The 72,089-nt window shown below is 33.3% G+C and overlaps 2 protein-coding genes across 5 annotated transcripts in view; one reads left to right on the forward strand and one right to left on the reverse strand.

Moving 5' to 3' along the window:
• Nucleotides 1-6,928, reverse strand: part of LOC101895076 (ataxin-2 homolog) — an 18,153-nt gene extending 11,225 nt beyond the window's left edge. Inside the window, exon 1 of the mRNA XM_005181353.4 lies at nt 6,137-6,928. Within this exon, the coding sequence (XP_005181410.2) occupies nt 6,137-6,222 (86 nt within the window). The 5' untranslated portion in view covers nt 6,223-6,928. The remainder of the gene's footprint in view (nt 1-6,136) is intronic.
• A 4,151-nt stretch (nt 6,929-11,079) lies between these two features.
• LOC101897542 (sodium-independent sulfate anion transporter) lies at nt 11,080-58,259 on the forward strand. 4 transcript variants are annotated; one of them, XM_059122804.1, is made up of 9 exons: nt 11,080-11,212; nt 49,662-49,940; nt 50,013-50,183; nt 53,944-54,146; nt 54,210-54,546; nt 54,619-54,780; nt 57,310-57,410; nt 57,478-57,663; nt 57,723-58,259. In XM_059122804.1, the coding sequence occupies exons 1-9, from the start codon at nt 11,167-11,169 to the stop codon at nt 58,080-58,082; spliced, it is 1,845 nt and encodes a 614-aa protein (XP_058978787.1). In that variant the 5' UTR covers nt 11,080-11,166; the 3' UTR covers nt 58,083-58,259. The 4 variants fall into 4 exon arrangements, with proteins under 4 accessions (XP_058978787.1, XP_005192167.2, XP_011296097.2 ...); XM_005192110.4 differs by lacking the exon at nt 11,080-11,212 and adding an exon at nt 34,239-34,390; XM_011297795.2 differs by lacking the exon at nt 11,080-11,212 and adding an exon at nt 44,899-45,055.
• The last annotated feature ends 13,830 nt before the right edge of the window (nt 58,260-72,089 follow it).

The following is a 72,089-nucleotide window of genomic DNA, read 5'->3' on the forward strand; positions in this document are numbered from 1 at the left end:
GACTATTTCGTATCGGTCCTAAAAATAAATATAATGTAAATATTAAGACGAGCCAGGGTTGGACTATTTTAGTTACTTTCTTGACTTTATATGAGATATGTGATAATTTTTGGAAAATGTTTAAATGTACGTGAGGTACAAGATATAGTCGAGCGAAGTACTCCATTTTCATACTTCATCTAATACAGATAAAAACGAGTAAAAAGGCTGTAAGTTAGGCCGTCCGAACTTTGAAATCCCTCCATCATTTGGAACGAATTTGACAATTCTAAAAAAAAAATAAAGTCCGTTAAAAATTCTGTTAAAATTTTAAAAATACCGAATGTAGCTGTTATATTAGGGTCTATACGACGACACGGACCTGCATAGGTAACTTTTGTCATAAGCCATTACAATATTTAAATGTGAAACTTTCAAAAAACAAGTCGGTGAATAATGTAGCTAAAATCATAAAAATACCTAATATCGGGAGGTTCCGTTATATGGGGGCTGTACGAAGGCTTGGACCTGCACAGAAAATTTTCTGTCGTAGGCTGCAGCATCAATTACGAACTTCAAATTCCGTTGAATAATGTCGATAAAATCATCAAAATACCGAATATCGGGAGGTACCGTTATATGGGGGCTATACCAAAACGTGGACCTACATGGCCTATTTTCAATACCAGACGGATAGACGGACGGACGTAATATACATTATATATATATATATATATATATATATATATATATATATATATATATATATATATATATACATTTTATATATATATATATATATATATATATATATATATATATATATATATATATATATATATATATATATATATATATATATATATATATATATATATATATATATACATATATATATAAAATGTATATTTCGAGGGGTTACAAACGGAATGACAAAATGTAATTCCATACTATGGTATGAGCAAAATTTCAAGAAAATCGAATCGATTTATTTTCAATTTTAAATCATAAATTCCATATTTAACTCAGGATTCTGGTTGATAGAAATATTTAGGTATAGCAAATTGTAAACAATCGCTGATTTGTTTCGTAAATTATGACAGAAAAGTATGTAAGTAAGTTGAAAATTGTGACCCTTTGTGATTGAGGTAACAGAAGGGGTTCACAGATATATATCTTCTTCACAAAAGACTGACACAAGCAAAAATGTTTGTATTTGTGAAATTTGAAGAGAGTTGGATGCTTATTTCGCTTTCTTTGATCGTTTTATTTTTTAAAATATTGAAGAAATTGAAGAAATAGCAGAAGAAATGGTCCGATCTCTACAATCTCTATAAAAGATCTTGATATATATTATATTGATATGTACCAAGTCTGAATGAAATCGGATGTTAATTTCGCATTTTATGAGCTTCATGGATATTCAAAATTTTTACCGTTTGTGGGGGAGGTACCGAGAGATCCTGTGTCAGCAAAAATGTTTGTGTGTGAAATTCTTATAACAGATCTTGTGTTGATAGAAATATTGAGATGTGTCAAGTCTGAATGGAATCGGATATTAATTTCCCGTTTCACAAACCTCATGGATATTCAAAATTTGAAGGAGGGGTACAGATGGAGTGGACCGATATATGTTCATTCCAACCAGACCTTGGTTAATAAACATATTGTAATGTGTGTAATTTGAAGACAATCGGACTCTTACATCACATTTTATAAGAGTTAAAATTAATCAAAATTTTTACCCTTTGTGGGGGAGGTATATAGTCGCAGCTGAATTAGCACTGATGCAAATATTAGGATTTGCTAAGTTGGGTGAAAATTGGATTATCTTTCCTCTTTCTGTGCGGTAAAATAATTTTTTTTTTGAAAGTGTTGACCTTTTGGGGGTTGAGGTACCAGAAGGTGTGGACCGATATTGGCCATCTCCAAACTCGATATGAGTTTGACCATAATATTACGATGTACCAGTCAGACAAACGGACGGACAGACTTCGCTAGATCGACTTCAAATGTCTTGAAATGGTTTGGTCCAAAGAGACCTAGGGTCTATTTCGATGAGGCGCGTTTTGGCCGTATCAAATAATATATACCCTCTCTCTGGTCATGTGTTTATTTTTGAAGATTATCGAGTACGAAAAGTGAAGATCAATTTTAAGCAAGCAGAATTTGGTTTTAACCTTTTAAAAACCGTGCATATAAGCATAGCGTTTCATCGTTTCATCAATTATTGAAGAAGGTGACAATTCCTCACAACAGTTTTTAAACATCTTACACTTCTTTCGGGAGAAAATGGAGATGGGAGATTTTAAATTAAACCCTTACTTAATTTACATCTCTTAAAATCTGAGAGTTTTTAAAAACATTAAAACGAGCTTCAGGTTCATTGTCGTGCAAATAAAAAAGAGTGAATGACTGCAGCCTTATTTAGATTGAATCGTGAACTTTGCTGCTACCGAGTCAAAGGATTATCGTTCTTCAAAAATATTGAGTTCAAAGTGTTGCACTTTTTTGACAAGAGTCACCAGGTCATTCAGTTTTTTTGGAGGGTCATTCGGAAAATAATAATGTTGTGTTTATGGCTCCAAATATCACTTCTGAATTACGACCAATGAATCAAGGTTGTTTCAAGCTGTACTACCTGCAACATACTTTCAATCAAGTTTTACAAGCAACTGAAGGAGATAATTTGCCTTCGTGATGGCTATAAAAAAATATAAGCCGGCCTTATAAACAAGTAAGGAGCCACCCGTCCTCTTAAAAGCAAAGCAGAGGAAAAAAACCATACTACTGCAAATATTTCTGTACTAAATATCGCAAACAATGGAGAATTTTGAAAATAATGACCCAGACGAAGATTGCAGTTTACGTTCCTAGAAATGTGACAAACGTTATCAATCCTAAAAAGTTATATAATTAAAAACTTTCACACTATAACAAACTCAATGCAAAAATCAACAACATTGACAAATCCAACAGTCGAAATGGTTATCGAATTAGATGACTCAAGATCATATTTAAAAAAAATAACATATCGGTGTGGACGTTTGATTACATACTATGAGTTTCTTATTTTTTTACTTTTAATTTTAACATTTATATATTTTAAATGTTTTCTATGAATTGTTATTTTTTCGTTAATGAAAATTATTACACAAATAATAAAACGATTGATATTTGCTATTAAAAAATCAATTTTCTAAAATTATGAGCCTCGAAACGAGTTAACTGAAAATGTATACAAATGTATGCAAAACTGTGATTCGGTTGTGTTGTATCAGTTTGCGTTCCGCCCAATGAGCGACGCTAACTGATTTGTCAGAACGCCGATTTAAGAACTGCAACAGGGCCCATCTACATAAAAAACCGATGATTTATTCGAGACATGCAGCACCTGCTTGGAAACCTGTGTAAGATTCATCTAAACCAAATAATGTATAGAAGTCTACATGATCTAAAAGTAAAAGTCCAATGATAAAAGATAGTGCGTTAAATAAACATTCCTATCTGACAGTTCCAAATTGTAAGGTTGTGGACAGAATAACCCATTTAAAGGTAATGTAAACAACCTATCTTCAGAATTTAAAAACAGGTTGAAAATAATGAGTTATTCTCTTAAAGATTACAAAGCATAATAAATCCATATTACCATTTAATGAATAATGTCAGCACAGAGAGTGAATTCCCGACAAAAAACCGAATTTTTTGAGTTCGAAACTTGGCGTCGGCAAACAAAGAAAAAATAATACAATTGATTTTAACACTCCTTATTTTCGTAGCAGCGAGCACAGTCTGTAGTATATTAGATTAGAAATCACAAAAGAAAAAAGTAAATTTTAATGATAAAATTAAGTCTGGCACTGTATGCTTTCATTTTCCGACACTAAACCAGTAATCATTTTCCAGTAAGCCAAAAGACTAATATGACTAAAGACAACACATTAACTACTTCCTGGATCGTTTTTCTCTTTCCTTTTTTTTTCCCTCTGTTCTTTTTTCCTAATTTTAGAATGAACACTGTGGACCAACAGCTCTCCGAGGGGAGTAGTTGCCAGTGGACAACTGTCTTTAACCTAAGGCAGTAATTTAAAATGTGAACCTGGATAATATGATCCGATATATTTACATTAGAAAGCGAATACTTTTTACAAATTACTCAGTGGACTCTTGAAAATGTGGTCCACGTCTTCGTATAGTACCTCCCATGACCGGTATTTTGATAATTTTAGCCATATTTTTCTACGGAATTATTTCAAGCTAGTAATTTAGAGGTTGTAATAGGTTCTGGATGCTGTGGCAAAACATCGTCTTTACTGACCCACGTTTTGCTGTGGCACCCATGAATCTCCCCATATTCGGCATATATCTTTAACAAAAATATGTCCAGTTCAACGAACCTCATGCTACAAAACAGAGAATGCAATAGTAGGACTAATACACAACAATTAAAAAACATTAAGTTCGACCGGGTCGGACTTTTAATATCCTCCACCTTAGGGTAAACATAAGAGCCCATTATGACCCACAAAACGTGGACATACACATAATACAATGGTCGTCAAAGGAGCTAGAACCCATTAGAAGACACAAATACCAATTTCTAGACAAATCCGCGAAGAAATGTGGCAAAAGTTATCAAAATACCGAATATGTGGAGGTACCGTTAAATTGATGCTATACCAAAACGTGGTCCTATGTATGCAATGTTTCTCCATCGGAGCTAGAACACATTATGAACAACAAATATCCAAATAACGAATATCGGGAGGTACCATTATAGGGGGGCTATACCAAAGCCTGGACCTATACATACAATGTTTCGCCACACGAACTAGGACCCATTATTACCTATACAAATACCAATTTTCGGACAAACCCGTGAAAAAATCTGGCAAAAATCATTAAAATACCAATTATCGGGAGATACCGTTATATGGGGACTATACAAAAACGTGGTCCGATATATCTCATTTTCAATACCAACCATCCTAGATACAATACAAATTGTTTTGACGCTCTACGTCAAATAATGTGGACTGTTCGTGATTTCAACAGACAGACCGACATCGTTAAATCGAATTAAAATTGTATGCTGATTACGAATATATATACTTTCTGGAATCTACGACGAATTTTTAGGGATATAACAAACGGAATGACAAAGTTAATATACCCTCCTTTCCAAGGAGTCACCAACGAGGTGACTTCTTTTTAAAACCTTTAAAATAGACCCTTGTAAAAATTTTTGCATTTTATGTTATTTACAGAAGAGATATTTAGATTCGAACTCATGGCGTCAGATACGAATTTGGGTGAACCATCAGGAAGGTGAGATCAGCGTTTTACCCCGCCAAACTTGTAGCAAGTTTGGTCAAGCTAAAATACTTCCCATTGACTTTGATAGCTATTGTCAATTTTGATGGAAATTTTCCAAAATCCAAAGCGTGATATAACAAGCATATCTCGATTTTTTTTGTCTGACTTTTGTGAATTTTGTGCATTCGATAACAGGATAAAAATTACAAGCTCTATTTTCTTTTAATAAAATAACACCGACTTTAAACATATTCATCTAAATATTATTAATCTAAAATGGCGATAAAATTTGTCTCGTGATTAAGATTACTAATCGCAGGTTATTAGCATTAAATTATTGTTTAATAGTAATTGAAAAAAATTACAACATATATATTCAACAATATGTTTACTGTGTTACAATTATTACAAATCATCGAATTTTTGAAATCCTTTGTTAGCGCTGTTATTGATTTTTTAGGGGCCTGTCTGCCAGCATGACTGCCTATTGGCTGGCCTGGCTATCTGCCTAATTAAACATTCTGCAAACTACAAATGAATATAAAACCACCTCCTAACGATGAGAAGCACTCAAACCAAAACGTAAGTTCAAAACAAAAAAGAGCATAACACATTTAAGCTGCTCCTGTTTCATCACTACCATATGTTCAACAACACACATTACATAAGTTTCTTTCATTTTTCAATAAACAAAAATAACAACAAACGCTAATGACGCTGTTCTGTTGTATGAAATGTAACAACGATTCGAACAAGGAAATGGTCAGTGAGTCAAACTAATTTTCCGTATATTGGTCGTTCGAATCGTGTTGTTAAACATAAAATTGCATTTCTGGCTTACCTTGAGATATTTCCACCACCAGTGGTCAGACCGCCTCCTCCTCCACCACCTCCGCTGGGCCGATTTTTGCGTTTATTGTTGTTCATTATGTTGCTGTGTTGTATGGGTTGTTGTTTCTGTTGTGTTTTGCTTTACTTCAACTTTAGCAGCCTTGTTTTTCCTCAACAAACTTTTTTTATTTCCTCTCTTCTTCCTCTGCTGTAAAGTTGAAATTTCCTTTGAATCTGTTTTTCTTCTGCTATTAGTTACCTCTGTTTTCAAACAAACGATTTGCAATTTGGAATTTTACATTTGAGTTGTGTTTGTTGTTTAAAGATCTCCTCTGCAGTTTTATCTATGTGTGTTTTTATGTTTCTTTATTTCTGTTGTTTTCGGCTGTTTTCTTTAGGTCTTGTGGTTCGCTGCAAATTTTTCACGACGTTTTTTGTCTTCAACACGTTCACGTTTTGCTGTTTACGCCGCTGCCAACGCTCTCGTCTACTGCACTGCTGCTACCACAACACTTTGCACTTTTCGCTGCTTCTTTCCAAAAAAAAAAGAATTCGTTTCTTGACCAACTTTCGCCACGTAATTGTTGGTGTTTTCTAAGCGCTGTTGTTGCAAAAATCCTTGTAATTGTTGTGTGCCGTTTCTTTTAAATTACTTTTCTTGTTTATTTGCTAATTTTAAGTGCGTAACAATTAGTTTTTAACAAATTTTTAATTGCTATTTAACTTTCTTAACAAATCTTTGATTGCTATTTACTTCGGACAATTCCACCAGAGAACGAAGCCGAGTTAACTTCAACGCCGTCAATTACAGCGCGTTCATCAGGAATGGCGTAACAGTGTTGCCACTACTCATGTTTCAGCACGACAGAGTTGATATTTGCTTATTTATGTCAGTGTAATAACGGCCATGATAAATATGGACAAAAGTGAAGAGGACACATTTCAATATGAGTTGTCGTGTTGTAATTCATTATAATTATTTATACAATATGCTGGATATTTTTTCTTCAGTATGTATGTATATATATTATCTCAGCCTCCAGCAGAAAACCAAAGAAAATCAAACATGTTGGAGAGTATTGTCGCCAATTTTATTATTTTTAAATTTTAAATGTAAATCGTTTACAAAATATTCAAATTCTATCAAAAATATTGTTTCAACTTATGTATAGATAAAAATTTTAATTTTTGCGCTTAAATCTTTGTAAAAGTTGGCAAAATTCAATAGGGAAATTTCTTCCCTAAATCTGCTGTTTCTGATAATTTGTTTTTGGGCCAGCAAATTTAAAAAATATTTTTTTGTTTTGGTTTTTTATGAGAATAAAGTTAAAATATCTAGTTTTTATTTTTAATAAAATACAATTTTTTTACGTTCTTTGTTTCTTTTCATATTTGTGTTAAAAAAGAGCACAAAACTGCTTTTATCTCTGAGAAGGAGGTTGCTGAAAAAGTTTTGCAGGAAAAGGAAACAGACAGACCCATTGAGCATTATTTACACCAAACATGTTTCCAAAATAAATATCAATTGTTTTGATAAAATAAATAGCGAATCATTAAAAAACGCATTATTTAGTTGTCGATGTTAAGCAGTATTTAGTTCAAAAATAATTCGGAAAAATTTTGCAAAAATAAGAAAAACATAAAATAAGCTAATTTGTAATGGCCTCGACTTAAAAAAATGCGTTAATCTGATTCTTTATTCTTCTGAAGGCTTGTTACATGTAAGAAATCCTGCGGTTTTATAATATCGAAAATTAAACTACTGGATTTATTACATGGTAGAATAATACAGGTAGATGCACCAATGCTTTTTTCAAAAAATAAGTAGATTTTTATACGTTTTCTTATATGACGCCAATCGGTAATTAAAATTTTTTACAAAATTGGATAATTTTTCATTCAAAAATTTCATTTTCAAAAAATCGTCGGATGTTGATGTTGGATATTGAAGATTAAACTACTGGATTTATTACATGGTAGAAAAATACAGGTAGATGTACCAATGCTTTTTTCAAAAAATAAGTAGATTTTTATACGTTTTCTTATATGACGCCAATCGGTAATTAAAATTTTTTACAAAATTGGATAATTTTTCATTCAAAAATTTCATTTTCAAAAAATCGTCGGATGTTGATGTTGGATATTGAAGATTAAACTACTGGATTTATTACATGGTAGAATAATACAGGTAGATGCACCAATGCTTTTTTCAAAAAATAAGTAGATTTTTATACGTTTTCTTATATTACCGATTAATTTTTTTTTACAAAATTGGATAATTTTTCATTCAAAAATTTCATTTTCAAAAAATCGGCGGATGTAACTAACAATTTCTACAAATTTGAATAAATTTTCATTCAAAAATTTAAACTTCAAAAAAGATTTTACAGTTCATTGTCCCAGCAGCTGTGTCGATGCGACTATCTGTATTCTTCTACCATGATTTATTAGATCCAGTGGATAGTGCTTAGATAAACCCTTGGTAGTAGAATACAGGTAGATGCATCAGTACTTAGAAACATTGATATGTCAACATTTTTAAAATGTTTTGTCAAAAATAAGTAGATTTTAATATGTTTTCTTATACGACACAAAGCGAACGTCGTTATGATATGTATTTTTAAATAATTTTTACAAATTTCGATGCGACTACCTGTATTCTTCTACCATGAATACACTGTTAGGATATAAACAGATGCCGCTCAGCTGATGTTTGTTTACGCATATATACAACCAAAACAGAATGCAAAAACAAATGAGCTATCAAAAAACATAATGTAGAGACAATTAATGTTGGAAAATTAATGTGAAAATACATAAAACATTTTTTAACTGATTTAAGTCATAGGCCTTTCTTCAGAAAATAACAAAAGAGAATAAGGCCAAAATCGAACTAAGTCAACCTAAAACTCCTTTGTTCAAAGACATAGAAGTACAGGGTTGCCCATATTCGACGGACCCATCTGGCAACGCCATAACTTTTGACAGATATGTCACATCGCTTAATGACATACCGCGTTTGAAGCGTCAGTCCAAGCAGATTTTTACCATGAACCAATACACGCCACTCGAGCGCTCTGAAATAGTTGAAATTTACAAGAAGTCAATTGTGAAAACCCAACGTGCTTTTAAAACATTAAAAAATGTGAGAAGTGCGCCTTCTAAGAACACCATTAAGCGTTTATACGAAAAATTTTCGACTGGTAAGGCTCTTTCTAATCCGAAGAGACCATGTAAAAGTCGACCAAGGCGATCGGCCGAGAATATCGCTGCCGTACGAGCCAGTGTTGAGAGGTCCCCAAGAACATCCCAAAAACGCCGTTCTCAGCAGTTGCGCATGGCTCGGTCCACTTCCCGTACAAAATTCAATTGACGCAAAGAATGTCAAAATATGGCAACCCTGTGAAAATAACACTGTTGCATGGCAGAAGAGTACAGGTAGAAAAATCTACTTATATTTAAAAAAAAACCTTAATTTTTTTTGACATATCAATGCTCCCAAGCGTTGATGCATCTACCTGAATTCTTCTGCCATGGTAACAACATAGTTAGCAATGTTAAGCGATTTAAAACGCTTAGGAAATATGCAATTAATTGGGAAGTCTATGGAATAGAATTTTGAAATCCTAATTTTGGATTTTTCAAACTTTTATTTATATTTTTTTATTAATGTGGTTTTTATATTAACATGGTCCTGTCATGAGCTTTTATTCTAGATAGCATAGACACAAACCATCTACACAGAATGCATTTTTGTCTACGAAGAAGCCAGCCGATGACTTAAGCCAGTCAAAAGAGCGTTTTATGTTCTCTCACCTTTATGTATTTTTCCCTTAAGTGTTTATTCGCATTGGTGACTTTCTGCAATGAATGTATTACCAATGACATACAATTGCTGTGCACATAAATGCTTTCCGTTAGTAAGTAGATTTCACACCGGATCTTTGTGAGATCTTTTTTTGTATGGAAAATGGCGTTGAATAAATCCGAAATAAGCAATAAATCCTGATAATGTACATTAATCAGGAAAAATGTTGTGTTTTAACACGCTATAAATCAGGATTAATTTTGTGTCAGAAAGGCAATTTATATTATTTTTATGGCTCTTTATTGAATGATTTATAAATCTAAAACTTCGAATGGATTCTGACCTAAAACGAAATCTTAAACTTACAATTTCCCACAATAAAATTAATCCAAATTCGGCTGAAAATTCTGCATGACAATCTTCTACCAGCATTATAGCAAAACAAGGCGCTATATTGTCGATCTTGATACTGGTCTTTAAAACCAAATTGAACCATATTTGTGGTTCAATGTGTGGTGAAAATGACAAAATATTTGGTCGGAAATAAATGTAAATTTCTTGACAGCTGTACGCCTATATTGAAGGAAGAACTACAAATTAGATATTCAACAATGAAGGGACACCAAATTAGAAAGTTGCACTCTTGTGATTGCGTAAGATTACCTTGGTAATTGTACCATGGGAAGATCCTAATGAATTCTGATAAACACGGTGCTCCAATAATAATTCTCTTTTTATGATATAGTCGAAATTTTGACTTCTCCAGTTCAAATTATTCAGTAATTAAATGTAAGCGATGACATCCAGTAACAATTGGAACAAATTACTGAGTAAAAAACTCAGACATGGATAACACCAAAATTAAAAACACAACCAATTATAATTGTGATAAAAACAAATATTTATAAAACAATAATTAACAATTATTGTTCTATTTATAGAAATTAAGTCATGTTTAAACATAAGCCATATTTAAACACTGGCTTTTAGAAAAATAAACCAAATTATCATTTAAATTGTATTTGTTAAGAAGAAAGGTTGTCAAACCTCGACGCAGCCATTTTCATCTTGTGGGTGTGGCATTCAATTGCTTTCCAAAAAAATGTGGGCATATTTTAATTGGTTTTTAACTTTCATTCGGAATGTTTTAGATTTCACATTTAGTATAGAGATATCAAGTGATTAAAATTAAAAAATATATATGAAATCAATGCAATAAATAATATTTCATTATGAATCGCAACAATTTTCGAACAAATCCAAGGCTGATGTTTCTGTGTAAGTCTGTGGACCATCGTTACATGTTTATGATTGATAAGCCGATATCGGACCGATGAACCCTATCCGTGGATACGAATCGCTTTACATGTGCGCTTAGAATAACGCTAAGAAAAAAACAGTAAAGAAAGTCTTAAAGTCGGTCGGGCCAAAGATATTCCTGAGCTGTATTTGATAAATTTCCCTGAATATCGTTGTTACGGAGTGCATATTACGGTTGTGGGTAACAAATATAACAAATCGGATGAAAATATATACGGGAGCTATAGCCATATCTGAACCGATCTTCACCAAATTTGACATACTAGCTTCTAGACTAAATTCGGTCCTAAGTGCCAAATTCAATCCCATTTGGACAAATATTAGACGTTTGGTGCACAATAAAAGGTAAATTGGACGAAGTTATATATGGGAGCTATATCCAAATCTGAACCGATCTCGATAAAATTACAAATGTATTTCTAAGCTGTATTTGCTATATTTCCCCAAATATTGTTGTTACAGAGTGCATATTACGGCTGCGGAGGACAAAAATAACAAATCGGATGAACAATATATATGGGAGCATAGCTATATCTGAACCGTTTTCTATCAAATTTTGCATACTTATTTTCAGGCCTATTTTGGTTGTATGTGCAAAATTCCATACTATTCGGGCTGATATTTCACGTTTGGTGCACAATTAAAAGCAAATCGGAAGAAGATATATATGGGAACTATATCTAAATTTTGAACGATTATCTCCAATTTCAATAGGGTTCGTCCTTGGGCCAAACAAATGATCTGTGAAAACTTTCATCTGAATAGGGCAATAAATGTGAACTGTACTTTGTTTAAAAAAATCGACTCAGCATGTCATTCTATGCAGATCATTAAAAGGAACTATGGGTCTATCTTGTTTCCTTTTGCCTATTACAAACAAATGCACAAAGACATAATACCCTGACCACTTTGTGGTGTAGGGTATAAAAAGAAGAAAAAAATCCAAACTTATATACTAGTACCTCAGGTAAAAAGAGTTTTAGCCTCTGGGCTGGTGTATAAGTATTGTGTTTCGAATCACTGTCTTCATAAAAATAATAATCTTCTCCCAGGCGGAGCTTTTCCTCACAGAGTGACGAACTTTCTTTCAAAATGTTAAGGAACATATTTGATCCATGATAACCTCTGTAAAATGCAATACAAATCAACCCCACACCATCACTGACCCTCCACCGCGCTTCACTGTAGGCTTCATATTTTTGGCAAGAGGCGCTTCATTTGCCATCTGAACCAAAAAGGTTGAATTTGCTCTCCTCCGTGAAAAGCACATTCTTCCGAAATTAAAACAAAAAAAAAACTTTGATGTGTGCTCTTGGCAAATCGCAATCTTACTTCTTGATTTCGCTTGCTTATTAGAGGTTTATGTCTAGCTCTTCTTCCATTGTAATTCGACTCATGTAGTATATTTCCTATGGTTTGAGGGCAACATTCTTTTTAACAGCCTGTTTCGTAATTGCCATTTAGATATATATTTCTAATTATGGTTTGGATCACTTGGACTGTATTAGGAAGGGCTGAGCTCGCCGGATTGGGGAGGGTTCTTTACCAAACTCATAACATAAAAAAAACTGTGCAAAGAGAAAAAAAGTTTAAACCGTTCTAAGACTTAATAAAAAAATCGATATTTGAACTTATTAGGTCATAAAGTGAAAATCAAAGTAAACGAATGTTTTGTTCGCTGGGACCTTTAAAAAAACCAAATGCAAACCGTGTCCTTGTGTTCTTTGTATTGCTTTCCCGAATTTAGGCCCATGATTCCTTCAGACAATCACAACCAACTATTCCAATGAAATTAATCTAGTACATTTTCAAATCTTTACAATTCTTTTATTAAAAATAATATACACATTCGTTAAAATCGAATACTCTTTAGAGTTCCTAACAAATTAATGTCTTCTCAAATGAAAATTTTATGTAATTTTATATAAGTTGCATGGTTTATTTACTTACAGTTGGATCGATGTAATGTTATTAAATGTTCGATAGAAGAGTTTACCTTCGATGTTTCGTATGGATTGAGCTCAATTCAATTGGATTCGAAGAACTTCTGTAAACTGTTCAAAAAAATAATATTTCAATGAAAATGGCTGTCTGTAAATTCATTACATTATTTATAACCCATGGCTTCTACCGTGCAATGTAGGGAATTTACTCGTATAAACTCACACATGCAATTTATATTAACAAAATTTTAAAGGTTAACAAAAAAAATATAAAGTTATATTTTATAAGATTTACAGTTTTGAGATTTAACGAATTAAGCTTTTTGATTATTTCTGGTAATATACTTTAACTTTCATACATTTTTCTTTTTAATTATAACTTCATAAAAATGTTGGTTTTCATATTTTAACAATGGATACGATGTAAGTAAGTAAATTATTAATGGGTGGAAATATTTAATAATATACTTAATAATTTCTTCTTCTATATGCAGAACCGACGGTAAACAGATAAAATTTTAAATGATTCACAAATCGGACCTCAGCATTGGCCATGCCCCACTTCTCCTCATTGGAAATCCAGGCTTTAGATGGTTATTTTCTCCGCAATTTACTTTTTGAAACATCAATTTTCGTATTGGAGTTTAGCAAAAACATCTTTCTCCATTATGACGTGGTAAAAATTTTTAACTTGATTTTAATTTTGTTTAGAGATTTTAGATTTTATTTGTATATTGTCTGTTAATACGTTAAAAATATAATTTGGGTTTGGATAAATTCCATGTGCAAACTTCTACTTTTTAGAAAAAAAAAAATCACATTGCAGTGAGCACTTTTTATTGTAAAGTTTTTAGACTTGATGGTTTGGTGGTCAGAACAGAAGAGATCGATCTCAATATTAATATTTTACAACCTAGCCCTTAGCAACAGTCACTTTTTCTTCTTTTCCTTATTCTTGTTGCTTTGCTTTTGTGTATGTCCAAAAATTGCTGTCGGTTTTGGAATCGATCTGTGCAACAACAATACTATCTATCTGGGTCTCTAACCCAAAGTCATCATTAAATGTAGCTTGGAATGTAATGTTCGCAAGGTATTAGGGCAGAAGAGTGATACATGAACGATTAGTATAACACGTTTAAATTGTTACCGCCTACTGAGCGAAGTGTACTAATTTACTTCATTCTTTATTACTAGACTTATGAGAGACCAAAGAGAGGGAGAGAGTTTATTTTATAGAGATGGAGATATATACCCAAATTACAAAGATTAGATTCATATTTTTTTTCTTAACCTGCTACAACTTTTCCCAAATCCTTTTCAGAAATTTTTGCGAGCTTCGGTGCATTCAAAAACATAGATTTTTTATTTTTTGCCGTTTCTGACTTATTTTCTACACATCCATCTGTTTTGAACCGTTTGGTGATGTACTGAACTGTAAATCGGATTCCATTAAGAATCTCAGATATCTCAGTTAGCGATTTATTATTTTTGCAATGTTTAATTACTAAATCTCTCACTTCAACAGTGGTTTGTCCTAGTTGTCTTCCCATTTTTATTCTTGTTTAATATTTACGTCAGTAAATTATACAACACATGGAAATTTGTGATAAATTTGCTTTTAGGGACTTCCACAAATACATTTTCCAACAATCGCGTGAAGTTAGACGCAGTTCGAAATAGGGTTGCCGTATAAATGCAAGCTGTAAGAGTTTAGCTTTTGCATAGAAATTTGGCGACTTTAAGAATAAATTCCATTATCTTGTTAAAGAAATAAAAACAGTAAACTTTTGTTTTACAGCTAGTTTTAGCACCCTATACACTAATAAAAAATATTGGCTTCTTCTAGTAGTGAAGCTTGCTAAGTGTACGAGTTTCGCTTGGAGCTACTGTATGTATTAAAAACAAATTCCACTAAGCAACTTCTATTCGGTATAGATACACCTTGTCATACGTGTGTCCAACAACCAGGCTGTAGATTAGCTTGGTGTCACTAATACCTGTTTTCATAAACCATGGCTTTTCTTAAATATTTTTTTGTAATCTGAAAAAAAGTGTGTGCCTTTCGATTCGGATAACGTCGACTTCTTCATTTATTCTGATATGCGCAGGAATACAGACGACATGACATTTTTCACTAGATGACCTCCTCAAAATATTGTGACATTCTGCAAACAGATAATTTGTTGAATCTGCTGATACACGCTGTAAGGCTTTCTATAGTATCTATCAATTTGGAAAAGGAATTTGTAATATTTTGTTGTATTGTAAACACTGTGTTTGCCGAGGCATATGTTGCAAAAATACAAAAGTTGTTATTTTTATATTTTTGTAATCTGGAAAACGTGTCTGCCTTTCGGTTGGGATATTTTTGTAAATTTCTCTATTCAAATTATTTTTAACCAGATTATTAATCCTAGCAAAGCCTTCTATTACTACTACAGGAGCACCAACGCCAGACGCTTGCTTGACAAGCAAATGGACTTCATTTATGCTGATGCTTCTGTGCGCAGGAATCCAAACGACATGACATTTTTCAATCGATCTTTCCAAAATATTGTGACATTCTGCAAACAGATAAATTAACGTAAACAAACATAAAGGCTTTTTATACCCTACAGCACAAGGTGGTCAGGGTATTATGTCTTTGTGCATTTGTTTGTAACAGGCAAAAGGAAACGAGATAGACCCATAGTTCCTTTTGATGATCTGCATAGAATCACTTTCTGAGTTGATTTATGCATGTCAGTCCGTCTTTCCGTTCGTCCGTCCGTCTGTCCATGTATTCTTGTGAACAAAATGCAGGTCGCATTTATTATCCGATTGAGATGAAATCTTGCAAACAATATTTGTTTGGCCCAAGGACGAACCCTATTGAAATTGGAGATAATCGGTAAAAATTTAGATATAGCTCCCATATATATCTTCGTCCGATTTGCATTTTATTGTGCACCAAACGTGTAATATCCCGAATAGTATGGAATTTTGCACATACAACCAAATTAGGCCTGAAAATAAGTATGCCAAATTTTATCGAAATCGGTTCAGATATAGCTATAGCTCCCATATATATTGTTCATCCGATTTGTTATTTTTGTCCTCCGCAGCCGTAATATGCACTCTGTAACAACAATATTTGGGGAAATATGGCAAATACAGCTCAGAAATACGTTCGTAATTTTATCGAGATCGGTTCACATTTGGATATAGCTCCCATATATAACTTCGTCCAATTTACCTTTTATTGTGCACCAAACGTATAATATTTGTCCAAATGGGATTGAATTTGGCACTTAGGAATTTAGGAATTAGTCTAGAAGCTAGTATGTCAAATTTGGTGAAGATCGGTTCAGATATGGCTATAGCTCCCGTATATATTTTCATCCGATTTATTGTATTTGTTACCCACAGCCGTAATATGCACTCAGTAACAACAATATTCAGGGAAATATATCAAATACAGCTCAGAAATATCTTTGCCAAATTTTATCGAGATCGGTTCAGATTTGGATATAGTTCCCATATATATTTTTATTCGATTTCAAATTAATTTCGCACCAAATGGGCAGTACAAGTCCGAATTTAAAAGATACAAATGCTTCGGCATATTTAGTCCTTTGAATTTTAAATTATAATTATAATCATAGCGTGTATGATTGAAGTCTCCCATAAAAACTTTTAATTATTAAGTGGAGCTCAACTAAATTAGCAAAGTGGTGTAGGGTATCATAAAATCGGCCCCGCCCGACTTTAGGATTTTCTTTACTGGTTTGATATACATTGGTCATGGTAGACGTTCAACGCTTGGAAACATAGATATATCAAAACTTTTAAAAAATGTTGTCAAAAATAAGTAGATTTTTATATGTATTCTTATACGACGCAAATCGGAGGTTGTTATGATATGATTTTTTTCGACAATTATAACAAACTTGAATAATTTTTCATTTTCAAAATCGGTTTGACCGTTCATTCACCCAGCAGCTGTACTACCTGAATTTTTGTTCTATCTTGTTCTTCCATAATCAACTTTTGCTATCACAAGACTTTTGTACAAGTTCAAGGACACTTTTGGATAAAACATTAAGCATTTGAGAAGTCTAGTTGTATTGATAACTGCATCGGTTATGGGTGAGTAGTGGTCTTCTACCTACAAAGAGTTTGAAATAATTCTGCCCATCATTTTAATTTTTTTTCACCTTTTCTGCCTGCCTCCAACCACCTAGCAGAACAATCGTCTTTATTCTTTTTCACTTTAGCACATAGTATAGCAAACTTCTTTTTATACCCTCCACCATACATAGTTCGTCAATTTGTTTGTAACTCATCGAAATAATCATTTTAGACCCAACAAAGTATATATATTCTTGATCAGCGTAAAATTCTAAGACGTCCGTCCGTCTGTCCGTCTGTTGTAATCACGCTACAGTCTAAACGAATTAAGATAGGAAGCTAAAATTTTGCACAGATCTCTCTTTTGTCTGCAGGCAGGTCAAGTTCGAAGATGGGCTATATCGGTCCACGATATCGTATAGCCCCCATATAATGGTACCCCCGATATTCGGTATTTTGATAATGTTAGCCACATTTTTCAATGGAAAATCCACACAAGTAGTTCCTTGTGGGTACTTTATACCTCGACAGAGAATTATCTATATAGGTCCACAATATCGTATAGCCCCCATATAAGCCCCCATATAATCCCTTGCTGGGCATTTTACGCCCTCAAAAAGAATTGTCTATATAGGTCCACGATATCTTATATCCCCCATATAACTGTACCCCCCGATATTCGGTATTTTTATGATGTTAGCCACATTTTTCATCGGAATTGTCTGAAAATCCACACAAGTAGTTCCTTGTGAGTACTTTACCCCCTGAGAGAGAATTGTCTATACAGGTCCACGATATCGTATATCCCCTATAGAACGATACCCCCCGATATTCGGTATTTTGATGATTTTAGCCACATTTATCATCGGAATTGTCTGAAAATCCACACAAGGAGTTCCTTGTGGGTACTTTATACCTCGGCAGAGAATTATCTATATAGGTCCACGATATCGTATAGCCCCCATATAACGGTACACATTTTCAACGAAATGGTCACAAGGGCTTCTTTATACACAAGGGGTTCTTTGTGAGCACTTTACCCCCCGACAGATAATTCTCTATATAGGTTAACGATAACGTATAGCTCCCATATAACGGTACTCCCCTATATTCGGTATTTTGATGATTTTATCCACTTTTTCCAATGGAATTATCTGAAAATCCAGTACTTTACACCCAGACATAGATTTGTCTTTATAGGTCCACAATATCGTATATCCCCTCATATATCGGCACCTTCCTATATCAGATATTTTAAAAATTTACAAAAAAATTAATGGATTTTATTTTTTTGAAAATTTTCTAATTCTTTTCAAATGGTGGAGGGTATTTTTACTTGTTTTTCTTAATTTCTCTTTACTTTGCTTCACAGCTCTGCTTAGTACCTTTTTTTAATCCGCACGCTACTAAGTTTTTACTAGGAATGACTTTCAAAATTAAAAATGAAAGTTTCTTCCTTCGAAATGAGGCAAAAAAATATAAATTTGTTTATAATTGGAAATCACCGGCATCTACTTTTACCGATAAAGTGAACTGATAAGATTTTTTGTGTATTTATTTCAATCGGCACATGCGTAGGCAAAACAACAAAAAATTGTTCAGCACGTTTGACGGCTTTGTTATTTAATTTTTCAAAAAATTCCACTCATGGCTATGGAAAAAATTAAATTATTTGAAAATGATACATTAGTTCCATTATAAAAAAGGGTTGCGATTTGGCAAATACGATTATTTCCACGCCTGCGGGCCATTATTACAAGTTTATAATGCTAAAAAAAACATAAGCTGTTATCGGAACGATAACTCCTTTCGCGAGATTAAATATTGTGCAGCAAACTCTTTATAAAATCTTTGACGGCGGAATTCGCAGGCTCGTTTCCGACCACACAAACGTACCTGAAACACATGAAGTTTGTATTTAAGTGGTAAAATGTGAGTTTTTCAATGAACTTTAGGAAATATATATATTTGAATTATCACTCGAAAATTTCCTTTATCTTTCGAGCACCCCTCAACCTCGTTTTCTTTCAAGAGGGGTCAAAACAAGTTACCTTTGCGCATTTTAGTCAAAAAGAAGTAGTAACAAAACATACGTCTTTAGGCTCGTAATGCATTCCTAATTCGTAAACAACTAATGCAAAACGCACATCGTTTGGATAGTAATGCGTTGCGTAAACAACTGGCAACAAAACAATGTCCAATGGTATCGATGGGCAAGCAAGTTCCAACAATGCGCCTACAGATAGTACTGGAGGACTTTGTTTAGTTGTTGTCACCGGCCTATAAAAAGAAAGTTAGAAGGAGCAGTGGGGACTGTGAAAATGCATATGGCCAGCAAGAACCTGACCAAAGAGCAACAACAATTCGCGAGAAAACCAATTGTGGTGAATTAAAAAAACAGGTGAGTAGAGTGGGCAAGTAATGTGAACAACGGTCCAAGTGACGCAACGCTAAACAGAACGGAACCTGGACAGTTAGTTATACGAAGCCACTTAAGAACCGTTTCCAAAAGTAAGATATCCTGGTGAGCTGTTATAAGCCACCAGCAAAAATTCGAGTTGAGAAAAGCTGCTCGACGGAACCTTGTTCGAGTCCGGTAAGTTGCCAAAACCCACCGGAAATTGTCCCTTTCAGTCCATAAATACAAGTGGGGGAGTTTCCTAGGTAAACCCAGCTAAACAACAATCATAGTATTTTTTTTACTCCAGTCGTTGACAGAAATGAACTTATGTGACATAAAAAATTTCAATGGCTTTACCCCGAGCTAATTTTTCAATATTTGCCGAATGGAATATTGCGATATGTTCAGCTCAAGAGCCATTTTCTTCTTTCCACTTCCTTGCTTCACGGTAACGAGCGATGTTATAAGACACTAAAGATTTATTCACATTTAAGTGCTCTAACGATAGCGATCGGACAGCAATCTGATGTTGGTTGCAGTTTTTTCATCTCACTCTGTATATATTCTAAGCCGATTTAGTGATGTCCAACTGTCTGTCTGTTGAAATAACGCTGTCTTTGGAACGAATTGAGATAGAAGGCTAAACTTTTGCACACATATGTATTTTGCCAGTAGTGTTATGTTCGTAAATGAGCCATGTCGGTCCACATTTTCGTATAGCTCTCATATAACGATACCTCCCCATATTCAGTGTTTTGATGATCTTAGTGACATTGTTTACCGGAATTGTTTCAAATTTCGTATTTTAAGGTCTTAATGGATAGTACAATCTATGACGGAAAATTGTCTATGCCGTTCCACGTCTTTATACCCTACACCACATAGTGGTAAGGGTATTATGTCTTTGTGCATTTGTTTTTAACATGGAGAAGGAAGCGAGATAGACCCATCGTTACTTTTGAGGATCTTCATAGAATCACTTTCTGAGTTGATTTATGCATGTCAGTCCGTCTGTCCATGTATTCTTGTGAACAAAATGCAGGTCGCATTTATTGCCCGATCCAGATGAAAGTTTACACAAATCATTGGTTTGGCCCAAGGACGAACCCTATTGAAATTGCTCCCATATATATCTTTGTCCGATTTGCCTTTTATTGTGCACCAAACGTGTAATATCAAGCCGAATAGTATGATATTTTGCACATACAACCAAATTAGGCCAGATATAGCTATAGCTCCCAAATCATCCGATTCCGTAGCCGTAATATGCACACTGTAACAACAATAGTTGGGGAAATATATCAAATGCAGCTCAGAAATACCTTTGCAAAATTGTAACGAGATCAGTTTACCATATATAATTTTATCAAGATCGGTTCAGATTTGGATATAGCTCCCATATATTATATCTTTATATGATTTCAAATTAATTTTGCACCAAATGGGCAATACAAGCCCGAATTTAAAAGATACAAATGCTTCGGCATATTTAGTCCTTTGAACTTTAAAATATAATTATGTGTGATTGAATTCTCTCATAAAAACTTTTTATTGTTTTGTGGAGCTCTACTACATTGGCCAAGAGGTGTAGTGTGTCATAAAGTCGGCCCCGTCCGATTTTAGGACTTTCTTCACTGTTTTTTTTTTTTTAATTTTCGAGTCCCATCCATATGGTGGAGGTTATGGGTACTACAACCTATGAATTCAAATTTTCTATACAGGCCCAAGTCTTCATATAGCGCCTATATAAGGATTTTCATTTGAGCGGTAGTATTTGACGAATTTTTTTGAAATTTTGCGGTTTCTTCCAAATTGTGGATGGCATTAGAAGTTCGGCCCTGCCCTGAACTTACTTGTTTTTAGTAATTTTGAAGTTACCAAATTCTAGCTTTAGAATTGTGTTTTTCAACTTTGGCCAAAAATTCTTTCAAATTCATCATCAAAATTATTCTGTCAAATTCATCATTTAGTAAATGTACAGCCTTCTAATTATTTATGTAAATATTTACATAAAAGTCACAAATATTGACATACACACATTTTTATTACATAGAAATTACATTATGTGCCAATAATAACTCAAATTCTAATGAGTAATGGAAAAACCCCAAGCGATGATTTAATGTTGTTTTCGGTTCATTACTACTTTTCGGTTACTCACGCGTAGCTCGTGACGTCGATATCTCAGAATTTTTAATACAAAACATATTTACCTCGTGATATAAAAATAACACCCGGTGTATTTTAAAAATGTCATAAATACAAGATAAAAGTGCAAAAAAGCACAACTATTTTGTTAAAACAAATCTTGTTCTTACGTAGATGAAACAATAAATCCGAATCACTACGTTAAGCCTTATACAATTGAAAAATATATAAACATACTATAATTTTTTTTCTTAATCCAATTTAAAACAATCACATTAGGTTTTACGTATTTTGGGGAGATCTATGGGAATTTTTTTACGAAGTTCTTGTACTAAAATTTTCCATAACGGAAACTTTTCGCAAAGAAGTATGTACGACATACAAACACATTTACAATCGAAGTGAAGTTATTTATTGAGAGCAAACTACATGTACATATAAAACTATATATGTATGTACATAAATGGGAATATCATATATAGGATTACCTGCATCCGTTTGGTGACATTAGATAATTGGGCGTTAATGAATAAAGCAAGTGTTTGTTACTTCTTTTTGTGATAAGATTTGTTTTCGTTATTTTTTTTTGTAAAGTGCTCTATATACATATATTACACGTAGGCGCCAACAATTGACAAGTTGAAAAGGTTCAAATTGCGAAATAATTAATTTAATATACATTAAATAACAAAATCTGGATATGGGAAATAAAAAATAAATAAAATAAAAAATTTCCAGGGAATAAACTTTTGTTTGATTTTGCTTATTCTATTTTCTGATAAAGTAAAATTGAAGTCGCCCCGCACTATAATGCTGGCAGGTAATCATTTGAGGCAGTATCATGATAGAAGAAAACAAGTAGGTGCGTCAGTACCTGTGAATGTGATATCTCAAAAATCTTTAAAAACAGGTTAAAAATTATCTTTCCATTTTGCCGACAGATTTATACCCTCAGCCTTGCCTTATGCTTGCTCAAAATGTTGACCTTTTATGAGGGAGGGTCCGAAGGAGTGTGTCAATATTCTCCATTTCGTATCTAACCAAAATCTGATATAAATATTATAACGTTCCAGATTTCGACTACATAGAACGAATTCCTAAACTTTTTGAGATATGTGATAATTTTTGCAAAATTTTGAAATATGCGTGAGGTACCATCTCTGTATCTTTTAAAGAGGAAAATTTTTGTACGTTTGTAATCTATAGACTCAAGAACCGCTAATCAGATTTCATGTAAAATTCCAAATATTCTACAATATTGCCTGAAAGTAACATAGGCTATATAAATTTTTGAAATACCACTGGGAACTGGAACTACGTATCTATTGAAGATTTATAGATACGGTACAAAATAATTTTGTCAAATTTAGATTTGGATACAGCTCCCACATATATTTTCGCCCGATTTCATGTATTCAATGCACAAACCACAAGAGTAGAACCAAAATCGAACTAAGTCAACCAGAACTTCATTGTTTTTTTTACGAAGAAGCCAACCGATGACTTAAGCCAGCTGAAAAAAGTGTTTTATGTATTCTATCCATTACAATATATAAATGCGAAACTTGAAAAAATTTGGTGAATAATGTCGCTTAAAGCACCAAAATACCGAATATAGGGAGGTACAGTTATATGGGGGCTATACGAAGACGTGGACATGCACAGACAATTTTCTGTCTTAGGCTGTAGTATCACTTTGGAACTTCAAATACTAAATTTTAAAAAAATCCGGTGAATAATGTCGCTAAAAACATGATAATATCGAACTTCAAATAGCAAATTTGAAATAATTTCGGAGAATAATGTCGCTTGAAGCACCAAAATATCCAATATAGGGAGGCACAAAGACAAGGAGGGTTATACAAAAACATGGACCTGCACTGACTATTTTCTGTCATAGGCTGCAGTATCCATTACGAACTTCAAATAACAAATTTGAAACAATTACGGTGAACAATGTCGCTTAAAACGTCAAAATACCGAATATAGGGAGGTGTCGTTATATGGGGGCTGTACGAAGGCGTGGACCTGAACGGACAATTTTTTGTCGTAGGCTGTAGTATCTATTACAAACTCCAAATAGGAAATTTGAAACAATTTCGGTGAATAATGTCGCTTAAAGCACCAAAATACCGAATATAGGGAGGTACAGTTATATGGGGGCTATACGAAGACGTGGACATGCATAGACAATTTTCTGTCTTAGGCTGTAGTATCACTTTGGAACTTCAAATACTAAATTTAAAACAATTTCGGTGAATAATGTGGCTTAAAGTACCAAGATACCGAATATAGGTAGGTACAGTTATATGGGGGCTATACGAAGACGTGGACCTGCACAGACAATTTTCTGTCCTAGGCTGTAGTATCCCTTTGGAACTCCAAATACTAAATTTAAAACAATTCCGGTGAATAATGTCGCTTAAAGCACCAAAATACCGAATATAGGGAGGTACAGTTATATGGGGGCTATACGAAGACGTGGACATGCACAGACAATTTTCTGTCTTAGGCTGTAGTATCACTTTGGAACTTCAAATACTAAATTTAAAAAAAATCCGGTGAATAATGTCGCTAAATCCATTAAAATACCGAATATAGGTAGGTACAGTTTTATGGGGGTTATATGAAGACGTGGACCTGCACAGACAATTTTCTGTCTTAGGCTGTAGTATCCCTTTGGAACTTCAAATACTAAATTTAAAACAATTCCGCTGAATAATGTCGCTTAAAGCACCAAAGTACCGAATATAGGGAGGTACAGTTATATGGGGCTATACGAAGACGTGGACATGCACAGACAATTTTCTGTCTTAGGCTGTAGTATCCCTTTGGAACTTCAAATGCTAAATTTAAAAAAATTCCGGTGAATAATGTCGCTAAAATCATCAAAATGCCGAATATCGGGAGGTACAGTTTTATGGGGGTTATATGAAGACGTGGACCTGCACAGACAATTTTCTGTCTTAGGCTGTAGTATCCCTTTGGAACTTCAAATACTAAATTTAAAACAAAGATTTATAGATACGGTACAAAATAATTTTGTCAAATTTAGATTTGGGTACAGCTCCCACATATATTTTCGCCCGATTTCATGTATTCATTGCACAAACCACAAGAGTAGGACCAAAATCGAACTAAGTCTACCAGAACTCCATTGTTTTTTTACGAAGAAGCCAACCGATGACTTAAGCCAGCTGAAAAAAGTGTTTTATGTATTCTCACCTTAACAGTAAAAAAAATTGTAAGTTCGACCGGGCCGAACTTCGAATACCCTCCACTATTTGGAACGAATTTGGCAATTTTCAAAAAATAAAAGCCGTTAAAATTCTGTTAAAATCCTAAAAATACCGATGTCCGTCAAGATAAATTTAAATTTAATTAGCAAAGACACAAACCAAGGTGATTTTTTCTCCGGTTCACAAAGGGTTAATAAAGAGAGAGAGAGAGAAAGAGAGAGAGAGAGAGTAGTAAACCAGAGAAAATTAAAGGTAAACTAAATTATATTAGTTTTCATCAAATTTCATAATTTTCCCTACAAATTTCAAATTTCAAATGAAATCGCTAAATAAAAACCTAATTAAAATTTACGTTGAAAAACTTTGAAACCCTTAACTCTACATTTAAACTGAAAATAAAATATTTAAAAATGAAGCGGTGTCGAGGCTGGGCACAAATGAAAGGTCTCGAGGAGTACTTTCCGAATCTGTGGACCTTATAGTCAAAAAGAATTTCAGAATTAGGAATTTTTTGCATTTTCTGAAGAATTATCGCTCAATTTTATGGAAATTGCAGATAAAAGCGTCCACAGAACAGAAACTAAAAATGAAGCGGTGTCGAGGCTGGGCACAAATGAAAGGTCTCGAGGAGTACTTTCCGAATCTGTGGACCTTATAGTCGAAAAGAATTTCAGACTTAGGCATTTTTTGCATTTTCTGAAGAATTATCGCTCAATTTTATGGAAATTGCAGATAAAAGCGTCCACAGAACAGAAACTAAAAATGAAGCGGTGTCGAGGCTGGGCACAAATGAAAGGTCTCGAGGAGTACTTTCCGAATCTGTGGACCTTATAGTCGAAAAGAATTTCAGACTTAGGCATTTTTTGCATTTTCTGAAGAATTATCGCTCAATTTTATGGAAATTGCAGATAAAAGCGTCCACAGAACAGAAACTAAAAATGAAGCGGTGTCGAGGCTGGGCACAAATGAAAGGTCTCGAGGAGTACTTTCCGAATCTGTGGACCTTATAGTCAAAAAGAATTTCAGACTTAGGAATTTTTGCATTTTCTGAAGAATTGTCGCTCAATTTTATGGAGATTGCAGATAAAAGCGTCCACAGAACAGAAACCAAAAATGAAGCGGTGTCGAGGCTGGGCACAAATTTAGAAATTAATTAAAAATGTGTTGCAATTATTTTTGTATTTTCTGTATTTATAATTTGAATTCAACAATTTTTTGTCAGTGCATGTATATTACCTTCGGTTCAATTTTAACTCCAATCAATGCTCTCACTATTTTTCGAAGTTCGAATTGAATTTGTTAGATTTGATTTTAGCTTTACATTTGCTCACACTGAGGAAAGCTCTAAAAGCTTTTACAAAAAAACCGAAAAAATTAACAAATGTTCTTCATGTATAGCAGAGTCGTGAAGCGGGAGAGAGAGAGTGAGAAAGAGAAGCACGATCCTGCGTAAAGTGTTTGTGTAAGAACAAAGAACTAAAAATCCGGTGAATAATGTCGCTAAATCCATTAAAATACCGAATATAGGTAGGTACAGTTTTATGGGGGTTATATGAAGACGTGGACCTGCACAGACAATTTTCTGTCTTAGGCTGTAGTATCCCTTTGGAACTTCAAATACTAAATTTAAAACAATTCCGCTGAATAATGTCGCTTAAAGCACCAAAATACCGAATATAGGGAGGTACAGTTATATGGGGGCTATACGAAGACGTGGACATGCACAGACAATTTTCTGTCTTAGGCTGTAGTATCCCTTTGGAACTTCAAATGCTAAATTTAAAAAAATTCCGGTGAATAATGTCGCTAAAATCATCAAAATGCCGAATATCGGGAGGTACAGTTTTATGGGGGTTATATGAAGACGTGGACCTGCACAGACAATTTTCTGTCTTAGGCTGTAGGCTGTATCCCTTTGGAACTTCAAATGCTAAATTTAAAACAAAGATTTATAGATACGGTACAAAATAATTTTGTCAAATTTAGATTTGGGTACAGCTCCCACATATATTTTCGCCCGATTTCATGTATTCAATGCACAAACCACAAGAGTAGGACCAAAATCGAACTAAGTCTACCAGAACTCCATTGTTTTTTTACGAAGAAGCCAACCGATGACTTAAGCCAGCTGAAAAAAGTGTTTATGTATTCTCACCTTAACAGTAAAAAAAATTGTAAGTTCGACCGGGCCGAACTTCGAATACCCTCCACTATTTGGAACGAATTTGGCAATTTTCAAAAAATAAAAGCCGTTAAAATTCTGTTAAAATCCTAAAAATACCGATGTCCGTCAAGATAAATTTAAATTTAATTAGCAAAGACACAAACCAAGGTGATTTTTTCTCCGGTTCACAAAGGGTTAATAAAGAGAGAGAGAGAGAGAGAGAGAGAGAGAGAGAAAGAGAGAGAGTAGTAAACCAGAGAAAATTAAAGGTAAACTAAATTATATTAGTTTTCATCAAATTTCATAATTTTCCCTACAAATTTCAAATTTCAAATGAAATCGCTAAATAAAAACCTAATTAAAATTTACGTTGAAAAACTTTGAAACCCTTAACTCTACATTTAAACTGAAAATAAAATATTTAAAAATGAAGCGGTGTCGAGGCTGGGCACAAATGAAAGGTCTCGAGGAGTACTTTCCGAATCTGTGGACCTTATAGTCAAAAAGAATTTCAGAATTAGGAATTTTTTGCATTTTCTGAAGAATTATCGCTCAATTTTATGGAAATTGCAGATAAAAGCGTCCACAGAACAGAAACTAAAAATGAAGCGGTGTCGAGGCTGGGCACAAATGAAAGGTCTCGAGGAGTACTTTCCGAATCTGTGGACCTTATAGTCAAAAAGAATTTCAGACTTAGGAATTTTTTGCATTTTCTGAAGAATTGTCGCTCAATTTTATGGAGATTGCAGATAAAAGCGTCCACAGAACAGAAACCAAAAATGAAGCGGTGTCGAGGCTGGGCACAAATTTAGAAATTAATTAAAAATGTGTTGCAATTATTTTTGTATTTTCTGTATTTATAATTTGAATTCAACAATTTTTTGTCAGTGCATGTATATTACCTTCGGTTCAATTTTAACTCCAATCAATGCTCTCACTATTTTTCGAAGTTCGAATTGAATTTGTTAGATTTGATTTTAGCTTTACATTTGCTCACACTGAGGAAAGCTCTAAAAGCTTTTACAAAAAACCGAAAAAATTAACAAATGTTCTTCATGTATAGCAGAGTCGTGAAGCGGGAGAGAGAGAGTGAGAAAGAGAAGCACGATCCTGCGTAAAGTGTTTGTGAGAAGACAAAGAACTAAGTGCGCGCTCCCAAAATTCGAACGTTACTATATATATATATATATATATATATATATATATATATATATATATATATATATTTTGATATATATATATATATATTTTGATATATATATATATATATATATATATATATATATTTTGATATATATATATATATATATATATATATATATATATATATATATATATATATATATATATATATATCAAAATATATATATATATATATATCAAAATATATATATATATATATATATATATATATATATATATATATATATATAGTAACGTTCGAATTTTGGGAGCGCGCACTTAGTTCTTTGTCTTCTCACAAACACTTTACGCAGGATCGTGCTTCTCTTTCTCACTCTCTCTCTCCCGCTTCACGACTCTGCTATACATGAAGAACATTTGTTAATTTTTTCGGTTTTTTGTAAAAGCTTTTAGAGCTTTCCTCAGTGTGAGCAAATGTAAAGCTAAAATCAAATCTAACAAATTCAATTCGAACTTCGAAAAATAGTGAGAGCATTGATTGGAGTTAAAATTGAACCGAAGGTAATATACATGCACTGACAAAAAATTGTTGAATTCAAATTATAAATACAGAAAATACAAAAATAATTGCAACACATTTTTAATTAATTTCTAAATTTGTGCCCAGCCTCGACACCGCTTCATTTTTGGTTTCTGTTCTGTGGACGCTTTTATCTGCAATCTCCATAAAATTGAGCGACAATTCTTCAGAAAATGCAAAAAATTCCTAAGTCTGAAATTCTTTTTGACTATAAGGTCCACAGATTCGGAAAGTACTCCTCGAGACCTTTCATTTGTGCCCAGCCTCGACACCGCTTCATTTTTAGTTTCTGTTCTGTGGACGCTTTTATCTGCAATTTCCATAAAATTGAGCGATAATTCTTCAGAAAATGCAAAAAATGCCTAAGTCTGAAATTCTTTTCGACTATAAGGTCCACAGATTCGGAAAGTACTCCTCGAGACCTTTCATTTGTGCCCAGCCTCGACACCGCTTCATTTTAGTTTCTGTTCTGTGGACGCTTTTATCTGCAATTTCCATAAAATTGAGCGATAATTCTTCAGAAAATGCAAAAAATGCCTAAGTCTGAAATTCTTTTCGACTATAAGGTCCACAGATTCGGAAAGTACTCCTCGAGACCTTTCATTTGTGCCCAGCCTCGACACCGCTTCATTTTTAGTTTCTGTTCTGTGGACGCTTTTATCTGCAATTTCCATAAAATTGAGCGATAATTCTTCAGAAAATGCAAAAAATTCCTAATTCTGAAATTCTTTTTGACTATAAGGTCCACAGATTCGGAAAGTACTCCTCGAGACCTTTCATTTGTGCCCAGCCTCGACACCGCTTCATTTTTAGTTTCTGTTCTGTGGACGCTTTTATCTGCAATTTCCATAAAATTGAGCGATAATTCTTCAGAAAATGCAAAAAATGCCTAAGTCTGAAATTCTTTTCGACTATAAGGTCCACAGATTCGGAAAGTACTCCTCGAGACCTTTCATTTGTGCCCAGCCTCGACACCGCTTCATTTTTAGTTTCTGTTCTGTGGACGCTTTTATCTGCAATTTCCATAAAATTGAGCGATAATTCTTCAGAAAATGCAAAAAATTCCTAATTCTGAAATTCTTTTTGACTATAAGGTCCACAGATTCGGAAAGTACTCCTCGAGACCTTTCATTTGTGCCCAGCCTCGACACCGCTTCATTTTTAGTTTCTGTTCTGTGGACGCTTCTATCTTCAATTTCCATAAAATTGAGCGATAATTCTTCAGAAAATGCAAAAAATTCCTAAGTCTGAAATTCTTTTTGACTATAAGGTCCACAGATTCGGAAAGTACTCCTCGAGACCTTTCATTTGTGCCCAGCCTCGACACCGCTTCATTTTTAAATATTTTATTCTCGGCTTAAATGTAGAGTTAAGGGTTTCAAAGTTTTTCAACGTAAATTTTCATTAGGTTTTTATTTAGCGATTTCATTTTAAATTTGAAATTTGTAGGGAAAATTATGAAATTTGATGAAAACTAATATAATTTAGTTTACCTTTAATTTTCTCTGGTTTACTACTCTCTCTCTCTCTCTATCTCTCCCTCTCTTTCTCTCTCTCTCTCTCTTTATTAACCCTTTGTGAACCGGAGAAAAAATCACCTTGGTTTGTATCTTTGCTAATTAAATTTAAATTTATCTTGACGGACATAAAATACCGAATGTAGCCTTTATATTAGGGCCAATACAACGACGTGCACCTAAATAGGCAACTTTTGTCATTATCCATTACAATATTTAAATGCGAAACTTGAAACAATTCCGGTGAATGATGTCGCTTAAATCATCAAAATACCGAATATCGGGAGGTACCATTATATGGGGACCCTACGAAAACGTGGACGTGTACTGACAATTTTCTCTCATAGGCTGTAGTATCCATTACGAACTTCAAATACCAAAATTGAAACAATTCCGGTGAATAATGTCGCTAAAAACATGATAATATCGAATATCGAACTTCAAATAGCAAATTTGAAATAATTTCGAAGAATAATGTCGCTTGAAGCACCAAAATACCCAATATAGGGAGGTACAGTTATATGAGGGTTATACAAAGACATGGACCTGCACTGAATATTTTCTGTCATAGGCTGCAGTATCCATTACGAACTTCAAATAACAAATTTGAAACAGTTACGGTGAACAATGTCGCTTAAAACGTCAAAATACCGAATATCGGGAAGTGTCGTTATATGGGGGCTGTACGAAGACGTGGACCTGCACGGACAATTTTTTGTCGTAGGCTGTAGTATCACTTTGGAACTTCAAATACTAAATTTAAACAATTCCTGTGATTAATGTCGCTAACATCATTAAAATACCGAATATAGGTAGGTACAGTTATATGGGGGTTATACGAAGACGTGGACCTGCACAGACAATTTTCTGTCTTAGGCTGTAGTATCCCTTTGGATCTTCAAATACTAAATTTAAAACAATTCCGGTGAGTAATGTCGCTAAAATCATCAAAATGCCGAATATCGGGAGGTACTATTATATGGGGGCAATACCAAGGTGTGGACCTGCACAAACAATTTTCTGTCTTAAGCTGTACTATCCATTACGAACTTCAAATACTAAATTCCGGTGAATAATGTCGCTAAAATGATCAAAATACCGAATATCGAATATATGGCAACCCTGCGAAAATGCTTCTGTTGTTATGATATCATAACCAGATAGTTACCAATGTTAACTGATTTAAGCCGCTAAGGTAATATGCAAATTTTCGAAAAGGCCCATGGATGAGAATTTTGAAACCAAAATTATGGATTTTTCAAATTTTTATTCGTTATCAGTTTCTGTAATTACGGTTTTTATATTAACATGTCTCTGCCATGAGCTGTTACTCTATATATTGTAGACACAAACCATTTGCTCAAAATGCATTTTGTCTAGTCTTTACCATTTTAGGTCTTTGTATCGGGAGGTACCGTTATATGGGGACTATATGAAAACGTGGACCTATATGACCCATTTACGAACTTAACCTGCCTACTGGCAAAATAAACATTTCTTCAAAATTTTAGCCTTTTATCTCGATTCGTTCGAGAGATAGCTTGATTACAACAGATAGACAGACGGTCATCGCTAAATGGACTTAGAATTTTACGCTGATCAAGGGGATACTAATACTAACACAACAAAGTATGTGTCTTACTTGAATATTTCGAGGAGTTACAAACGGAATGTTAGTTAATATACTCTCCGTAGTATGGTGGAGGGTATAAAAAAACATTAGTTTCGGCCGCACCGAACTTTACCTGCACCTTACGGTAAAGGAAACATTTTTTTTTATAAAAGTATCTGAATTCATTTCATTTTCAATACCAACCATCCTAGACACAATACAAATTGTTATTCTAAATGTTGATGCACTACGTCAAATAATGTATGCTGTATAGTGATTTCAACAGACAAACATAGGACATCGTTTGGTTTGTAGCACCATTGGTATTGGGTGAAGGGATATAAATTAAATCCTAAAAATTGATATTTAGAATTCTGATGGTATCTGTGTTTGAGATTTGAAGATCGTTCGAAAATGCGTATTAAAATTACTAAATGACACAATTTCGGATCGCTGTTGGTGTATAGAAAGGAAAGATGTTCATTGTTTTGAATATACTTACTAAAAGTTACTAAATTTGATATTGAGCGAAGGGTTGGAGCTGAAATTTCGAAATTTGATATTGAAGTCTTTGTTGGTTTCTAAGGTTTATGCATGGAGACGTTGAAATAGTTTTGGACAGAAAACTTGGATGTGGGTCCATGGTGCAATGGTGTTATCAATATCCTCCTCGATAAACTTCAAAATAAAAGATTTTGAAGAGTTTTTGATGCAAAATTTCTGAAAATATTCCACAGTGGAAAATTTTTGCATTAAAAAATTCCATAGTGGAAAATTTTCACAAAATCTAGTAAAAATCAGTTATGTTGTGTTCTCGCACAAAGGTATTTTTTTTTTTTTTTGATATCAAAAATACCTTTTGGTTGATGCCAAATAATTGGGTGTTAATAAATGTGACAATTCCTATGTGTCATTAACCATAACAAATTTTTATTTATTGATCGAGCAATCAATTTTTGAACTAATTACCACATTCCTCAAACGTGGATGCTAGCAACGCGTGTATATAAAAATATATATTTGCTTAAACTTGCACTTTCGCTGAAGCAATCGTGAAAAAATTGAATTATTTTTGGTTAGGTTCGTGTAATCAGGACCTATACTAGGTATGAGGAGGCAGAATGAATAAATAGGTGCTAAATTATAAAAAAAATCTGTTGCAAAAATAGATTTTTTTCTTCAATTTCGAGTGACCTTTTTTGACGTGATATTCGGTGGAATCTGAGAACTGTTTACTGAAATCGTTAATGTAACCTAATAGAGGAAAATTAAGGATATGATTGTTTCTTTGGCCCTTCTTTTTCCTTTGAGAATTTTGTTCTTTTTAAACCTTTTATTATCTTCCGAAAAGATTAAGTGCAGCACGGGACTCAAAATTTAATGTGCCAGACACTGTGTGTGTGTCACATGTAGTTTTTGCTGAAAAATTAACGTCATTACGTCGTTTCATTTGTTATGGACTTAAAGTCACCTAAATAAGCGTGTTTTATTGTCTGACCGACTTCCTTAAAATTTCAGACGTATACTTACTTATCTTAACACCCTTGTGCCACGTGAGATAATTCAAATTTCTTAGCCGAAATATATCACCAAATTTTATTACTTGAAAAAAAAAAAAAACAAAATTCTATAACAATTATTGCGAACGCGGGGGGTGTGCGTGAGTGGGAGTGTGATTCACATAAATGAGATACATAAACATTTGCAGATAAGATGCTGCCCGGTGCCTGATCAATGAATATATCTCGGTTGGATGCGGCATCTGTGTAATTCTCTCTCTGTCGCTCTCATAAATTTTAACTATCTCATTCCTCGCGTGGATATCTGTTTACGTCTAGGTGAATGTCACTAGATCACAATGCTCGCATACTTCCTCCCGTTCCGCCCCCAAAGACTGCCATCTCCCCCTCCCCGGCTGAGTACGGTAGCCACACTTCAGCCAATTTGTGTACATCTTATTTTGATTATCTATTTGTTGGATTTGTTTTTCTTTTGTTCACATTGCTTTACTTTCCGCTCTTTTGGTTTTTTTTTCTGTAGAAGCGTGTGATAACTTCTAAGAGGCCACAACGACAGACATAACTGTTATTATTGTTATTATTATAACAAAGCCAGCTGATTTTGGCACACTAATTTATAAGATGAGTAGCCCAGATGCGGACAGTTGACAGTTTTCACTTGAACGCGTTTCCCGGTGGTACCTCGATACGGATAACGCAAAAAAGTGTATCTCCCACGGATATTAAACATGAAAGATCGTTACGATTTGAGAATAGAAGGTTAGTGGCGAAAAAAAGCAAAGAAGTTGAAGAAAGGATAAAAAAGGAGTTGAAGAAAGGATAGACCATTTAATAATTGTTGTACTGTTGTGAAAATTTTCTGGTGAAGTGAAACAAATTTTGATGACATTTAAAAAAAAATAGAGGACTTATTGTCAGTTCTGGAGACAAAAATCTAATTTCTATTAAAATTTTACTATTACTTGTATGGGATCATTCAAGATCCTCTCTAGTTTACAACGACCATGATTTTCCTTTAAAAATACTTCAACATATCGAAGGGAAAACAATGTGAATATTTGTAATCGGTAAATATAAAAATTCGGGAAATTTTTGAAAATTATAATTTTTACAACGTTAATAATTGGTTGATTTTTTTTTTTTTTGAACAAGATCCAAAATCACTCTCTGGAAGTAACATACATTTCGGATCGCGCATTAAAGATGCAAACTAGCTTTGCCATTAAATAAGAAATCTAGGCATTTCATCCATTTTTGCTTTTTAATTAATTTTAAAAAAGAAAAATATCAAATAATAGACAAAGACTTGATGCATCTAATTTTGAAAAATTCTGAAAGGAAGCGGGTATAGCCTCAGAGCTGTATTTAAATAGTTTTACGAACATATGTTTATGTTTAATAAAGCCACCCGTAATAAATAAACCTTTATATTGGGAATTTATGTGAAGTATATCATATCAACTATGAATCTTTTTTAAATGCTTATTATGGCTTTTGTGCAGTTATAGTTTGGAATCAGAAGAGACTAATACTCCCATATAGAATATCCAAATCTGAATCGATTTCCAACAAATTTCACGGGGCATTTGTATATTTCATACCAAATAACATTGCTATAGAGTGCATGACATGACTTCGAGAAGGTTTAAACATGGGACAATAAGGAGATAGAGCAGCTTCGTAAGACTACAGAAACACAGCTCTGAGGCTATGGCCGCTTCATATCAGAATTATTCAAAAGTATATCCAACAACATCCATTTATTTTATTTATTTGATATTTTTGTTAAAATTAGGCTAAATAGCGCGAAAGATAAATGAAATGTCTGGATATTCTCTCAAAATATTATCCTAAGTGTTCAATCTTTCAATTCCATGGCAAATATTATTAATACGCGCCCTGCAATTTAAGTTTCATCCAATCATTGATTTTGAAATTATTTTGTTTTTATTTTTCAAAACAACAAATACATACACAAAATTGGCAGAAGTCGGGCACACTAATCAGCTGGGAGCTCAACTTACCTTATTATTGTATCATAGGTTTAAATAAAAACAAGTAAAAAAACATTAAAATCGCCCTGGCCGAACTTTCAAAACCCTCCATCATTGGGTTTAAAAATAAATTATTTAAAAGTATCTGAATTAAAATTTATACTACAAGGATTGTTATTCATTGCTAGTCTTAAATACAGGGGTTGAAACAATTTCGTGGCTAAATCTGACTAGGATAATCAAAATACCGAATATCGGTGGGTACCAATATAGAAAAACGTTAATCTAGATATTCAATGTTTCTGCAACCGGAGCTAGAATCCATTATGAACTACAAATATTAATTGATAGACAAATCCGTGGAAAAAGTGGCCAAAACCATAAATAAACCCAATATCGGGAGTTACCGTTATAGGTGGGGCTATAAAGTTGACCTATAAATCCAATGTTCTACCATCTGAAGTAGAACCCGTTACAAAGTCTTATTATCAAATTTGGAACCATTCCGTTGAAAAATTTGGCAAAAATCGAATATCGAGAGGTGCTATTATGCAGTGACTTTAACAAAACTTGGGCCGATATATCTTATTTTCTATACTTACCATCCTAGACACAATACAAATTATTGTGCTAAATTTTAAAACTCTACGTCAAATAATTTGGGCTGTATAGTGATTTCAATAGACCGACGAACAGACGTAAAATCGTCATGCTGATCATGAATATATATACTACACCACGCATATTTTGAGATGTTACAAACAGAATGACAAGTTTAATATAGCCTACCTTAAAAGGAGTAGGGTATAATGATATGGGAGATATAACCGAGATCCAGCAATTGTTGTATTTGCTTCCGGAATAAAGTCGGTTTAATGTGAAAAATCCACTCGATTTGGGCTGATAAAAATAAATGAGTAATTTAGTGCCCAATAAACGTGAAATCGGATGAAGATATATCCAAAGCTGAACGAAAATTTGGCAAAGATATATTTCTTAAAAGGGCAACTCAACCGAAACGAATAGTTTTTTTATCACAAAAGTCGACAAATAAGTAGAAAATAATATTTGTTTAATTTGTTAGACCCACTTTCCATTTTTAATTTTGTCTGCTGCTGTTATTGAGCTCGCATTTTCTGAGTTTTATTAAAACGCTGTTGCGAACCAACCAACTCATCGTACTATATTGGTAATTTCTTCGATTGCCGAGGGCGGAACTCACAACTGTTGGTTCTGATCTGTACTTAGTAAAGAGAAAAATAAGTTTTTATAATATTTGAGGAATAACCCATTATTTTCATCCTACAGGTAATGCAGAAGATAGTTTGTTTACTTTACCATTAAATGGGTATGCACCAATTCATACCGCTTCCAATTTTTTTTTGAGAACTTCATCTGGTCCCTATTTCTCTTGCTTTCATGTTAATTTTAACACTGTCTCGAAAAACACAAAATAAAAATTAACTGAACAACAAAAACTGACCTTGCCCACTACGAATTCTTTTCATTGTATGTTCATATTTTCCTAATGGACGTTATTCTCCCAATAGATTTTCTCAATGTGTTCTCTTCCCAGAAAAGTGCTCTCTCTCACACTCTCGCTTTCCCGTTTTTTCTACTTTACGATAAATAAATCTCTGTAAACATTTCGAAGCGTTAATAGAATCAGTCAATTAAAATATAATTAAAACAATTAAATAAGCTTTGGATGAAAAACTGTGCTATGAAGTGTTAGTTTTTAGCTTCAGTCACGCTTAAAAGTCTGTTATCATTCAGCAAGTAATAGCTTTCATACGTTAATTTATTATTTAAATAGGAAACAACTACGTCGAACTATTATTGCTGTACCATGATCTGTATTATAAACAAAAACTGAGTATATTAATAAATGTTGTGTTCCCGTATTTTTATACCCTACACCACAAGGTGGTCAGGGTATTATGTCTTTGTGCATTTGTTTGTAACAGGCAGAAGGAAACGAGATAGACCCGTAGTTCCTTTTGATGATCTGCATAGAATCACATTCTGAGTCGATTTATGCATGTCCGTCCGTCCGTCTGTCCGTCCGTCCGTCTGTCCGTCCGTCCGTCCGTCTGTCCGTCTGTCCGTCTGTCCATGTATTTTTGTAAACAAAGTACAGGTCGCATTTATTGCCCGATCCAGATGAAATTTTGCAAAGATCTTTTGTTTAGCCCAAGGACGAACCCTATTGAAATTGGAGATAATCGGTCAAAATTTAGATATAGCTCCCATATATATCTTCGTCCGATTTGCCTTTTATTGTGCACCAAACGCACCAATATCAGCCCGAATTGTATGGAATTTTGCATAGGGTAAGTGTACCAGTAGTCGGCACTTTTAGGATTTTCGCGTTTGTAATCGCTCACCATTCTGAGTGGAACTTTTCAATTATTACAAAGTTAATTTATTCAGATTTGAAATTTTGTATAGTTTTTGCAATAATAAATAAAGTTTTAATAACCTTTTATTAAATTTCATAAATTTGTAGTTTTATTAAAACAATGCTTTTTTGCCAGTAGTCGGCACCACTTGCCAATTGTCTGTATGGCATGTTGCAACAGTCGGCATACCAATTTTTTTGTAAGAATAATTAATGATAATAATAAATTAATTCATAAAAATATAATATTTTTGTTTAGTTAAACTGATTCGACGTCTTTACTGTACTTTTCTTAAGAATATGGATTGTTGAGGACTTTCACATACAGAAATTTAATTTTTATTAGAATAAATCATCTTTTCTTAGCGAAATTGTACACAAAGATAGCTGACAATATATTTGAAGTAAACAAAATATATTTAGTTATAAAAGTTTCATTTATTTGGGCTTAAAAATAAAAAGTGCCGACTACTGGGACATGCCGAACTTAGGCACACTTACCCTATACTCCCAAATTAGGTCTGAAAATATGTATGCCAAATTTGATCGAAATCGGTTCAGATATAGCTATAGCTCCCATATATATTGTTCATCCGATTTGTTATTTTTGTCCACCGCCGCCGTAATATGCACTCTGCAACAACAATATTTGGGGAAATATATCAAATACAGCTCAGAAATACATTTACTAAATTTTATAGAGATCGGTTCAGATTTGGATATAGCTCCCATATATAACTTCGTCCGATTTACCTTTTATTGTGCACCAAACGTCTAATATTTGTCCAAATGGGATGGAATTTGACACTTACGACCGAATTGAGTCTAGAAGCTAGTATGTCAAATTTGGTGAAGATCGGTTCAGATATAGCTATAGCTCCCATATATACTGTTCATCCGATTTGTTATATTTGTCACCCACAACCGTAATATACACTCCGTAACAACGATATTCAGGGAAATATATGAAATACAGCTCAGAAATATAATTTTATCGAGATCGGTTCCGATTTGGATATAGCTCCCATATATATCTTTATCCGATTTCAAATTAATTGTGCACCAAATGGTCAATACAAGTCCGAATTTAAAAGATACAAATTCTTCGGCATATTTAGTCCTTTGAACTTTAAATTACAATTATAATCATAGCGTGTATGATTGAATTCTTCCATAAAAACTTTTAATTGTTATGTGGAGCTCTACTTAATTAGAAAAGTGGTGTAGGGTATCATAAAGTCGGTCCCGCCCGACTTTAAGACTTTCTTTACTGGTTTTATGATAAAAGAGTGTAATTTCAAAACAACTTTTATGCCATAATGAAAAAAAAAAAAAAAAAAATGAAAATAGCAGCGGAGGTTGTAGTAAGAACAACCCAAATGTTTTCTTTGTTTATCTATGGGTGTGAATGATAACTTCCCAGTAAAAATTAGTCGGCAACGTTTTTACACCCTTTACCATATTATGGAGGGAATATTAATGTCATTTCGTTTGTAACTGCTCGCAATACCATGATAGACCCTACCAAGTATATAAATTCTGTATCAGCGTAAAATTCTAAGACGATTTAGCGGGGCTGTCTGTTTGTCTTTCTATCTGTTGTAATCACGCAATATCACGAGGGGATTGAGATATAATCCTAAATTTTTGAGACCATGTGTATTTTGCGAGTAGGCTGGTTAAGTTCGCAAATGGCCATATAACGGTATTTTTACCAAATACCAACATTTGGTATTTTTATGAATTGAGAAACATTACAAGCCGCAATTGTTTCACATATCATATATGAAGTTCGGAATCGGTACTACAGCCTATGATAAAAATTATCTATGCAGGTCCATTTTAACGATATTTGTCGGCCGATTTTTTTGTTGAAATTTTTGAAGTTCCTTACAAATGGAGAGTATAAAAAGTTAGGCCCGCCGAACTTGGCTACTTTTTTACTTGTTCTCTCTCACATATTATTATTGTAAGAAGTTATCGAGCATCATTGAACAATAAAATATAGCAAGAAAACAATTGTTTTCCAAAATGTGTGCATTAGGTTTTGAAAATGCTTAGAAAGCCGAATCAAAATTGTATTTTGTATGTCAAAAAATCAGTTATTCAATTCCATAATTCAACTTTAATCGTTTATTGTTGGAAACAAAATATATAAATGATGTCCTTAAACTTTCAATTAGCCATATGGCTACATATATAATATTTCATACGGCCAAAACGTGTGTCATAGGTTTTAGACCCTAGGTCTATTTGGACCAAATCCCTTTCAGGATATTTAGAGTCGATCTAGCGATGTCCGTCTGTCTGTCTGGCTGGTGCGCACGATAACTCTCGAAGGGAGTATATATCGTAATAATATTATCAAACTTAGATCGAGTTCGGAGATCGGAAATATCGGTTCAAGCCTTCTGGTGTCTTCCTGGTGACATTTTCGCGGACAAAAAATTATCTTATAGAGCAAGAAGAGATCGTCCAATTTTCAGCAATCTTTAGGAATCTCAATATTTGTTTCAGTGTTAGATCAGGTGCGGAAAAGGACTATTTCGATGCGCGTCTTTATATCCCCACCTTGGAAAGGAGGGAATATTAACTTTGTTATTCCGTTTTAACATCCCTAAATATTCGTCGTAGACCCCATAATGTATATATATTCATAATCAGCATAAAATTCTAATACGAATTAGCGATGTCCGTCTGTCTCTCTGGCTGGCGCGCACGATAACTCTCGAAGGGAGTATCCGATTTGGCCCAAACTTGGTACATCGTAATATTATTATCAAACTTAGATCGAGTTCGGAGATCGGATATATCGGTTCAATTCTTCTGGCGTCTCCCCCACAAAAGGTATACATTTTCACGGACAAAAAATTATCTTATAGAGCAAGAAGAGATCGTCCAATTTTCAGCAACTTTTAGGAATCTCAATATTTTTATCAGTTTTAGATCAAGTGCGAAAAAAAAACTATTTCGGTCGACTCCATCAAGTACCTCCCCCACAAAGGATTCAAATTTTGAATAATTATAAGTCTTGTAAAATGTAAAATAATGGTTCGATTGTATTTAAAACTTTGCACAACTCAATATTTTTATCAACACAAGATCTAGTATAGAGATGGGATATATCGGTTTACGCCTTTAGGTACCTCCCCCACACAGGGTCAACATTTTGAATAATCGTTTCTTTTATAAAATGTCATATGGTCTTTAAATTTCGCACATCTCAATAATTACACCAACACAAGATCTGGTATCAAAAACTGATAGAACAGACAACTCTTTCTGGCACATCCCCCACAACGGGTCATAGGTTTTGAATAACCACGACGCTCATAAAAAGCGAAATGAGCATCCGATTCTTTTCAATCGTGGCAAATGTATATATGTACTCTATTATCATGATAAAATTAAAACTAAAATAAAGGTAAAGTCATTTCAAATAAGCATATCTATCTCTGCAATTTCCTGTAAAGTAAAACAGCAGTGCTTCTTTTACTGTTGTTTAAGGCCCTTGAACTCTTAAGAGTATTTTCTTTTAAATGCATTTTTACAATTGCATCTTGTGACTATAATTAGATGATCCCCTTGAAATATTTATCTTTATCATTGAAATTTCAAAATAACATTGTAGGGGTTAGGTAAATATTTTCCGCGGGTATCTAGATTACGTAAAAACAGTAGGTTCATTTATTATCTTTATTTTTGTTACAATTGTCGACGTTTGTGCATTTTTGATGATAGCAGCTAACAAGCTTTAAATTTATTTACTTTTTGCTTATTTAATATGGATTAAACACAAGCGGCCCGGGCAATAATTTTTTTATATAATTATTTTTACTAACTCGATAGACTATTAAGGAAATATTTTTGGATAAGGTAAAGGGACTATGTTGTAATGTGTTAGATGATTGATCATTATTTTTTTTTGTAATTTAGTTTGAAACACATCATTTTAATACTGACACTTGCATATTTATGCCTTTTTATATCCTCCACTATAGTGGAGTGGAGTTGTAACATATATATGTTTTTGATATATATATATATATATATATATATATATATATATATATATATATATATATATATATATATATATATATTTTTTTTTTTTTTTTGATTAGCATCAAATTCTATGCCGTCCTTCTGTCTGTGGAAATCACTCAAGCTTCCGAGCGAAATGAAGTGGATTGATAAAATTTTACTCAGATGCGTGTCTGTTCTGCAGAACTTTTGGTATTGAAAATGGAAAATATAGGTCCACGGAAATATTTCAAATTTGCATTTTCAAGTTCCTAATGGGTACTACAGTCTTTGCAATGGTACACCCTATATTCAGTATTTTGATTATTTTAGCGATATTGTTTATCGGAATTGCATCAAATTTCGTATTTGTAATTCCTAATGGGTACTACCACCTTTGACAGAAAATTGTCTATGCAGGTACATGTCTTCGTATAGCCCCCATATAATGGTCCCTCTATCTATTCGGTATTTGTGGAGTTATGGGACATTATCCACGGGAATTGTTTCATACTTTCGTATTTGAAGATCCTAATGGGAACTACCGGTCAAAACGTGCCTAGTCGAAATAACGGTTTTAGATCCTAGGTCTTTGGACCAAATCCGTTTCAGGATATTTGGAGTCGATAGAGCGATGTCGGTCCCTACGTCTGTGTGTCTGGCTAATGCACACGATAACTCTCGAAGGGAGCATCCGATTTGGTCCAAACTTGGTACATCGTAATATTTTTGTCAAACATAGATCGAGTTCCGAGATGGATAATATCGGTAAACCCCCCCCCCCCCCCCCCCCACAAAAGGTCGAAATTTTCAAAGAATATATTTTCAAACTTCGTACATCGTAATATTTTGGTCAAACATAGATCGAGTTCGGAGATGGACAATATCGGTCCACTAAGCCCCCCCCCCCCCACAAAAGGTCGAAATTTTTAAAGAATATATTTTCAGCATAGGAAGGGAAACGATAATCCGATTTTGCTCCAACTTTGAAAATCCTAATATTTGCATCAGTGATGCAACTCTACAGTGATTACAACTCTTATAGAATGTGATGTAAGAGTCCGATTGTCAAATTTCACACACCCTTATTTTTTTATAAAGCCAAGATCTGGTGTTCAGATGGAATATATCGGTCCAATCCTTCTGGTACCTCCCCCACAAAATTAATATCTCATTCCATTTAGAATCTGAATATTTCTATCAACACAGGATCTGTTACATTCAAAGTTTTGAATAACCAAGACGGTAATAAAATTCGAAATATGGTTCAGGTTCTCTTTATATTTCACACATACCATTATTCCTACTGACACAAGATCTGTTGTGAAGATGGGATATATCGTTTCACTCCAAGATCAATACATTTATCTGTCATAACTTGCGAAACAAGTCAGCAATTCTTAACAACTTGCTATGCCTAACTATTTCTCTCGACCTTCTGATCGGAATTTATGATTTCGCATAATATTAGATATAAATTTTCGATTTTCTTATAATTTTGCCCATATCAATATTTTTATGTGTATTAGATGAAGTATAAGAATGGAATACTTCGGTAGACTATACGTGGTACCTCACGCACACTTTAACATTTTCTAAAAATTATCATGTATCTTACATAAAGTGAAGGAAGAAGTCGATATAGTCCATACCTGTCACTTCGCAATATTTATATCATATTAATCATAACACAAGCTAAAATATATTTAAATAATCGAACATAGACTGAGGGTATACATCTGTCGGCAAACCCGACTGATACTATTTAAATTGTTTACTTATTATTTCTAGATTTTTTTCGCAAGTTCGCGTTTGTGGACAAGATACGTACCTTGAATTAATGAGAACTCAAAGTTTACTTTCGTTTCGTTTTAAAATTGCTCTCATTTCTGTGTGATTTGAATTCAAAAATGTTCAAAAAAATTGGTCAGAACAACTAAGAATTATATTTACAGTTAATAGCCCCTACTATATCTTATACAATTTTACAGAGATATTTAATTAAAATCGAATATATTTACTATTCAAGATGACATACATATTGGTCCACGTTTCGGTGTAACTTCGCTATACGATACAGCACGACTTAAAGTATTTTGGTAGCTAGAGTTGTGCGGAAAGTTTCCCATACCCATTCCCAGAAAACACCATCTTCGCCTTAACTGGCAAAAGTTGAAACTGAAAATATTCCACTCCGGTAGTTTGAAAACTACTACTCCATCATCTGTGTGTGTGTGTTAGATGTTTTGATAAAATATCGATGATAAAAAAGTGCAAAAAGAGAAATCTTGTTTTTTTCTAATTACACTAAAATCATTCAATTTTACCATCATTCAGGTCAACTTTAATGTGTGATTTTTTTACGAATCAAATCTGTTAAAAAAATCAATGTTTACAAAAATACCAACAACCGTGGCATAATAATTTTGCGTGAAGTTCAGGTGCAAAAAAAACCTATCGAAAAAAAAAACTTAATTGAATATGCCTCGGGGGTTCCCATAACCATCTATAGGCAACAACTCTCAGCTTTATTTGGGAACATTAATAACACAAAATTTGTCAAAGTATTGGCGTGGAAGATTTTTTGAATTGTTTGTTTTGATTTTTCGAAAACTATTAACAATAACCGGACAAAACCCCATTTGTTTTTGTTGCTGTGGCTTTGTGCACCACCCCCACCATCACCTCTCTAGCCCTGTGTTAAGCTATTCTTGGAATAAAACAAAAATATTATTATAAACAAATTAGCAGAAAACAAACGAAAGCTTAGCGCAGTGGGAGAGTATAGAGAATGAAGTCAACAATTCGAGTATCTCTTGGCCAGATTGAAATAAATCACAGAAGGCCTGTTCAAAATCGTTAAACACTTTGCAAAATAGTTCATTATGAAACTTTTTAGCGAAACATTGTTCGGTCGGTGCTGGGCGAAATTAACAACGAAACAAGAATTGAATTTGGAAAATGCGGAACGCAGTGAAGAACCCGCGGTGGCTGTAATATATCAACGTAATGAAAGTAGTTAATTAATAAATGAAAGAAATGGAAATAATTCCAATTCGGAATCAAGACTGACCATTTCGAAATAACAAAATAACTGTGCTATCCTAACAAATATAAACCGATGCTCTTTTTTTAAAATTATGGTGATTTTTTTAAAATTAAAAATTGAATTATTGAAAGCGAATTTTTCTCTGTTAAGTGTTTTGCTAAAAAAGTGTGCATGATTTCTATACGTGTCAAGAGTAATTAAAACTTAAGGGCAACAAATTGATAATTGATAAATTATTGTTTTTTACCCGGTAGTGTTTTAATATATAAAGATGGAAATAAAACTATACAATCTGAAGTCTTTTGTGAAATTGATGTTATAATAAAAATGTTGAACTTTTCAACTATGAGATTCCTTTTTCCAATGTAAAATATGAAAAATGCAAAATTGAAATTTTGATAACTAACTTTATTTTTGTGCCTTTTATATTTTCGTCGTTATATAGCCTAGAAATTGGCAAAATATGCAATTTTAAAATCTACCTCTTATAGAAAACTTTATACTTTGAACATATACCAATTCGAACGACCGTGCAAATGAAATCTTACAAGGCGTAAACATTTAAATATTTAAAAGTGCGGTTCAATATTTTAAATCTGTTCTCTCCTAAAAGGCTCTGAAACAAAAAATGAGATAACCACGTGTTTTATCAACTAAATTAATGTTTAGTTTACTGTACAAAATCGTGATTCAATATAATTAAATTAAAAGTGTATTTCATGTGGACATACAAAAAACCTATGTCAATCTTAATGGTTTTAGCCTGCTCAAAGAAGAAGTACAGTAAAACAATAGGAAGCTACTATATTAAGCAGTTCTACCCTTAACAAATATACCTCAATTATGGCAAAAGTGTAAAGTAAATTATACCATATGGGATTAATATTGAGTTAGTATTGCGGCTTTAGAACGGTTGAACTTTGAATTCGAATGTAACTAATATATGGGAGCAGAATCGATTTCCGCTAAATTTATATATTTTTTTCTGCTGTAACAAATAACAAATATGTTTGCTATAAAGTGTATAACTATGAAGAAGGTTTAAATATAAAATCGGATGAAACATATATATTGGAGTTATTTCTATATTTGATTTGATTTGATTTGCTCAAAGCTTGGCAGAACTTATTCTCTTCGGAGCTTTATGGTATGATAAAAATGTCAACATAATGTGACAAACGTAGACTGTTGGTATATCATTCATCTCAAATTATATGAAAATATATATGGGAGCTGCATCTGAACTGATTTTGACCAAATTTGTCAAATATACTTCTAACGAATATTAATTTTATGGAGTGCATATTGCGTATTTAAAGGCTTAAATGAGATCTATAGCTTTATATGAATCAATTGTCATCAAATTTGTCCTTGGGTCAAACAGATAAACTTGCAAAGTTTTGCCTTATTCGGCTAATAAATGAGACCTGTAATTTCTTTACATAAATACACCAACCGACGGACATAGCAGACGGACATAAGTAAATCGGCTCAGAATGTTGGAAAGTGGTTAATTGAGGGATTTGGGACTTTGCAGATATGCAAATTAGTAAAAAACAAGTAATTACCAATATATTCTATTTTCACACCTGACCTTGGGTTAATAAAAATATTGTGATGTGTGATCAGACGCTTACAGCACATTTTAATTATTATTATTAATTATTCAACATTTTTTCTTTTTTTCTCTAATTTCAATGAAATTTGGAATGTGTAGCGGAAATTAAAACAAATATACATTTGTCAAATTATATTAAAATCGGTTCAGATTTGGATATAGCTCTCATATATATTTTTGACCGATTTCATGTATTTTATGCACCATACACGATATGTATGTTCGATTCCAAAGAAATTTGGAATATGTAACGGGATTTTGATTAGAAAATAAATCAGTCAAATTATATTAAAATCGGTTCAGATTTGGATATAGCTCCCATATATATTTTCCGCCGATTTCACATACTTGATGCACAAAACACGATACGTATTTCCGATTCCAACGAAATTCGGCATGAGTGGCTAAATTTGGTAAAAAATAAATTTGACAAATTATATTCAAATACGCTCAGATGTGATTATAGCTCCCATTTATATACTCAGCCGATTTCACATATTTGATGCACCCAAAGCGAGAAAGACCAAATCTGGCACCAGAAAAAATTGCCAAATTATATTGAAATCAGTTGAGGTTTGGATATAGCTAACATTTATATTTCGGCCGATTTCATACATATTATGCACCACACACGATATATATGACCGATTCCAATGAAATTCAGAATGTGTGGCGGAATTTGGTTATAGTAATAAATGTGATAAATTAATTGGAAATTAGTGAAGATTTGGATATAGCTACCATATATATATTCTCGGCCGATTTCACACATTTGACCCACCAATTTCAATGAAATATGAAAGGTGTGGCGGAGTTTGGTGTAAAAGTAATTTTTTTAAAATTATATTTAAATCGGATCAGATTGGGATATGATTTTAATAAGAACCATTGACCCACAACGCCTTAGGCTAACACTAAAAAACAACACAACAATTTATTTGAAATACGCTTATTACGGCGAAGTATGTTGCTATCTCGAAATCACTAATTGCAATAGAAATGCCCCTCTACTTAAAAAATTGCAGTTTCCTGCACGCTTGGTATTTGCTATGAAATAAATAAATCCAAAGGACAAATCCTTCGTGTATGCATGTCATGTTACTGCTTTTGAAATGATTTTGTTTATTAACGCATTAAATTAGTGCAATATTTATTTTTTTTAATTTTTAAATTTGTTTTTCTTTATCCAACATATGTTCGTAAATAAAATTTTGAATGCATATAAAATCAAAAGGGGTAGCGAAGCGCACCGGGTTCAGCTAGTTAATTATAATTTCGGGCCGTGCAAAATTTAAAGAAAATCGAACATTCATTTCCAATTTCATGCGAATAATAGTCAATCAAAATTTTAGCATTTTTTGAAGAAGAAACGAGAAGAAGTGGTCGATATATTCCATACTTACATCACATATCTGGCTGAGAGAAATTTTTAGATACTCCAGCAACTTGTCTAGCGAGTAATGAGGAATATAATTATTGAAAATTGTGACGCCTTGTCCGATTTGTATCATTCGTTTGTAAAAATACTGAGATCTGAGAAATTTGAGGAAAATCGGAGGTTTATTTCACATTTTATGAATGTTTTGTTATTAAAAATTCTTTACGTCAGATCGTGTGTTGATGGAGGTATCAGAAGGAGAGGGATATTTTTGGAGAAACGGATGCTTATTTCGCATTTTATGAGAGCTATAATTATTCAAAATATTAACCCTTTGTGGGGAGGAGCATAATGGAGTGTGTCGATATTGGCCATTTTCGCATTGTCACCAATATTGGGATTTGCAAAGTTTGCACAAAATTAATTGATCCTTTCTTTATAACTTCAATGATTTTTGGCAGATAATTGGCTGAAGTGTTTCACGTTTTCGCATAGTCCTTAAATATGATATTTTGAATTTTTAAAATTATAGCTGCATCTTTTTGCATTGGATTTGAAACCTTTTGCAGCGGAAATGAAACCTTTTGCAACCAAAATGAAACCATTTGCAACCGAAATGAAATTTTTTGCAAATTAAATGAAACTTTTAAATTTATAAAAGGAAAAATAACAAAACATTTTTATTCTTAGTAGTTTTAAAATTAAATCAATTAATTATAACTAATATATTGATAAAGAAGAATGTTTATTGATTATAAATATCTACATTTTCATATAATTTCTTAAATTAAGCTTTACTACAATTTTTTCATTGTTATAGTATATTATTAATCTTACCTAATAAAGGATTCCCGCTTCGCAGCTTTATGGATTATGGAGATAGATCAGTCTTACTATGTGGGCTGTTGAATGGTTCTCTCTATCGCGTACACAATGTAATGCGTTATTGAAACATACCGCTATAATTTTCAATTCCAAACATCCTAGACACAACACAATGTTGTGCCAAATTTCAAAGCTTAATAAAATTTGATCTCCGTATCGTGATTTCAATAGACAGATAAGTGGAAATCATTAAATCAACTTTAATCATGATTGTATATACTTTATGGGGTCTACGACGAATATTTAGAGGTGTTACAAACCGAATGACAAATTTAATATACCCTCCTTTCCATGGTGGAGGTTATAAAAAGGTACCTAATTCGGGTCCTTTGGAAAAGGGGCCTTTTGAATCCATCTGCCGAATGAAACAGACTAGAAAAGACCGGTGTATAAGGGCAGCTCCAGAAATTCCTTTACAACAGTAAAGGTCCCTGAGATCTGTAGTGTGTTGCAATACCACTGTCCGGAATTGATTATTTGAAGAGACTCCACGACAGTATTTGATACCAAGCCTGGTCCTCGTGTCAATTTATTATCTCCTTTTTTATTTTCTCTCTCACATTTCTCTGAAATTGTTATTGTTTATTTGTTTTTTTTTTTTCAACCAAAGCTGTATTTAATAAAAATAAATTTAAAACATGTCATAACAATTTTATACCAATTCTTTATTTTATTATTGCAGCCAAAGAAGATGAGGCATATCCGATGAAAAATGATTCCGACAATAGAAACGGTGATGTGGCTCTTCCAATCGCTCAGAACTACACAAAACCCAAAGAGAAAAGTTTGTTGGCAAGACGGCTTTATATTCTCTCCTGGATTGGTAGCTATGAACGTGAAAAAGGAATGTCCGATTTGATTGCCGGCATTACATTGGGCATGACAATTATTCCACAAAGTATAGCCTATGCGGCGCTGGCGGGTCTCTCATCGGAATACGGTTTATATTCAGCATTTATGGGTAAGTTTGAAAAAATATATTTTATTAAAATATCGATTGCAATTTTTGATTATTTTAATTATTTTTCTCTAGGTTCCATTATTTATGTTTTCTTCGGTACCATACCCCAAGTGTCTATCGGTCCTACAAGTTTAATGGCTCTGTTGACGTTGCAATATTGTTCGGATAAGCCAGTTCAAATTGTCATCGTTTTAGCATTTATGGCGGGACTGGTTGAGCTGTTAATGGGCGTTTTTCGATTGGGTAAGTAAATTAATGAAAGTTTGATATAAAATGGAAATATTGTATTTTTATTAAGATGACTTGAGATGGTGATTAGAAAAACCTACTGAACATGGGATATTGTGGAATTTTAAGATATCTATTTATAATAAGTCTGTCTGGTACATTGTTCTATCTGCAAGTAAAGTCCAGCGACTTTTTTCTCATAGAGTAAGGTATTTTTATTGTCTTTTGCAAGAATACTGATAAAAGCAAACAGTTTAAATCAGCTGTTTGCCAAAAAGAAAAAAACAATTTGAAACAAAGTTCCAAAAATTTCTGTATTTTAAAAAAATGAATCGCCCAGTTTAGGAATGAATTCCAATTTTTCAAACTTTGTTCTGAAATTAAATTCAAAACAAAACAATTGCTTGCACAAATATATATCACCAGTTGAAGACGAAGATTTTCAAGTGAATTCAAGAAAAAAATCCGAAAAATATTGTAGAGCAAAGTCTCAGTAAAAGAACTGCCAAAGTGTCACTCTCGAATCGTTCGCTTTTTTTAATAGGCAACTTCTATTAACAAATTGCACCAAATAATTTATTTTTTAAAAAACCAGACATACCTAATGTTTTCTACCTTCTTCCAAGCTCGGTTAGAGTTAATTACAATAATTAGCATTTACTTGGGATCCACGAAGATATATTCATTTGTCATCAAAATTCTATTTCTGTTTTCTTTCTTAAAAAATAGGAATGTGTTGATTTAATTCATTGATGATTTTTTTCTTCGTTCTAAGAAATTGGACTTTGAAATTATTTGCGGTTACAATTATTAACCAAATTATTATGTCATATACATAAATATGGATTTATAAATAAAACATCTCTTGCTAAAATAATTTTTAGCATTCTTGGATTTTATTCATAAAACAAACAAATAAATGACACATGTATAAATGGCGTTAAGTTTGACTGAACTTAACTTAATATAAACTAAAACGTGATAAGCATACTTAATCGCTCTTAAGACTGTGAGGTTAAATGGGGTAAAGAAATATCGAAAATTAATACACATGATACAGAAGTATACAAGGTAGAGCAAAACACAAGTCTGATGGTAGAGTATCACCTTTTTTGTTTACGAAAAATGATTGAAGTAAAATATTATTATATTCCAAAACTAAAAAGTGTATTCTTCGCAGATTACTTAAAAAAACTCATACATAGTTCAATAAAAGGAAGCAGTATAAAGTTACCTCTCAAATACTTGCGGTGCCCCTATTCAGTCAAAACATATAGCCAGTTTGTAAATTTGTGTGTTTTTTGTTTTGAATTTGATTGAATGAAATAATTTGAAATATTTTCAAAATAAGTTGGTAAATAGGAATATAACAATACAAAAAGTAAAAGGAGTAAAAGGTGTCTTTATAGACAAACTGGATATAAAAGTTGTTTAGAAATGCGAACTATTAATGTACTAATAGCATTATACAGTACTTAATTTGGTACCATTTGGTGAAACGAATAGAGCTAAATTTTTAAAATTCGTCTAAGAATTAATTTTGGGAAGTAATTAGTAAACTTAATTCCAAATTTAAGGGTTCTAGCTCTATCGGTTCACATAAATACAAATATTTCCAAAACTACCTACATATCTCAATCCTGCAATTTTCTGGATGCCAGCTCTATTGGTTCACCCAAATTTATGTACATTTTAGGGTAAATATTCAAATTTCGAGATTCCAACTCTACTGGTTCACCCTAAATTTCAATTGTACCCAAATTAAGTACGAATTACTGTACATAAGTACGAATTTCCAAAACTACCTACATTTCTAAGTCCTACAAAGCAACAATAATCTTATTTTCAAATTTCGAGATTCCAACTCTTTTTGTTCTCCCAAAATTTAAATTGTACTTAAATTAGTTCTATTTAGTAAACATAAGTACGAATTTAAAAAAAAACCTAATCTTGCTCTATTGGATCACCTGAATCGAAATTATACCAAATTTAGTAGCATTTAGTACTTTTCGTGCAAATAAGTTCAAATTTCCTTCCTAAACTATCTCTTTACATCGGCTTGATTCCCATTTAAAGTTTCTAGCTCTAACCGTTCACATGATTCGAAATGGTACCAAATGTAGTACTTTTTAGTACTTATCGTACACTTATAGCGTGAATTTCCAAAAGCCCTTTGATACACTCATTCTAAATTCAAGAGTTCTAGCTCTAATACTTCCTCAAATACAAAGGGTACCGTTCTACTACGAATGTCTAAAACTGACCCTCCCCCAAAAATTCAAAGGATCTAGCTTCAGCCGTGTTTTCGGACGTTGATGAATCGTTAAGTCAGTCAATCAGTCAATTTACTCTTTTATTTATATAAATGTATGTTTCATCTCAATACTCAATACTACTACTACTTTCCAAAGTACGGTCGTTGGAAGCCATCCACACCGAATAACAAGATGTACTGTTATTATAGGTACCATACCAATTGGAGAACTTCGTAAATAAAAAAGAGCTTTTTTCTATAGGCAAATTTTGGTTCACCTAACTCCAACACAAACAAAACGAAGTGCGAAAGTAGACAATCAAAAATATCAAAATTTAAGCAAAAATGGATATTTCACACAAAAGGTATGGTCCACTTCAACCGCTGTGCTGTGTCGATCCCAACAGGTGCGCTTCTTCGCTGCTCTAAACTCTAACCCCATGCAAAATTATGCGCCAATTGGTATATAATTATGGCCTGAGAGACTACAAAATCAGAAAAATCTCTTGTTGGTCCATTTCAAGCCCTAAATATTTCTATTCCGACCCTATCCCTGACTCAACGCAAAATTTCTTGAGGTTTGCATGATAATTGTGACCTGTATCGTGATTACAAATGAAGGTGGATAGACGGACACACATAGCTAAATCTATCCAGCTCCGCGAGATTGGAAGATAAATATGCAAAATCGTGGGTCTAGCACCAATATTTCGAGGTTTGTGGCATCAACTAACCTTTGGCGGATTAGATTGATATTCCGCCACCCCATTTATACTTTTATTTATATTACTCGTAATCTTATTTATTTTATATATTATCTTATTTTTATTATACTCGTAATCCCCATTGCAATTTTGGGGATTAAGACCTTTTTTCGGTCATAATTCCCATAATAAAATGGGGAGTATGACTGTTTGCTACTTACAAAAATTATTAAATGTAGTAAAGTTGTGTTCGCGTTAGCCGGCGAGGACATATCCAGGAGAGAAAGTCTTTGGACAAACCTATTATATTAAAGTTATGTCCGCTATGTATGTCCTGAGCCCCATAATTGCAATTGGGATTATGTCCGTGTGGATTAAGTCCGTGCACCGACACGGACTTAATCCAATAGATAAAATGAGCTTTTACTCCCGGACGAAAAAAGTAAATGAACTGAAATAAAAACTTGATTGTCTGGGTAACAATTGCTTGTCTGCCTCAAACAAAAGTTCTGTGAACAGGCTATTAATATGTCCAATCCAGACAATCTAGAAAAAAACTTAGGAGTGCACTTTGATTTCGACATTTTTCTCTTTTCATGCAAGAAGCTTTATCTACTTCAAATGACGTACAATTGATTCAGACAGACATCCCCCAAAACATAAGATAAAAATATGGGGAGATAAGAAAGAAGAACGCACGCGACAGTATCAAAACACTATTACGTTTCTATGTACATAAAACATAAAATAAATAATAAATTTAATTTAATTCTTGTTTATATTAAATTAAATATTTAAATACCATTCTTTTTGATAGGTTTTATTGTGAATTTTATACCATCACCTGTAACGAAGGCCTTTACCTCGGGAACAGCCCTGATTGTGGCCTTGGTTCAAATGAAAACTTTGTTTGGTGTCAAAGTCAAGGGAATACCAACTCCCGCTGAATTTTGGAATAATATCAAGGTTCCAGATGCAATTGTGGGAGTTACTTGTCTCGTTGTACTGCTGCTTTTGAGAGTAAGTAAAAAAATAGTTATTCGTCTCCAAAACTCGAATGTAAAACTATGATTTCTGCTTCAGCAATTATCCAGCGTGAACTTCAAGAAGAAGAATGAGACAACAAGACGTCTGAAGAAGCTTCTTTGGTACATCAGTATCTCACGCAATGCATTGGTCGTCTTCGTTTTAAGCTTCATCGCCTACATGTGGATTAAGAAGAGTTCCATTGAAGCCATTCCATTTTCGCTGTCATCGAAAGTTACTTCCGGTTTGCCTCAATTCAAATTGCCACCTTTCTCATTTGAGAGCGGTAATAGGACATATGGATTCTTTGACATCTGTTCGGAATTGGGTAGTGGCTTGATTGTCGTACCCATTGTTGCTGTTTTAGCCAATGTGGCTATTGCCAAGGCTTTTGGTAAGTTGACTGGGGTTGTTTGTATAAAGTTTTTTTTTTTTAATTGTTAATTTTTTGTCAACAAAATTTCAGTTAAGGATAGTCAACTGGATGCTTCGCAGGAAATGTTAACATTGGGTCTGTGTAACTTGGCCGGTTCATTCTTCAGTGCCATGCCCACATGTGGTGCATTTACCCGTTCAGCTGTCAGTCAGGCAAGTGGTGTGAAAACACCAATGGCTGGTATTTATACTGGTAAGTTGGGACCAAAAAAGAGTTTCGTCTCTATACAAGGCCTTTAAAGAGGTCTACTGCATACAAAAGACTTCTAAGGTTCTTTTGTCTATGAAAGTTCTGTAAAAAATTGTCTATCATTGGGAAACTTGTAAATATTTTAAGTTAATCCTTAATATATTTTAAAGTTCTGTCTCATTTTAATTGATCGACATATAGTTCTCCGCCATTCTATGGAAAGTATATTAACTTTGTCATTCCGTTGGTAACTCCTCGAAATACTCATGTTAGACCCTACAAAGTTTATATATTCTGGATCGGCGTAAAATTCTAAATCGATTTTTCGATGTACGTCTGTCTGTCTATCCTGTCTGATGCAATTACACTAAATTTCGAACCAATTGAGATGGAGGCTAATAGGAATTTAAAATTCGTAAATGGGCCATGTCGGTCCACGTTTTAGTATCGGCCCCAATATTCGGTATTTTTATGATTTCAGCGACATTATTCACCGGAACTTCGTATTTGAAGTTCGTAATGCGTACTACAACAAATGACAGAGAATTTTCTATGCAGGTCCACGTCTTCGTATAGCCAATATATAACGGTACCTCCGTTTTTTGGTATTTATATGATATTCTCGACATTATTCACCAAAATTGATTCCAATTTTATGTTCGTAATCGGTACAACAGGCTATTACTTATGCAGGCCAAAACGTTTTTTTTTTTGACCCTAGGTCTCTTTGGACCTAATCCGTTTCAGGGTATTTGGAGTCGATTTAGCGATGTCCGTCCGTCTGTCTGGCTGGTGCGCTCGATAACTCTCGAAGGGAGTATCCGATTTGGCCCAAACTTGGTACATCGTAATATTATTAGAAAACTTACATCGAGTTCGGAGATGGACAATATCGGCCCACTCTTTCTGGTACCTCTCCCACAAATGGTCGAAATTTTCAAAAAAAATATATATATTTTTTGCACAGATAGAGAAACGATTTTGCTCCAACTTTGCGAGTCCTAATATTTGCGTTAGTGCTAAGTTAGGTGTGAAAATGCACAATATCGGTCCACTCCATCAAGTACCTCCCCCACCAAAGGTCAAAATTTTGAATAATATAAAAATTTAAAATTTGATCTAAGAGTCCGTTTGTCTTCAAATTTCATGCATACCAATATTTATATTAAGCAAAGGTCTGGTGTTAAGATAAAATATATATCAGTCCACTCCTTCTGGTACCTCCCCCACAAAATGTCGAACTTTTCAAAGAAAATATTTTACTGCACAGAAAGTGAAAGGATAATCCGATATTTCTCTAACTTTGAAAATCCATGTATTTGCATCAGTTCTAGGTCAGGTGTGAAAATGGACAATATCCGTCAGCTCCATCAAGTACCTCCCCCACAGAGGGTCAACATTTTCAATAATAATAACTCTGATAATAACTAAGAGTCCGATTATTTTCAAATTACAGACCACAATATTTTTATTAACCTAAGGTCTGGTGTGAAGGTGGAATATATCGGTTCACTCCTTCTGGTACCTCCCCCACAAAGGGTCAAAGTTTTGAATAACCAAACGATTATAAAATCCGAAATAAACATCCGGTTCTCTTCATGTTTCACACATCTCAACATTTTTACGAATACAATATCTGCTGTGAAGATGGGATATATCGGTCAACTCCTTCTGGTACCTCCCCACAAAGAGTCAAAAATTTCGATATCCATGAAGCTCATAAAACGCAAAATTAACATCCGATTCCATTCAGACTTGTTACATCTCAATATTTCCACCAGCTCAAGATCTGTTATAAAAATGGTAGAGATCGGACCATTCCTTCTGGTACCTCCGAAATTTTGAATAATCAAAACGATCCTAAAATCCGAAATAAGCATTCGGTTCTCTTCATGTTTCACACATCTCAATATTTTTACGAACACAAGATCTGCTGTGAATATGGGAGTTTTTGGTACACCCATTCATTCCCCACAAAGGCTCAACATTTTAATTATCCATGAAGCTTATACAACGCGAAATTAACAAGCATTCGATTCAGACTTGGTGTATATCTTTCTCAAACTCTCAAAGAAAGCGAATTAAGCATCTAACTCTCTTGAAATTTGACACATACAAACATTTTTGCTAACACAAGATCTTTTTAATACTTTTGTCTGTCATAACTTGCGAAACAAGTCAGCGATGCTTTACAACTTGCTGTATCCAAATATTTCTCTCAAGTAGAAATATGAGATGAATATAGAATATATGGTTTCGCATAAAAGTGGACATACATTTTCGATTTTCTTATAATTTGCCCATACCAATCTGTATTAGATGAAGTATGAAAATTGAATATTTCGGTCAACTTAAATTATCACATATCTCAGATAAGACGAAGGATGTAACCAATATAATCCAAACCTGGCACGTCGCAATATTTATATCATATTTATTTTGGTCCGATACGAAATGGACAATATAGGCCCGATCTTAGCTTCTTTTTTACTTGTTTTTTACTTTTAAAAGTATATTTTCCATTTCTTGTAGGCATTATTGTCTTCTCTGCCCTGTCGATTCTTACACCATATTTCCAGTATATTCCAAAATCCTCGCTCTCAGCCGTACTTATAGCTGCTGTGATATTCATGGTGAGTTGAGTCGAAAACCTTCTCATCCAAAAATATTTTCCAATAAAATCATTGTATCCTTTTTCAGGTTGATTTTAGTCCATTCTTAAATCTATGGAAAAACAATAAAAAAGACTTCTTCAGCTGGACTGGTTGTCTGGTGGTGTGTTTGGTAGCCGGTGTCGAAGTGGGTCTCCTGTATGGCATTGTACTTAATATGATATTTGTGTTACTCAGGTTGGGCAATCCCAAAGTGGATGTTAATCTCAAACAGGTGAGTTTTAGATAGCAAATTTATCTCCACAAATATTTAATTTAAATTTTCATTCACAGTGTGATTCTGTCACCTATGTCCACATCAAACCCATGTCCGATGTCTATTTCTCTGGCGCCGATGCGATACGCACCGAAATTCGCTCAGCTTGCATTCTATATCGTTACGATTTCCCAGTGGTGCTGGATTGTTCCCGCTTCATGCTCTTTGATGCCACTTTCATTGAAATGCTCAACGCAGTGGCCAAGGAGATTAACGAACAAAAGCAAATATTCGTTCTCCAGTCGTTGAGTGAAAAACATAAACCTCTATTTCCCGCTGCCAACTCGAATATTATTTTTGCCATGGACCCCTTGACTGTGGACGATTTTATGACTGCCGAGAAAAAGGCAAATGGAAATGGCAGTCTCATGGCTTAAGTTAGTTAAGTTAGAATATTTAATTAAGAAACGTTGACTGTGACATACATATGATTTACATATGTATGCATGTATTTAGTTATGAACACTTAAAAGATGGAGTATTACACGAGTTTGAAACTCGTTTGTTGCGATATTGTTACGAATAAAGTAAGAAATTAAATTCATAAAATTAAATTTTTTGGATGGACTAACATATGGATCATCTTCCTGTTAAAGTTGGTTTTAGCATGTTTTTGTTGGTAAATCGGACGAAGTTTTATGTGGAAGCTATATCCAAATCTGAACTATCTCGATAAAATTTAGCAAATGTATTATTGAGCTGCATTGGATATATTTCCCCAAATATTGTTGTTACAGAGTGCATATTACGGCTGCGGAGGACAAAAATAACAAAACGGATGAACAATATATATGGGAGCTATAGCTGTATCTGAACCGATTTCGATAAAATTTGGCATACACATTTTCAGGCCAAATTTGGGCTGATATTACACGTTTGGTGCACAATTAAAGGCAAATCGGATGAAGATATTTATGGGAGCTATATCTAAATTTTGACAATTTCAAAAGGGTTCTTCCTTGGGCCAAGCAAATGATTTGTGCCAAATTTCATCTGGATAGGGCAATAAATGCGAACTGTACTTTGTTTACAAAAATACATGGACAGTCGGACGGACAGACAGACAGACGGACGGATGGACAGACGGACGGACGGACATAAATAAATCGACTCAGAATGTGATTCTAAGCAGATCATCAAAAGGAGCTATGGATCTATCTCGTTTCCTTTTGCCTGTTACAAACAAATGCACAAAGACATAATACCCTGACCACCTTGCGGTGTAGGGTATAACCAGTAAAGAAAGTCTTAAAGTCGGCCGGGGCCGACTTTATGATACCCTAGACCACTTTGCTAATTTAGTAGAGCTGCGCATAACAATTAAAAGTTTTTATGGGAGAATTCAATCATACACGCTATGATTATAATTATAATTTAAAGTTCAAAGAACTGAATATGCCGAAGCATTTGTATTGCCTATTATAAATACATATGGGAGCTATATTCAAATCGGTATCGATCTCGATAAAATTTGGCAAAGATATTTCTGAGCTGTATTTGATATATTTCCCTGAATATCGTGTGTATGCCCTCGTTGGAGTGCATATTACGGCTGTGGGTAACAAATATGACAAATCGGATGAACAGTATATATGGAAGCTATAGCTATATCTGAACCGATCTTCACCAAATTTGACATACTAGCTTCTAGACTCAATTCGGTCGTAAGTGCCAAATTTCATCAAATTTGGCCAAATATTAGACGTTTGGTGCACAATCAAAGGTAAATCGGACGAAGTTATATATGGGAGCTATATCAAAATCTGAACTGATCTCGATAAAGTTTAGCAAATGTATTTCTGAGCTGTATTTGATATATTGCCCCAAATATTGTTGTTACAGGGTGCATATTACGGTTGCGGAGGACAAAAATAGCAAATCGGATGAACAATAAATATTTGAGCTATAGCATATCTGAACCGATTTCGATCAAATTTGGCATACTTATTTTCAGATCCAATCTGATCGTATGTGCAAATTCCATACAATTCGGACTGATATTACAAGTTTGGTGCACAATAAAGGGCAAATCAGACGAAGATATATTTGGGATCTATATCTAAATTATTACCGATTATCTCCAATTTCAATAGGGTTCGTCCTTTTGCCAAACAAATGATTTGTGCAAAATTTCATCTGGATCGGGCAATAAATGCGAACTGTACTTTGTTTACAAAAATACATGGACAGACGGATGGACGGACAGACGGACGAACATGCAGAAATCGACTCAGAATGTGATTCTGGTTTCCTTTTGCCTGTCAGAAACAAATGCACAAAGATATAATATATATATATATATATATATATATATATATATATATATATATATATATATATATATATATATATATATATATATTATATCTTTGTTCCTTTTAATGATCTGCACAGAATCACATTCTGAGCCGATTTATGCATATGTGTGGTATAGCCGCCATATAACGGTACCTCCCCATATTCGGTATTTTTATGATTTTAGCGACATTATTCACCGGAATTGTTTCAAACTTGGTATTTCAAGTTCGTAATGGATACTACAGCCTGTGACAGAAAATTGTCAGTGCAGGTCTACGTCTTCGTAAAGCCCTCATGTTACGTTACCTCCTGATATTCGGTATTTTGATGATTTTAGCGACATTATTCACCGGAATTGTTTCAAATTTGGTATTTGAAGTTCGTAATGGATACTACAGCCTGTGACAGAAAATTGTCAGTGCAGGTCCACGTTTTCGTATAGCCCCCATATAACGGTACCTCCCCATATTCAGTATTTTGATGATGACAGCTTTTTTACTTGTTAACATGTTAATATTAGGATTCAATTCGGTCCCAAACGTTTAGAATAATGAATCGGTTTTACTGACATTTTCAACATAACCCCTTGTAAATTGTGTTGGCAAGTCTTTGGTAAAAATAAATTTCATAATATATACGCTCTGCCGCTTTTGAGACATCTCTTTGGATATTTCGCTGCAGGTTCGTAGGTTTGTCCTAGGGTCCATTAGCAATTTAACTAGTTTAAGAAAAGGACTAGTTCAAGAAATGGCGTAGTTCAGTTCATTTTAGTTCATTGAATTAACATTATTATTCTAGTTTAGCAATTGGATCCCTGTTTTAAGTGTTGGGTCTAGTCTGTTTTTTGAGTATAATAGTTTTTTATGAATAAATTTTTGTTATGACAAGAAAAGGAAGAAGCTTTACAAATTTGAATGTTTGGGTTTTAATTTTTCTTTTATAGAAAATCCTCTAAACTGGCTGCAACTCCTGTGGCATCACACGGCAAAGAGGACGATGTCAAATTTGTTCGTTCCTGAACTATACAGCTTTAGACCTGGGCTGGAAACCACTTGTCGATTTGGGTTGGTTCGGTTCAGTGATTCACACTACCTTTGAACCATGGATCAGTTTTTGAAATGGTTTTTCAGCTGTTATCAACCTATTTATTTTCTTAATAAGTGAAAGACAAACTTTATATAGCCTCCATAGTATGGTGTGGTGAACAAAAAATTACTATTTAATAAATTTTATAAAACAAACTCAACATGCATATATACATGACATAGATGAAGAACAACAACAAACATGAAACCTAAATAACTACATATCGTAAATACATACATACCTGATAAAAAATGCATACAAATATGAATGCGATTTACTGACTACAATTCAGCACACTTCTGCTGTATTCAATTGAAAATGTGGTTTATTTAAGTACTGCGATAATATTTTATACTGATAGGCAATTTACTAATAGTTACATCATTTTCAGAATTCTTCATAAATTACACAATATCGAGAGCGAAACTTTTCATTTTCAAATAGGTCGGGCAGCTTGATTCTTTTAGGTCGCCGTTCCACTTAAACATAATCAGTAAGGGACATTGTGAAATGTTGTTTTGGCATCTCAATCTGATATTAGGTTTGTACGTCAGCTTATAGCGCGTTGAGATACAAAACTTTATCCGGATTAACCCACATTATCAGGATTTAATGCTTAATTCGGATATATTCAAAAAGATTTATTATACAACAACTTAAAAAGTATCAGTCGGTTTTGCCAACAGATATACACCCTACAACTTTCGTTTAAGAGTAAAGTAATTGGCTGACTGACTTAATGATTCATAAACGCCCAGGCGAAACACCTGAAGAATTTTGAAATTTTGGGTGAGGTACCTTTTGATCCGAAAAGGGCAGATAAGGCTGGGTTTTTGGAAATTCATACTAGAGCGGTACGAAAAGTATTAAAAGGTACTAAATAAATATGAAATGCAAAGGGTATTTGAGGAAGCAGTAGATCTAGATCTCCCAATTTTCAAATGCGGCTCACTGTAGGAAAGTATGGTAGATGTACCAAAGGGTACAAGGTTGAGGAGTAGAGTTGATGTAAGGGGGTAGTTTGGGAAATGTTTTCTTAAGTAAACGAAAAGTACTAAATTGAATTTGGAGGAACGGATGAAGCTGGAATCCTGAAATTTGCAATTAACATTACTGGCATAGTGTAGGATTAAGATACGGAGGTACTTTTAGACATCTGTACTTTTTTCTACGAAAAGTACTAAATGGTACTAAATTTAGTACAATTTCGATTTAAGTGAACCGATAGCGCTGGTATACTGAAATTTGTAAATAACATTACTATTGCATTGTAGGATTGGGGTATTTACAGGGTGAGATAAAAAACTACAACAAAAACAAACGCCATAATTTTTATATTTCTTTTAAATTTTGAAATAAAAAAATGTCGCAAATAGCATACAATTTTAGAATAAGTTTAGATTTGTTCGAATTGGTCACCTTTGGCACGAATTATGTCCTTCAAACGGCCAATGAAACCGTCACACGCTGCCCGAATGTAGCTCTGCGGTATTTTGGTCCATTCCCGGCGAAGCGCTTTCTTGAGGTGATCGACACTTTGGTATTTTTTGGTGCCAAGCTTGCTTTCCAAAATACTCCAGACACAATAGTCCAACGGATTGGTATCCGGAGAATACGGTGGCCATTGTGCGCTGGAAATGAAGCGAGGAACCTCATTTTGTGACCATTCTTGGGTGGCGCGTGCCAAGTGCGATAGTGCTTTACCCCGAGTTCAAGAATAAGTTCAAGAATTTTTTTTTTCCTTTTTTATTTGTCTTTTTTTGTGTTTTATAAAGTTTATATAATTTTTTTACTATCTATATATATATAAAAGAAAGCTATATGGATTGTGGCAACTCGGAATGGCCTATTGGAAGAAAAAAATAAAATGCGCCAGTAAAATGTAAATAATTTTGTTACATTTTGTAAAATATTTGTTTTATTTGTCATTTTTATCGCATAGGATTTTTTCAATTTGACTTTCTATTTTGAATTGTACATTTTGAAATATTTTTGTGTTGGCTTTGAAAATGAAGAAACACAAATTAGTGCGTAAAAAGATGGCTGCGACTTCGATCCGAAATCGACCAACACATTTGTGTGGAGCTAATATAAAACGTGGGTATTTTTATTTTGAATAGCAAAATTTCATCCAATAAAAATACAAAATAATAAATTACAGCCCATTTGTTTGCAAATTGAGTAATCGAGAAAGGGATCCGGGAAGTGCCCTCCCTCAATATTTATGATATATATGGGAGAGAGAACCTGCAACACTAAAATACAAATTTATTGGAAAATGTAAAACAAAGCATCAGAGTACGACGTAGTCGCAGAGAAATTTCTGGATATGTCGGTGAACCAACATTATACAATTAATGCCGAAAAAGATTGTTGAAATTTCAATGCTGTTGGGAATGTCGAAGAAAAACGCGAGTGTAAGAGGAACGAGACGAGGGCTATACCTAATTGGGACTGTTATACCTCCATCAATCGATCATCGTAAGTTTCAAATATTTATCTATATTGCACCTTCAATCATGATTTCAATGGACGGCGGGCCAACAGTTGGACATAGTATATGGACTATATTTTTTCTCTCTTGAGAAAATATTCAATGAATATTTTGTGGTGCAACACATTGCTGACAATTTATCCCGACCATGATTGTAGGCATAAAAGATGAGTTAAGTTTGGCTGTCCTGAATTCTATATGTGAACAAAACTAAATACCTTGCAGTATGGTTTCTAAACGTTACAATTTCTAAAATACACCCCATTCTTAGACATTATTAAAGAATTAACGTTGACATAGAATTATTTGGCCAAAAATGGTGATAAAGTTCTTTAAGGCACTTAAAATAGGCCAGTATCCGGCACTTCATCTAACATTGTTACAAATTTTGGCATGTGCCAAATTTAAAGATTATCAAACATTTATTCCAAATTTTATGAGAATAATTGTTAATCAAATTTGTAACCTTTTGTGGGAGAGGTACCAGAGAGGTGGGCCGATTTATTCCATGTCCACATCAGATCTCTAGTTGAGAGAAATATTTAGATCTACAAATGGTGAAAGGAATCGCTGAGTTTTTTATGAGGGATATGAGAGAATCGCATGCTTATTTAGCATTAGCATTAATAAAAATATTGGTCTGTGCCGAATTTCACCGCAAGCAGATATTAATTTCGCTAAATGTTGTCTAAATGTTTATTCATGAAATTTTCTCTTCGAAGTCTAACATTACATTTAAATGTTAATGCTCTGGAACCAATGTATCTGAATACCTTGTAATATGTATTGTAATTGTAATATATTTGGGTAAATAATTAATAAATCCAATACAAGTGCCACCCCTCCCCCCTAGACCAAAATTGTACTTCTAAACATAAAATAAGCGATTATCAAATAAATAAACAACGACAATTTATCATCAACGTGTGAAGTTCTGAATGATAACATCGACCGTTACTGTTTACAATGTCACTGACACGATGATGCTGCCACCGAAAGCAGACATCAGCGAAAACAATGGCTACCGAGTTTAAAATTAGAAACCGACAGAAGAAGAAGAACACTTACTACGTATTAAAAGCGGTTATGCACTGACCATAAATTAACGGAGCGAAACAAAACTGAAAATATCCGCATAATAAAAGCGGGAAGATAACAAACATCTCTGACATAATTAGGGTTTTGAAAATTCATTTCATTCATACAATGTTATGGCTACCTACATATAGTCTTTCTATATAATGATAAAATGGAACATGACTAACAACAGATAAGTGCAGACATGATCGAGAGCGCCAATGGCATTTACAGTGGCTAAGAAAATTATAGCATTTATTTTTATACCCTCAGCCAAATGGCTTGAGAGGATATATATCATTTGGTACGGCCAAAACGTGGGTAGTCGCAATAACGGTTTTAGACCCTAGGTCTATTGGGACCAAATGTGTTTAAGGACATTTGGAGCCGATTTTGCGATGTCCACTCGGTCCACTCCTTCAAGTACCTCCCACACAAAATGTCAACATTTTCAAAAAAAAAAAATTTACTTCATCGGAAGAGAACGTATAATCCGAATCGGCTCCAACTTTGGGAATCCTAATATTTGCATCAGTGCTAGGTCAGGTGCGAAAATCGATGATATCGGTCCACTCCATCAAGTACCTCCCCCATAAAGGGTCAAAATTTTGAATAAATGTTCATAAAACATGAAATTAACATCCGATTCCATTCAGACCTGGCGCATTTCAACATTTCCATAAACACAATCTCTGTTATATAGATGTCAGAGATCGGGCCATTCTTTCTGGTACCTTCCCCACAAAGGGTCTAAGTTTTGAATAACCACAAAGATCATAAAATCCGATTATTTTCAAACCTCGCACATCCCAATATTTCTACCAAAACAAGATCTAATACGAATATGGAATATATCGGAATACTCCTTTGAATACCTTCCCCACAAAGGGCCAAAATTTAGAATATCTAAAACGCTCATAAAATGCGAAATATGCATCATATTCTCTTTAAATTTCGCACATCCAAATATTTTAACCATTACAAGATAGGGTGTGAATAGGGATATATCGACCCACTCTTTATAAAACCTCCCTCACAACGGGTCAACATTTTGAATAATAACTATTATAAAATGGAAAGTAAGAGTCCTACTTTCCTTCAAGTTTCACATATTTCCACCAACACAAAATCAGGTATGAGGAACGGATAGAATGAATTTTCCTTCTGATACCTCCCCCATAACAGATCAATATCAAATTTTTGAATAATTATAACTCTCATAACATGCGAAATATGTCAACGATTTTCTTCAAACCTTGTATATTACATTATTTCTACCAACAAGTGATCAGATTTGAATATGAAATGTATGGGCCCACTCCCCCTGGACCTCTACCACTTTTTATTATCCAAACCTGCTACCTCCAATGATTATATCAGTCTAAGGTCATAAGCGAAATGGACACTATTGTTCTACTCCATTGATAGCTTTCCTATAGAGGGTCAATATATATTTTAATAAATGGATAAAGGCTGAGGATTTCAATCTGTCGGCAAAACCGACTGATACCCTTTTACTTGTTTTATACATACTTAGTAGTTGCGTATATCAGCACATGAGTAATTTCATTGAAATGTAGTGCTATTTTATAGTCTCTACATCAAATAAGAGTGATATGATGTCTATGTGACTGCACCTCGCTGTATATGTGGCAGGCAGACATATTGCCAGACTTTATGTTGCGAAGAATTAAGTTTGCATAGACTTATATTTCTGATGACGTATAACGTCATATAGTAATTAGTCCAATGATAACATATCTAAATAGAGTATTAGCTATCTTCCATCTAATCACAATGTGTCAAATTCTAGACTAGCTCTAGACTAGACTGTGGGAAATTCAAACTGTGAATAACATAATAGGGTCATTATGGTAAACCTTCCCAAAGTAATTGCCACATCTGGTTAAAAATTTCTATTAAAATATTTTTTAAAGAAGACAATCAGTTACATTACTAAATTTTTTAGCATGCTTTTTCACTTAGTTTTATAAAGAGAAAAAATACCATACTTTAAAATGGCCATAACTCCTTTAATATTGACATTTCGGTATTTTTAACATGCTTTTTCACTTAGTATTATAAAGAGGAAAAATTCCATACTTTAAAGTGGCCATAACTCCTTTAATATTGACATTTCGGGGTTTTAGCGTGCTTTTTCATTTAGTTTATTTTAAAACGGTTATAACTCCTTAAATATTGACATTTCGGGTTTTTAAGCATGCTTTTTCACAATTTGCATTTCAGTAGTTTTTAATACTTCACAATAAATATCAGCAATTCTTAATGATTTCGGATTTTGTTTAAAATTCGGTACTAAGAGTTCGTAATTGGTTGATCCTCATGTATATAAAGGTCCACGTTTACTATAGTCCCATATAACGGTATCTCTGGTATTTTGATAATTTTAGCTACATATTTCTACAGAAACGTTAAAAATTTGAAGTTTGATATTTTTACTATGACGATACTTTTCTTATAGGACCTAGTCTTTGGGTTTACTTTTTGGCATTTAAACTTTGCAATAGGTTCTATCATCAGATCAGATATGTTCAAAACTTCGTATTTATAGTTTGTCAGGGGTACCAAACCAGCTAGAAGAACATTATCTATACAGGCCCACGCCTGCCTACTACATCAATACACCCACTTACCCAGCATTGTAATGATTTTAGCCCTTTTAAGTATTGAGTATAATATTATTAAAAATCACGTTAAAAAGTAGCAATAGGTTTTGCCAACGGATGCATATCCTCAGCAAATGTTTTATTTAAATAAACTTGCGCTATGATTATTCAAACTGTTCATGTTGACACCAGACTTGTGTTGGAAGAAAGAAGAAATTTCGCATTTCATAAACGTTTTGTTATTGAAAATTTTGAACCCTTTCTATGGGTGCTACCAGAAAGAGTGGACCAATTTATCCCATCTGCTCACTAAATCTTGTGTTAATAAACACATTGAGATGTGCGAAATTTTAAGATAATTGGTAGCATTTTATATGAGATAAAATTATTTAAAAAATTGTGAGGAAGGTACCAGAAGAAGTGGACCGATCTTGCCCTAATATATATATATATATATATATATATATATATATATATATATATATATACTAGCTGGCCCGGTCCGCGTTGCCGGCCCGTACTTTTAGTCTTTAAAGCATAATAAATCACAAATTACTCCAATTTTGATTATAAGTAAAAGCATTCAAATGAGCTATAATTTGAAATTTGTATTTCCAACGTTTAAAATCCCGTTGTGCGTGGTATTCAGTTTTGTCCACCTCATACTTGAAGGTAGAATTTTGTCAGAATAGCCAAAAAATTACTCTTTTGCTCCGATTACCGTAAGATGGGCATTAATTGTTTGTCATTTACATTGTGCGGCGGAGATCCAATAAAGTTACTTCATAATTTCGTATTTTTTCATGTTTCTGCCACAATTTCCGGCTGAATGAGCCCCAGATTGACTTTATTTCATATAGACGTACATCCCAAATCTACGTTTTCAACCAATATTTTCTTGGGGGTTACAAATTCAATAGAATACCAAATTTTCTTTTCTGGCCACACATTGGTTGGGAAAGTGGACTTGGGGATATACTAATGTGGGGACTATACTTAACTAAATTCCTATGAGGATAATTATCTGTAAGATGATTTTCTACCCCAGGGTTTTTTACCCCAGGTAGCCTCAAGACTAAGATGCGCACTTTTCCGAAAAATAAAAATTTATAAGAAGAGGTTTTCTTCCCCCCTTAGAAACAAAGATGTCAAATAAGGGCCAAAAAATGGCCAAGACCCCGAAAATACCTTAAATCATATGATGGTGATACCAAAACGTGATAATTTTTTGCAAAGAAGGTTTCTTCTTAAATTATCAACATAAGCTAAAATTAGTACGAAAAATATGGTTAAAATGTAGAATATACTTGAAATCGGGTTGTTCCGTTATCAGGGGTTATGATCCATATCATGACCTGCCAAAGCGATTAAAGGTATCTTGAATGTTTAGGTAGAATTTCTATTTTGCGTTCTTTATAGTCGGTATTTGACTGATTGCAGTCCAAATGTATTTTGCATTTTGTGTTCTCATTTGACAATTTATTGTCATATGAAAGAAGCAGGTCCACTTTTTGAAATTAACCCCATAACGCTTCTTTGGTCATTTTTGTTTGTTAAAATGTGTTCGCATCTTGAAGCACGATGTAGGTCCTGGAGTAGAAAGCATTTAACATCGTATTGCGCCCTCATTTCATTTTTAATATTATTCATTCAGAATTCAAACCAATAAAAAATGTACACTTCAATATAGAAAAAAAAAAGAAAAAGAATCTTCAACTGGTTCGCTGATTTTTTTTGCAGCAAATTTTTAAAGGTCCTTACGAAGTTTGTTATTTATAGATTTTATGTATTTATTGGGTATTACGAATAAATACATAAAATCTATAAATAACAGTTTTATCCGTTGTGGCTTTATACTACCCAAAAAAAAAAAAAAAATTCACATCATATTAAAATTCAAAAAAAAAAAAAAAAAAAAAAAACACTACAAATGTACATTCGAAAATAGTAAGTCAAAATGGAAAAAAATATGCAATATAAACATTACTATTGTACATTTTAAAAGTCAAAATGAAAATGTTCAAATTTCACATTTTTAGGCGTTTTTTTTTTGGATTTTATTCTTTTCTGCCAAGAGGCAATTCCGAATTTGTCTAAATCGTTAAAATCAGACCGGCGGTCTTTATGTTATAAGAGTAGTATCTAACACAACTTTCTTTTACATATAGAGTAATAATTCTCAAACCGATATCTTCACTATTTTGGCAAATATAAAGATTTTAGATAAATCGTAATAGTGGGCGTGGTCAATATTTTTTCTTTAAAAACCTAACTCGGGGTATGACGAACGTTTGTACAAAAATTGTGCATATCGGTCCAGCCGTTTCCAACTGATTCCGTTACCAACAAACAACAATTGATTTATATATATATATATATATATATATATATATATATATATATATATATATATATATATATATATATATAATATATATATTATATAATATATATATATATATATATATATTATATATATATATATATATATATATATATATATATTAATATATATATATATATATATATATATATATATATATATATATATATATATATATATATATATATATTATATATATATATATATATATATATATACACATTATTTATTTGAATTTAATTTTGGAAATTCTGTATAATTGTTTTCAGACGCTGAAATACAAGAATGGTACAAAGGATTTCTAAAAGACTGCCCCATTTATTCGTTGAAAAATTCAAAAAAATTTATGGAATTTTTTTCCATATGGAAATGCTAGCAAGGTAAGCAAATAAAATAAATCTCATATTCTACGGCACCATTGCAAATCGCAGTAAAATTATTGTTAGGTGTAATGATAAATAACAAAATATAAAAAACCTTATTGATATGAAAAAAGTTACATCAAAAATATGAACCGACCAAAACCAAGCCTTATACCAAGGTCGAGAAAAATTGGTAATTATCAATTTGAAGCATTTGGAAGTATATTGCGTCAGCTAGGACTATGTTAATGGTGATATATTTTAATGGAGGACATCGCCTTTGTATTTTCATAAAAAGTTTTTATTTGTTTGCGTATTTTACAAAATACAACAAAAGAAAATCCTTCTGAATACAAAAACTATAAAGATAAAAAATTAACTTACAGGTACACATATTACGATATATGTATACATTTAGAAAAAAATACTTAACATTTACGGAAAAAAATACTTTATAGATTTTTGGCGCAAGTTTGGCTTTTTTTAAATTAATTACTTTATTGGACACCTCTACTCAGTCTGCACTTGCAGTTTTTTTAAAGATGACAAATACCATACATTAAAATGCTTAAAACTGCTTAAGTATTGACATTTCGCGGTTTTTAACATGCTTTTTCATTTAGTTTATTTTAAAACGGTTTATAACTCCTTATTTGACATTTCGGGGTTTTTAGCATGCTTTTTCACTTAGTTTTCTAAAGTGGGGTTTTAAGTGAAAAGCATGCTATCACATAGCTTTCTAAAGAAGTAAAATACCATACTTTAAAATGTCCATAACTCTATAAATATTGACATTTCGGGGTTCTATGCATGCTTTTCCTAACATATTGACATTTAGATTTCTAAAGAAGAAAAATACCATACTTTAAAATGGGCATAACTCCTTAAATATTGACATTTCGGGGTTTGGCCATAACTCCTTAAATATTCACATTTCGGCGTTCTTAGCATGTATTGACACTTCGGGGTTTTGAATGAAAAGCATGATACCACTTAGTTTTCTAAAGAAGTAAAATACCATATTTTAAATGGCCATAACTCTTTAAATATTGACATTTCGGGGTTTGGCCATAACTCCTCATTAAAATGCGCCAATAAAAATGTGAATAACTTTGTTACATTTTGTCAAATATTTTTTTATTATTTTTCATTTTTCAGTTTGACTTTCTATTTTGAATTGTACATTTGAAATAATTTTGTGTTGGCTTTGAAAATAAAGAAAACCAAATTAGTGCGTAATAAGATGGCTGCGTCTTCGATCCGAAATCGACCAACACATCTGTGTAGAGCTAATATCAAAACCGTGGGCCTTTTTTTAATTTGAACAGCAACATTTCATCCAATAAAAGTGCAAAATACTAAATTGCAGGCCATTTGTTTGCAAATTGAGTAATTGAGAAAGGGATCAAGGATTGCCCTCCATCTATATTTATGCTATATAAGGGAGAGAGAACCTGAATCGGTAAAATACAAATTAATTGGAAAATGTAAAAAAAACATCAGAATACGAAGTAGTCGCAGAGAAATTCTGGCTCTGTCGGTGAAACAGAATTATACAATTAATGCCGAAAAAGATTGTTCAAATCTCGATGCTGTTGGGAATGTCGAAAGGAAAAGCGAGTGTAAGAGGAACGAAACGAATGAATGTGAGGGCTATAACTATAATTCCAACAATATATATATACCTCCATCAATCAATCATCGTAAGTTTCAAATATCTATCTATATTGCACCTTCAATCATGATTTCAAGGGACGGCGGGCCAACAGTTGTACATAGTATATGGACTATATTTTTTCTCTCTCGATTCTCAATGAATATTTTGTGGTGCAACACATTGCTGACAATTTATCCCGACCATATGGGTTTTTAGCATGCTTTTTCATTTAGTTTATTTTAAAACGGCTATAACTCCCTAAATATTGACATTTCGAGATTATTAGCATGTTTTTTTCATTTACTTTATTTTAAAACGGTTATAACTCCTTAAATATTGACATTTCGGGATTATTTGCATGTTTTTTCATTTAGTTTATTTTAAAACGGTTATAACTCCT

The sequence above is a fragment of the Musca domestica genome, unplaced genomic scaffold, assembly GCF_030504385.1.
Source record: "Musca domestica strain aabys unplaced genomic scaffold, Musca_domestica.polishedcontigs.V.1.1 21, whole genome shotgun sequence".
Lineage (NCBI taxonomy): Eukaryota > Metazoa > Arthropoda > Insecta > Diptera > Muscidae > Musca > Musca domestica.

Coding starts and splice junctions, on each gene's coding strand:
- LOC101897542 (XM_059122803.1), top strand. CDS start 44,935: ATGAAACTTTTTAGCGAAACATTGTTCGGTCGGTGCTGGGCGAAATTA. Junction 54,547..54,618: donor GGCTATTGCCAAGGCTTTTG/GTAAGTTGACTG, acceptor ACAAAATTTCAG/TTAAGGATAGTCAACTGGAT. Junction 54,781..57,309: donor AATGGCTGGTATTTATACTG/GTAAGTTGGGAC, acceptor CATTTCTTGTAG/GCATTATTGTCTTCTCTGCC.